Source organism: Pleurodeles waltl, chromosome 2_2 (genome assembly GCF_031143425.1).
Source record: "Pleurodeles waltl isolate 20211129_DDA chromosome 2_2, aPleWal1.hap1.20221129, whole genome shotgun sequence".
Lineage (NCBI taxonomy): Eukaryota > Metazoa > Chordata > Amphibia > Caudata > Salamandridae > Pleurodeles > Pleurodeles waltl.
The window spans coordinates 549436760-549508848 of NC_090439.1; positions in this window are offsets into that span (position 1 = coordinate 549436760).

The window sequence follows — 72089 nt, forward strand, 5'->3', positions numbered from 1 at the left end:
AATCACTATTTGTGCTTGTGAGTCCCTTAAATATTGTAAAACCCTATCTCTTCTTCCCCTACTTCTCAGGCCATTAATTTTCCATGAAAGAATTTGAATAGCTTTACCGTTGGACCCCTGGCCACTTCCAATTTAAACTATTACTATGGTGCAGTGTAAAACCTAGCTGAGGTTAACAAGGCTTTTTTTCTATCTTCTCCATATGCTCCCCACCCAGTGACCCCTCTCCTCCCTCCCCCTCCTCCTTTCCAATAGAACCCCCCCCCCCTCAATTTAAGGACTGGTGTCAGCCCAATTTTAGAGCGCCCAGGTTTCCTGGGCAAAAACCAACTATGCACTTACTAAATCTTTACTAGTGTTCTACATTTCCACTCTTGATTACTGCCAACAACTCGTCCACCCCAGTAACGTTCCTTATATTATACAGCTAATTGTTGTGCATAACTCATAGAAAGCAGGGAATTTTAACTGTGCTGATGCACCTAGCCTCTTGAATTCTTCCAAACGTCTCCCCAACTCTCACTGCTTATTTATGATAGACTTAGATAAGTCTGACCTGATCTCAAATGAAAAATCATCTCCTCTTAATGTTTTTAGTTATAGTGCTGTGGACAGATTCTTTTCTTTTAGTCCATATGTTTGAAAATGTATCAAGATTCTTTGGGTTTTAATGCTGCTGGGCTTCCTCCTAAAAGAATCTTTATGGATCCTCTGAATATCTCTCTCAATCTCTTCCGCATTTTCCTCCAACATAACTGCAGATTTGATAAGAGAAACCACAAATGACTTCAGGTTTTCACCTTCCACTCCTTCCGATACATTCAACATTCTCAGGTTATTTTGTCTTGAGCTCTTTTCCAACTGTTCTAATTTATTTTGTAGCTCCTGCTCATTCCCTTTCAAAACTTGAATCTCTTCCTTGGGTAGCATCTATTCTTCTTTCATTACAGTTAGGAGGTCAAACGTTTTTGAATACGTCACAGGCCTCCCTTATCTCTCCCTGGTTTATCTCAGAGATTACAAAACCCTTTTTTATGTCTTTGGAGATAGCGAGAATCATTGCCTCCACTGGAGAGCCTAAAGTAGAACTGGAGCTGGGAGGGGTCATGGGCCCCACTGTAGTCTGGGCATGGGATCCTGGAAACTGTGGGTCGTATTCTTGCAGAGGAGCAGCCTCCTCGCTATTCCATTGCGAGAGAGGTGCATCCCCATCACCCATATTCGAACCCTCAATGCAGCTTATTTTAACTAAAGGTGGCTGGAATTCATCTCTCGCTACAGCCACACTGTCTCTATTGTTACGCCTAGCCTCCACCTCATCTACCATGACTTGCAGACTAAGGTCTCCCATTGACTGTTTGTCCTGATTAATATCTGCCCGGCTGGGGGAGGGGGCTGTAATCCCAGGTTTAAACCTTAAAATAGGACCTCAGGGAAGGTGTGACTTCATTTTTAACTTTAAGTTTATTTATTGCACTTCTTTTCTGTCTTTCCCCTTACACAGTACGGGCTCACCATTGGCTTCTCCAAATTTAGAGCCTGTTTTCAGCCTCCAGCTGGTCTCCTCTCACCCATGGCAAAGCCTTTTCTGAGTTCTGGGGGGGGGGGGGTGAGCCATTACCTCCCTCCACTTTGTGTTATTGTTTTGCCAGCCACCTCCTCCACCACTTCCACTGCCTTCCTCACCTCCTCTCTGGCTGTCCCCCTTGGCGTGCTGGTAGACATGCATGTGCTGCCGCTGCCACTGTTCCCCCAGAGAGGTACACATGCTGCCACTCTGTGCATCTGTTGAAGCTCTAGAGCAGCGCAACACCAATGAGCCACTCCAAACATCACTCCAGCCACTCCAGTTACCTGAGCCAAACAGCCCAGAGCAACCTCCCATGACCTCATGACACTCACCGACCGCCCGCACATTGGGCATTTAACTTTCACCTCACAACGTCACCGCCGCTACCCAGGTAAGCGTTCTAGTGTGATGCTTCCTCACTGCAGCTCGCCATTTTCTCCCACCACAACAACACCCTCATTCCCTATCAGTCGCTTTTGATACTGTCTTCCATCGTGCACTGATCCACAGACTCCACTAGGGCGATATCCAGGGACACGCCCTCAAGTGGATTGCTTCATTCCTTTCCAGAAGAATCCAGAGGATCCGTCTCCCACCATTCAGATTAGAGACCAACAAAATCATCTGTGACATGCCCTGAGGTTTGTCACTCAGCCCCACCCTCTTCAACACCTACATGACTCCTCTGGTACACACCGTCAGATCACACAACCTCAACATCATTTAATATGCCAACGACACAGAGCTCATCATCTCACTGACTGGTGACACTTCCAGCATCAGAGCTAACTTCTACACCTGCATGCTGGACGTCCTTAAATGGATGACAGACAACTGTTTGAAACTCAACACAGATCAAATCAAATCAAATCATTAACATTTATAAAGCGCGCTACTCACCCGTGCGGGTCTCAAGGCGCTAGGGGAAGGGGGTTACTGCTGCTCGAAGAGCCAGGTCTTGAGGAGTCTCCGGAATGCGGAGTGGTCCTGGGTGGTCCTGAGGCTGGTGGGGAGGGTGTTCCAAGTCTTGGCCGCCAGGTGGGAGAAGGACCTCCCACCCGCCGTGGAGCGGTGGATGCGAGGGACGGCAGCGAGAGCGAGGCCGGTGGAACGGAGGAGACGGGTGGGGGCGTAGAAGCTGAGGCGTCGGTTGAGGTATTCTGACAGACAAGATGGAAGTCCTCATCTTTGGGAAGAACACCTCATTCTGGAATGACGAATGGTGGCCTGCAAGCCACGGCCCACCACTGGCCCCAACAGACCACACCAGCAACTTCAGCATCATCCTGGACAGAAATCTCTCGATGGGAAGACTGGTCAATGCAGTCTCATCATCTTGTTTGCACAACCTCACATGCTCCGCAAGATTTTCAGGGGGCTCCCAGTCAACAACAGAAGGACCATCACCCAGCCACTCATCTCCAGCAGGCTGGACTACAGGAGTCCACTTTCCGTAACAATCACATCACGTCTCCTGAAGAGACTTCAGATAATACAGAATGCAGTGGCAAGACTCATCCTTGACTTGCCCAGAAGGACCCACATCACACCCTCACCTCAAGAAACTACACTGGATCCTGATGAAGACGAGATGCCAGTTCAAGATGCTGACCCACGCCTACAAAGCCCAACACAACTAAGGGCTGGCGTTCTTCAACAAATGACTGAACTTCCACCAACCAACTAGATGCCTCCGATCTGCCACCCACTTCTTCGCAGACACCTCCTGGAACTGCCAAAGAACAGCAGAGGACACCCCCTCTCATACCTGGCAGCCAAGGCATGGGGCATTCTTCCCCTGCACCTAAGGACTGCCCCATCGCTCCAACAATTCAGGTGAGATCTCAAGACCTTGATGTTTGCATGAGTTCCTACTATACAGCAGCTACAAATGCCCCAGGTACCTCAAGACCCTCACAGCTGAGTTGGTGGCTCTATAAATGTTGATTGATTGATTGTGTCTAGGTGTCTGAAGGCTGTATGTATAGTTTATGAAGGATGTGGTGGATTGATTAGGTGAAAATCTGTTGAAGAGATACAGAGTGTTTGAGGTGTGTATGAGATAGGGTTGCCTGATTGTGTGTGGGGTCTGCATAAGTGTGTTAATGTGTGTGTGTGGCTGTCTAGCAACATTCTTGCACATATTTTACATGATGATGGAAATTACATGAATGGAATGATGTGTCCCTGTGTCTGTGCCTTGTGCTGATCATTTAGCTACATTTTTGTCAGTGAATGTGTTCAAGTGTGTGTCAGTATGCATGCATTTATCAACCAGTGATTTTACCTTCGACAAAGCTCACCTCCACTATGCATACCACAGTTTTACAATGGCCAGAGTCAACACTTACTGTTTTTGTGACACCCATACCCAGGACCAACCAATCAAAGTTCCTGACTGCCATCTTTTGTGATTATCTCTTGCCAAGCTAGCCATTAACGGTATTATGCTGTGTTTCTGTCACTGGTGGTTCTATGTGAGTGTTGTGCATTTGTTTTTTAACACTGTTGGTGTTCTCACAGTTATTAGGTTCCTGATGTGTATAGTCTACATTAGGGTTGCAGGATCTTTGTGGTTGATAGAATATTTCCATTGGGTCAAGTTATCAATATCAATTGCCTGGGACAAACAAGGTCTGCACTTCCTCCATGAAATGTGTGTGATCGTTTGTATTTCTTGTCTTTGCTGGGAGGGAGTTCCATAGTGGTGCAGCTTGTGGGGAGAATGAGGTGCCACAAATTTGTATCTTGCTATAAGGGGGCGGTCAGATTTGTTGTTAGTTTGGAAATCAGGGTCTTGTTCTCAGAATATATTTGGCACTTACCTTGTATAAACCATGGACTTTGCCTTGCATGACCTTCTGGACAGTGCAGAGTCAATATCACTGCTCTACCTAGCATCAGAAATAGCAGTCTAACTTAATAGAAAATTATCCAGAGAAGCATACCGTGTTGACTGAACAGTAGGCGGATAGAAATCAGTGGTAATTGAGTCACAGTTGATGTGGAAGTAAGAGAGAACCAGGTTGATCTATTTCGTTTTGGCAGTGATTTGTTTGCTCTTAGTTTAGCACTATATGTTTTCACTAATACCAACTGTAGTTTTGTGTGAGTTAGTAATGACAGAACCCTCTTGGATCCTGATGGAGTCTGTTGACCGGTGATGAAGGTATTAGAGCTCAGTGAATTGAAGGCATGTTTAGAATGTTAAACTTGCAGTTACATGCTGATGAATAAAGACATGTAATACTAAGCTCAGTGTGTAGTCATTTCAGTGGGCCCAGGCTGCACAGGAAGCTATACCAAGCATGTCATGCATGAGAGTTTCTGATGGGATGCTTTGCTTCTGAAGGTGCTCATTAATATCCAATTCTGCGTGGCAAGAGAGTGAGTGTGAAAGAAATGGATGGGTCTGATTTGGGAATGTGTGACTACTAGTATTTAATCATTAAATTATTGTATTTCTTTACTTGGTGGAAACCGTACATGTGAGAACACTTTGATGATGATTGCAGTGGCTAATGCTGTTGCAGTCTGTCATTTCCATTTATATGTAATCTTGTGGTACAAGTAAAAATGACATACAAGAACTCTCTGTGCTGTCAGGCAGTCCTAAGTCCAGTGGCATCCCTCATCATCACATCTCTGTCCAAAAGTTATTCAACATGATACATTCCCAGAGCATTGATGGAGTATGTATAGTATTTGTGCTAATTGGAACACCAGCCAGTAAATTAGTATGAAGCAGCTGGAGGCCAATGCTTTTGGTTGCCTCATATAATATATACATTTTAAAGTGTGGTTTGCACCCTTCACATATGAAAGTTTTGAGAAATTTTAGACAGTGTCATTTGTTGCAGAGGGATAAGCAGTGGCAGCAGATAATCTAAGTAACTGAAATGAGGCATCAAGTTCATCCAACTAGCTTTGCCTTATCCATCATTGAAAAACTGATTTGGGACCATCGTGCTATATCAGTAAGTAACAGACTTATTTTGAGTTCTAAAATGTCTTCTAGTCCTGGTGTCACTTTAATCCTCACATAACGTAAATTGTATGTGAACCATCAGAAGGGGTGATCCCCTAATGGTACTGCTGTGGTTTGTTTCATGAGTGGGATGCTTCACCTTTATCCTAGTTAACCCTGTATCCTGCAAATGTTAAGAAGTGTGAAAATACATCTATGAAGCCTCTATTAGAAGATGCAAGTTTTGTTATGGTCTCTGGCATGCAGTCTACATAGAATAGTACCTTGGATGCCACCCACCATCAGGGTCATCTGTATATCTTTAACATCTTGGGTAGTTATCGCCAAGGATTATAGCTTGAGTATAAATAGTAAAGGAGAAAGAGGGCACCCTTGTCTGACTCCCAACCTGATGCTGAATGCAGAGGATGTGTGGTCTTTGCAGATAAACTCAATAGATGGTGTTTATATAACCATTTAACTCTCACCATGATTTGCATTCTTATTCTTACTTTTTCCATTATCCGGAAGAGCCATTCCCACTCAACACGGAAAATTGTTTTCTCCTTGTCAAGTGAGATCGCCAGATTCTTCTCATATTTTATTTCTTTGAGCAGGGTGTGATTTCTACGTGACTCTTTTAAGGGATTACAGAGTAAAGGAGCTAGCAGTTTTCTGTTTATTTTGTAACATTCTGTAGGGTATCCATTGATCTCCCTGACCTTACTGTGGGGGAAGCCCTCTGTCACTTTCCCCATTTCATCTTCCATGATTTTGTCATCCAGACTTTGCATCTTATCATGTATCAGCTATGAGCTTGAAACATTAAGCTGTCTTCTTCAAATTGTATATTCTGGCATTCGCAGGAGTAAAATGTGCTTTATAAAAGCCATAAAACATGTATACGCTTTCAATAGAGTGTGCAGGCAGACGTTCTGAGTATTTTAATTTGCAGTAATTTAATGGCAGGCCACCTGCTGACTCGATAACATGGCAAATAGTCTTCCCACCTTTTCACCCCTTTTATAATGCAGTGAGCCCCCGTGCAGGGTAGTCAGGGAGACCAGTAATGCCCTGTTAAGGGGATAGGTCTCATTGATTAGTGACCTTCCAAGGTCAATGTTTGATGAATCCTAATCATCAAGGTGCAGCACCCCCTCCCTCATATTATGATGATATCAACTGCGATCATGACTTGGCTCCGGATGGGATAGGGTTTGCTGGTGCTTTGATTTGTTCCCAGTGGACCATTGCCTTGTTACTTCTTCAAGCTAGTTCAGTTCATCTGCTGACTGATCAGAGTGTAATCTGGCATGTTGGTCTGCAGGCTGGTCAAGGTTTTCTTGTACATTGGAAGTGTCCATGTCTGAGTCAAACAGTGAGGCCAAGAAATTTTCCAGCTGCCCCGGTCGTCATATTTTAATGTCTTGTTCACATGACTGATCAACATTGATTTAGGGTCTTAAATTCCATATTGGATGTCCATATTCTAGAGACAGGGCCATAGCATCAAGCATCATTTGTGTCTATGCAATGTTTCCTGTGAAAATTTATGGAAGATGAATATTATGTATTCTTCGTAGGGCCCCCGTTTTTTTTACTTCTGTGATAAACATACGTATATGTTGGTGTCAGGGAAACCAAGATACTATCTTAGCTTGGTCCTGCCATACTTGTCATATGTCTAGATCAGATCCTGTGAGCCTATTGGAACTCTAGAGAAGGCTCAAATATAAAGTTTGTGACACTTTGTATGAAATGGAAAAGGAAGGTCAACATGTCATTAACTTCCTGGCTCGAGGGAACTTCAGGAAATCATAGGTGGTCTCTGCGATATCTGTCTTCGAGCTCCAAAATCCTTTTTAGCATATGCCAGTAGTTGTCTTGCTCCCAGATGATGGAGAAAACAACCTGTTTTACAACCCGATCCAGTCTTTCTTCGTTGCCCTAAAAAGGTGAGTTGAAGGAAGCAATATCTGTTTTAAAAGATAGAATAGCTGCTGAGGATTTAGTTATAGTCATTGTTGTTCAGAGTGCTGTTTCTTCAATGTGGTATCCAGGGATTTGTCCTTGCCTAGGTGGGGCCCTTCTGTCAACCATTGCTTTAGAAGTTTTACCAGGGACCTCTTCTTTGAAGAGGATTTGCCTGGCTGATTTTCACATCTTGGTTTGATTGTTTAGTAACAACACTCAAATCCTCACCTTCAGTGGTCATTTTGGTCCTTTAGTAGTTGGCACTCAAAGTGAGGAACATAGCTTGAGGCAATTGCCTTTGGTTCTCTGTTGTAATCTGAGGGGTACTATGTGGTATTCTTCTGTTTTGATTTCATCTCCACTAGTTGCCTCCACAAAGTGAAGAATTTATGCTGGCAGGTCCCGTGCACCATGGGGTTTTGTATGACCCACATATATTTAACGTGATCTGTCCTACTATGGCTCAGGAAATGGGCCATGTAAATCCCTTCCCATTTGACTCTCAAGGCAGTGAGGGTGAGCAGTCAAAAGCATCCCAGTGAAGATATTTAGGGAGCAGAGACTCAAAACTCACATTCAAACAACAGGCAGAGTAACTCACTCTGCAGCCCAGAGCTTGTCTTTGAAAAAAGTAAATAATTTAGTGTCACAAGAAAACCACCTTCTGTACACATTATTTGTAATTTCAGCAGCTGTGTTCTACAATCTCACCAGCTGCTTCTAGTCATCTACTGTGATAAATCCCATTTTTTGGGATGTCCCCATTTCTTCAGTGGATTAGCAGAGACAACCGTTCATAGGCTATGTGTAGACATATGTGAAAGTTCACCAAGCAATCATCTTGTGAGACAACCAGCAAGTTAGATTATTCATTTCTTCTGCTAAAGGGTTCATGCTGGCAAATGTTTATTTCCTAATAGCAGGCTTATTTTGTGAGTTCAAAGCATCATTTCTCATACTTTTATCTCAGGTCTCTGTTACCTTTTGATCAGTGATTTGATTTGGTGAGTCATTGGATGGAGTTCTCATCAACATCACTCCTTTGGTTACTTCATCAATGGGAGCAAAATCTTAGACGGTTACCTCATTTAACAATCTACTTCATTGGTCTCCAACGAGTAGCTCAGGAGCTAATGATAGCTTGCCAACACCCTTAAAGAAGCTCTCCAAAGAGAGGCTGAACCTAGTACACTAGTGTGAGGGTATACAGTATGCACAATTAAAGACAAAGGCACTGCTCATCCAAAGAACCTTACAGTGACAGCCAGCAATAACAATGAAAGCACCCCATGCCGAGACATAAATGTACACTGTGTTAGCCTACAAAGCCTGCAACATAACCTTATTTTGAATGTTTTCCAGATTCAATCTCGTAAAGTCACATGAAGAGTGGCCCCATTGTAGGCTCCACTCTATCAATCATACTGGGTGGCTTAGAAGTGGTCCAGAAAACGGAAGGCCAGCAGTAGCCAGAGTGGAGTCACATATGTTTGGGCAGGCAAGAAGAGACAGACAGAAATTGTGTGAGTTGGGTGCATGATCCACTGGAGCCTGGGGAAAGCAGAGGCTGGATCAAGAGTTGAAATCCTCTTCTGATAATCACTGTGCATGCATCTTTGTGTATGCATGCTTCTGCACATGTATGTGTGTGTTTGGCATTTTGTTTCTCCCTGACAATCAATGTTACTTCCTGGAAGCTGGCATAAAGGAGCTCCAAAAGTATATAAATGTGGATAATTGAGTTTGTTTGCCATAAAAGGAAGAAGTATTTGATGGAAAACGAATCTGAAAAATATATACTGATTAGGACACAATGCATTCATTTCCTAAAAAATATTTAAAGCTGATAGTTGAATGATAATATAATCTGAGTCATTGCTGTGGTTATGAACTTTTTGCCAGAGGTAGCACATTGCTTTGGCTGCTATGTCATTAGTAGTTTGGAGACATTTGTATTGCTAACAGTTTTCTGACATTTTTGCTGCTATCTCCACCTAAAATGTTTGGGGGCTCACTAGTTCTATTGTTAATGGATATGGTCACTAATGTTATTTTTTTTTGCAGTTTGCAATGATTTTCTTGAGCAGAAGAAGCCCTCATTATCTAAAACAGAGACCGATTCTCTAGTTATTGGCATCAAGCAGCATGGCAGAGTTGACCAGTATTTGTGACCTTTTGGCCATTTTACTAGAAAGTGGCACAGTTGACACTTGAGCAGGGTTTTGACATCTTGATATGATGGTTTAGGAACAGCATTCACAGCCTCATTTGAGCCGTCTTTGTCACCCATTAGTACATTATTACAACTGAGTATGCATTAGAGTGAGGAGACAGACTCTGTTTATTAAACTTAGGAGGCCACTTTGTCAAAAAGTAGATTGAACTGAATATTCCTCTATTTGCAGCAGTCAGCACTTGATTCATTGAAAAATTAACACTGTTGTTGTTGAAGAAGACAGATGGCATTGTTTTGTTGTCCAGGACACAAAGGCCTTACTCCAGTACACACATGCTGCAGCATGGGCTTCTCAGGCTCCCTATAGTGCTGCAGCCTCCCTTTTTCCATTTTGCCAGGCAGATGTACAGTTGACAGGGGAGAAAAGTGAAACTCCAGTGTTGTGCACCTGTGCACTTAAAGTGTAGGACCCATGTACACATTTTCTCCTGAGTGAAAACCTGTTTTTTCTAGCCATATTGCGAAGAAGATTCATCATTGTCCCTTACCCTGTGCAACTGGAAGTACATTGCTCATCAATAACCAAGTCCTATCTTCTTTTGTGTTCATCTGATTAGTATTGGAAGGGGACCTGAGGGTGCAGGCCTTTTGCCAACACTGTGGTGCAAAGCTGCCAGCGTGGAAGGTGGGATTGCTTTTGTGCAGGAAGTATCTAACCGCAATGGATTAATGACCTTGAAAGATAGAAAAGTGTGATTGGATGTCAACATGCATCATCTCCCTTCCACCAAATAAAGAAAAAATAAGCAAGTGTTTATCAAGACAATTACAAACACGTAACACTAGTAATAAGTGATCCAAGGGTAATGCAATATTGACCTTGAAACACTTTAACAAGTTTAATTAGAGGTCAAAGTTCAAAAAGCATAACCGTTCCAGCACAGAAACCAAGTAGAATATAAGTACTCATCATGACATTCCCAAAATGCCTCACCTGTAATGAATAATCTAACAGTAATGGATTAATTACCATTAAAAACTTAGAATAGTGAAAATGGAGGTCAAGGGTCAAACCTCATGATCCCCCACCACTTTAACCAAGGAAAAATGTAAGCATGTATCTAACTATTGAAATGATGCATCACTTGTAAAAATTGATCTGACCATTAAGGAATTATCGCCTTGAAACACTTACAATATGTGTAATTAGAGGTCAAATGTTATGACCTCTCCAACAATTTGAACAAGGAATAAGAAAGGGCTTTTTATGTCTAAGTCCAAGAATACCACGCTTGCAGAAATTGATCCAGGGGTAATAGAATAGAAACTAAAATGTTTTGAAAATATGCATATAGGGAGTTAAAGGTCAAGTTTATTTGACCTCTCACAGAATTTGACTAGTCGACTTGTGATTTCAGGCAATGCCCTTTTCAGTGATACCTCATTTTGCCAAAAAAGTTTACTGTCACGAAGATACATCTTTTGCAAATTTCTAAGAGCTACAATTTAGGGTCAAAGGTAAAGAACTGTGACCTTCAAGAGACTATGCATGAAATCATATGTCACCTTTTCACAAAATATGCATTACTGCTCTACATAAAAGTCAGAAAATACATTTTGTTAACAGTACTCTCTAAAACATCCATTTTACTACTGTGAACCAATTCTGCTAGGCTTATAACTTTAGATTTTGCACAACAATAGAAAGTCATGAAAGATGTGAATGCCTTACATCTATGTAATAGTATGGCAATTAGCCATAAAAAAAACACACAAATAATAAAGAAAAGAAAAATCGGCCTATTTACCCACTGAGCAATCAGAACAATAAATATTTCTGTGCATCTGTTTTTGGAAAACACTATTTTTTTTATGACCCTACCAACGTGGTCATTCACTCTTATCATTTTCACAGTTACCTGTTGGCCATCTTGAATTGTGTCATGTGACTTCCAGGTGTTTTATAAATGTATGTTTTATATATAAATTGATAGAACAAGAAGTACTGAAACCCCAAATATATAGTTTCCCAACATTATAATCCCAATTTTACAAACTACATCATGTTAAAACAAAGCACTCGAAAATACGTTAAATTGCTTGGCACTAAAGGATTTTCAATGGGAACTAATATGATTAAAAGACCTTCTGGAAGAAGATCCAGAAGTTTGGAGAAGATTGGAGAACGTTTTGGAAAAAGGTCCGTAGAGTGACCGACCCACCGCAATGATTTTACCGGCTTGCCTCAACCGCAACCCGGACTGACTTGAAGGTTTGTCCTGCTGAAGAAAATCTCAAAAAAGTTACTAAGTCTGAACGTAGAAAGTTGAACGGGACCTCCCGCTCAGTGTATCCGAAGAGGGCTTCAGCGACGTTGGATCAAGATTCAGGTTTGGTCCAGTCGAAGGATTTTCATCCTGAAAAATCATCTAAGTCTGAATGTAGAAATCTTCACCGAGGTCTCCTGCGACGCTTGTCTGAGAAAGGGCTCCAGGGTGGTCGGATTGGACTGGCAACTTCATACTGCTGAAGACAGTCATCGAGAAAACGACTACATCCGAAGGTGAACTTTTGACTGAGGCCTCCCACTTGCTGTAGCCGAACAGGGCACCAACGTGGTCAACCTCAAACATTGACTTTGCCCCAGTAGAGGTGCGACCAGATGACTAGATTGGCACTAATCATTTATAAGCGCTAAAAAACATTCATTCTTTAACAATTCATATCTCCGGTTTCCCTTATCCGATTTTATTAGTTTTGGTGTCAAATTAAAGATACCAATATTTCCTATTCATTCAATGTGCCACTAGATTCAAGCTAGCCTGGCTGATTAAGAGCGATATCCTGAAACTGGTCCTAGGATGCTTGTTTCTGGTCCAGGTAGGACCTGGCTTGGGAGTTCGGGATGGACTGCCCCCAGGAGGAACAGGGTCAAGGCTGATTTGTATATGGCTGGGTCCAAACTGGATTGGCGTGGTGAGCAAAAAGACAATGTATTAAACCCAGATCTTTGTGACAGGGGATGAATGTTTGCATTGTTCAGCATTCTGTCCATCATCTGTTCTTTTTTAATTTGTTGCCCTAAGTAGGAAGGGTATACCCAGATGTGGGTCCCGTGCTCACTGCGCCACTGGATTCAGGCTAATCTGACTGATGAAGGGTGATACCCTGAAACTGGTTCTAGAATGCTTGTTTTTCGTACAAGGAGGACCTGCCTTGGCAGTTCCAGCTGGACTTTTCCTAGGGGGAACAGGGTCCAGATTGATTTCCATATGGCTGAGCCCAAACTGGGATGGTGTGGTGAGCAAACAAACAATGGATTAACCCCTTCACTGCCAGGCCTTTTCCCCTTCAGGTGCCAGGGTGTTTGGGGCAGTTTGTGCTTAGGCCCTCATAACGTTTTGTCCACATATGCTATTCACACCAAATGTGTGTCCCTTTTTCCAACATCCTGGGAATTCTAGAGGTACCCAGAGTTTTTGGTTCCCCTGGAGGAGACCAAGAATTTAGCCAAAATACAGAAAAAATGTCATTTTTTAAAAAAGAATGGGAAAAAAGGGCTGCAGAAGAAAGCTTGTGGTTTTCCCCATGAAAATGGCATCAACAAAGGATTTGCTGTGCTAAAGTCACCATCTTCCCAGCTTTCAGGAATAGGCAGACTTGAATCAGAAAACCATATTTTTCAATACGATTTTGGCATTTTACTGGGACATACCGCATTGTTACCCTTTTTTGTGCATTCAGCCTCCTTCCAGTTAGTGACAGAAATATGTGTGAAACCAATGTTGGATACCGGGCAGCTAAGCATTTCTAAAAATGGGTGGCTTAGGTGCCGGCAACAGGAAAAGGACAAAAACATGTAGAGATTGAGGGAGTAGCACAGCGAGTTGATAAACACAAATTATTCTTTTATACATTTTTAGTCTGACTCTGGGTTGGGGACCCAGACAAGTGAGGTATCATTTTACTTGTGACACTGAGGGGAATGCTGGGTAGTAGGATATTTGTGCCGGCGTGGTGATCCTACAAAGGAAAGTGAGAAAAATATGCTTTTTTAAGCAACTTTTGAGGTTTGTAGAGGAGTGTGGGTAAGAAGATGTTGGGGGATCCACGCAAGCCAGACCTCCCTGGACTCCTCCGGGTGTCTACTTTTCAAAATTATGGGAACAGGTAGGTTTCCCTAGATGAAGGCTGCACCTGAGACCAAAAACACAGATGCCCACCCCTTGGAAAACAGGTAGTTTTCAAATAGATCATTTTGATATGTCCATGTCCTTCTGTGATGTTCCGAACACTAAAATTGTGTAACGAAATGCACTTTTGTTATGTTATGTTAAAAAGACCCCTTAATCACCAACCAAGTTGGTGGCATGCTTCATCATCGGGGTCCCACCGAGACACCTAGCAGGTCACAGGTGTGGTGCGACGCCTGATTACAGCAGAGCAGGTTTTGTCATTATTACCACACATACTGGTTGGATTTGGCACAAAGGTGAGTGATGGTGCAGTAGATCAATTTTTATTAACAAGAGATTTCAAAAAATGAAATGCACTGTTAATAACCGAAAGACCAAAAAACTAAACCAATGACTCACAGCTCGTGAGATGTAAAGCTGCGTCAAGGCACCAACCGCTTTACAGTCCTTTCACACACATTTCTTACATGCCATGCACAAGACCATACATGCCGCCAGACACGGGCCCAGCACATTACAACAATCGCATCAACAGACAGCACCATTCAAGGGCCCATGACTTTCATATGTCCACATGCCTGATACAGCAGTCACACCAGCTGATGGGAGTGTGTGGACTGGCGTTTAGCTGGCAGTGTGTTGCAGTGGCCAACAGTAAGTCACTATTTCCACTGCTAGACAAGCTCCACTCCACTCACACTGACAGCCAAGCGCCACTCGATGCACACCGCCAGCAAAGCGCCACCCCACACACACCGCCAGCCAAGCGTCACTCCAAAAAACACAGCCAGCCAAGTGCCATTCCATGCACACCGCCATCACATTATTTTAACGAACAAAGAAATCACTAATTAATTAGAAATAAGTACAAAACTATGAACACAAAAGCTCTAACTGAATACAAGACAGTAATGCCAACCATGAAAATGAACATATGAAACTATAAATCAGGCAGTTTACTCTCAAAGTAGTTCCTAGTAATTCTTCTGTGAGTGGTAACTCCTGAAACAGTTATCCACGCACAGCCCAGGCTTTGAAGAACAGTCCGGGCAGTACATCCGGCTCTCCCTCCGGATACCTCTTCAGGCACAGACTCTATATTTCTTAGTGGCCAATACTTTTTTGGGAGTGGGAGGAATTGATCAGGAAAGTGGCGATCTTTCAATCTAGCCACATCCTCCACCACTGCTACTCTAGGAACTCTTGCTTGTTCCACCACAATAAGGCCCTCTGTCACTGACTCCTGAAATTTAACTAATTTCATCCTTGACTCAGGGGAACAATCCTTGAACACAATAAAAGCATTTAAAGTTACCAAATGAAACAAATGATTGGCCAACTTTTTACACCACACGTAAGACTTACAAAGAGCAGTGTAAGGGTCCAACCTCTGATCTACACCACCCATGTGCTTTTTGTAGTCCTAAATGCATGCAGGTTTGTGCACTTCCACAACCTGATCCCAAAAAGTCACAGGAGAAGTACTCTTGTCATGGATGGGAGATATCATGCAGATTTTAGAGCTACCAGCTCATTATTACGCAAGGCACCGCACTGTCCCCTCTCAAATTGTTATAGACAAGCTCCCTTGGATAGCCTTTCCCTTTAGAACGGATTGTGCCGCAAGCAACAGTGTCAATTATAAACAATTCCTTCAACAACTGCACTCCAGTGTAAAAGTTATCTATGTACAAATGGTGACCTTTATTAAAGAGTTGTCTACCAAGTTCACACACAATTTTCTCACTAACTCCAAAAGTAGGCCGACAACCAGGGGGGGTCAATACTGGAATCCCTACCAGTGTAGACCCAGAAATTATACACATATTCTCTACTACTTTCAGACAGCATATACATCTTTATTCCATACCGTGCTCGCTTGGTAGGAATGTACTGCTTAGAAACCAAACGTCTCCTGAACAGGATCAAAGACTCGTCCACACTAATTTCTTTGCCTTGGAATACACACCTCTGAAAAACAATCTACAAAATAATCAAGGACAGGCCTAATCTTAAAAAGACAATCACAATCAGTGTTATCTTGTGGCAAGGCTAAAACATTGTCAACAAAATGCAGCACCTGAGAAGAAGCAAATACCGATTACGAGCAATGGTTTCAGGAAATATAGCCGTTGCCATCAAGGGACTAATAGACCAATGAAAAGACAGTGATGGCTTCCTGATGAACCCCATCATAAAAGTCAAACCCAGGATCTTTTTCAACTCTTCCAGATTTGTGGGAATCCACTGGCCCTCTAGACTGAAGCCTAAGTCTGGCAGCGTTGTCCCTCAAATACTGCTCCCCATACAAATTAATCTGCTCAACAATCTCTTCCAAAAATACATCATCCATAAACAACTCAAAGAAATTGACAGGCAAAAGGTTTTCCGCATACACTTCACACCCTGGGAGACCAGTAAAGGCAAGCAATTGTGGCTGTTCCATGTTTGGAGCAAACCCAGGTGCCAGGTCTTCTAATAGGAAACCTTTCAGCCCCAGGCTGCTGCACTATTGGTACATTAGTGTTCTCCTCTATAACAGGCCCTTCATCTGCACCGAGAGTGGTTTCCTCATCAGAAGATTCCTCTTGGACAAAAAACTCACTGCCAGAATATCCCACTTCCTCCTCTGCCTCAGATCCAGAGTCAGTCTCATAATCATGGTCAGAAGATGACTCAAAAAGCATGCCAACAACCTGCTGAGTGCTCACTCTGCGGCTAGCCATGATCCTTTCTAAGACGTGTAACTTGACAAATGTGCCAACAACAACCAGCACTGTCTAAAATAAGTAATAATCAAAGTGTGGCTTTCTCATAAAGAGGTATGTACTCGAAAACTATACCACTCACTTCTCTGAAAAAGCTAGACTCACCAGCAACTACTCTGCACATACACATAAATCCCCAATGATATCCCACTAAAAAGAAAAAAGAAAAGCAAATTAGACATAAGACAACACAAATATCATTGTTCACAAATCTAAGGAAAATTTCACACACAATCCTGCATTCAGTACAGCACCTACAAACATGTCATTCATGCATGGCAACAATACTTCTGTGGAGAAAACTGTTTTTACGTATCTAAAACATGCAATTATGCAAACCGCAGGTCAACCTCTGACAAAACTGCAAGGAGTCACAGCAAAGGCGGCAAAAGCTTAGAACTAGAACAATAAGGGGAAATAGACTGTTATAATCACAAATACGTCGTCAATTAACAAACACCCCGCCACCAAGCATTTAGAAATATTCCCTGGTGCCTAACTGGTTTCTGCCTCCCTTGGGGGCAGATGGGCCTAAAATAATAGGCCGATCTGCCACCAAGGGGGAGAAAAATCACCAACAGTTCTGTGCCCCGTTTGGGGGTGACCCTTGCCAAAGATGGCGCCCCCACGCACACAAACACAAAGGGAAAAAATCCCTGGCATCTTGGGGGCAGATGGGCCTCAAGAAAATAGCCTGATCTGCCCCCAAGGTGGGCAGACATGCCCATTAGTAATGTGCTCCCTTTGGGGGGGGGTGACCCTTGCCAAAGGGACCACACCTCCACAGAAAACACACACAAGATCCCTGGTGGCTAACTGGATTCTGCCACCGTTGGGGGCAGATGGGCCTAAAAAAATAGGCCTATCTACCCCAAAGGGGGCAGAAATTGCCAACAGTAATGTGTCCCCTTTGGGAGGGCAACCCTTGCCAAAGGGGGCACCCCACAACACAAAAAAATGGAAGGAAAAAAATCCCCAGCGTCTTTGTGACTTCTGCCACCCTTGGGGGCAGATGTGCCAAATAAATAGGCCGATCCACCCCCAAAACCCCTTTGTGGGTGCGAACCTTGACAAAGAGGCCTCCTCCCGACAAAAAATACACACACACACAAGATCCCTGGTGCCTAAGGGGATTCTGCCCCCCTTAGAAGCAGGTGGGCCTAAAAAATAGGCCGATCTGCCCCCAAAGGAGGCAGAAATGGGCAACAATTCTGTGCCCACTTTGGGGGGTGACCCTTGCCCAGAGGGTGCCCCCAAAAAACAAACAACACACACAACAACAATCTCTGTGGCCTACTGGGTTTCAACCCTCCCCTGGGGGCCAGATTGGCCAAAAACATGGCTGATCCAGCCCCGGGGGAACTGAAACATTCAAAAGAATCTTGTCCCCATGGCAGCGACCCTTGCCTAAGGGGTCGCTGCACTAAAACATTCTTGTAAACATAATCTTTGGTTCCTAGTGTGTTTGAACCCCACTTGGGGGGTAGATCGGCCGAAAGAATTGCGATCTAGCCCCCCAGGGGGGCTGAAACACGAATATTATGATGTATCTCTGGTGCCTCGTGGTGGATTCCTGCTCCACAATCGCGGGCCTCGCTCGTGATCGAGGAGGAGGAATCCATTGAAAAGAGGCACAGGGAGAAAGGAAAAACTCTTTAATTTCCCCCGTGTCTGTTTCCCCCCTAAACCCCACCAAGAAGGATTCACCTGTTTTGGTTCCTCTCTCCAAACTCGCTGGAAGCAAATGGCTTCTAGCTCATCTATGGCAGCATTTGATGACGTTGATGTGCTGTGAGTGCACTGACATCATCAGATTGCCAAGGAGGGGGGTCAGGGTGGAAGGGGAAGGGATTTCCCTTCTATCTCATATGGGGTGTGTGGGTGGGATCCCCCTTGGGGGGAGCGCTGGGCCGGGTGCAGGAAGAGCTGGTCTCATCCTCATCACACTGCAACTGTGGCTGAGGGCGAGACCAGCTCGTCCAGGGCACCAAATGGGTTAAAATCATATCTTTGTGATTGGGGTTGAATGTTTGCATTGTTCAGCCTTCTATCCATCATCTGTTCTTCTGGTCTATATTTCAACTACATGTTTCACTAAGCATACTACATTTGTTTTCTATCATTGATAAGCAAAATCTTTGAGAATTAATAAGAAATGGCTCTTTATTTTAGACCTCTGGAGCAGTGTTTCTCAACTTTATGACTTGTGTGGACCCCCACTGAGTCATGACTGTAAGATGAGGACACCCAGCCTCAGCAATTTGTGTCATTTGAACCTCACAACAAAAAACACAAGAACAGTATACACCAAACAAATGGGAAAATATGGGCATATTTTGTTTAATCCAAAATCAAATAGAGACAAATGTGTACAATTTTCAGTGTGTCTGCCTTATTGCATATACTTTATTTATTTGAATGTATTAATTTTAATATTAGGTAATTTTGCGAAACAGTCCTCGACCCCCTGAGTAGACCTCAATGGTCCTCCGACCACAGGTTAAGAACCACTGATCTAGAGCACTAAGTATAACTCAGGAAATAGTCAAACTCCTCATTTTCTTTGTTTACTGCAGGCTCCTCCAATGGAAATGCTTTCAGTTATCTGCTCTGAGTTCAGCAACATGGCATTCAGGTGTGCCTCACATTGTAACAAATACAGAATGTAGGGCACTCAAGTTGTTCAGTAGAACTCTGTCATAAATTGCCATAGAACACTAGGGGGCCAGCTGCCAGTCTGGCGCTGCTATTGAAAGTATATGTTATACTCAGCATATCAAACCTTTTTCTCACATAGATGAAGAAGATATTTGTGAATGTGAAGAAATCCCTACCCCATTTCAGCTTCCGGGGCACTTTAAGAAATTTTTAGGAGAAAATTATGAGAGAAAAATGTTAGCTCTCAAACATGGTTCATCAAATCCCAGTACAGGATCAGCATTTTTTCACAGGAGAAACTCACCTTAGAACTCATGACAATTCATAAAATTAGTATGATACTACCAGCAAATAATTTATATCATGAAGAAAAGCTGTTATAATCCTTCATGTTTGTTCCTTTTTGTGACCCTCAAAGACAGGCATTCACTTCAATGCATTTCAAAGGGACGAAAATTGTAGGACCTTATCACCTAAAAACATCAACCAGGCATGCTGCCTCTCACATTCTGCCTAAAAACTCCCATGAAAGAGATACAATGTAATAAGTGATCTTGTCAATTGTACCCCAAACTTTAAGGATCTGATTTACAATAGTGATAATATACAAGTGGGAGAATGTCATGCACCTGTACATTTTAGGGATAGGCTCGGCTTTACAGACACAGCAGAGTGATGTGAGAGCTCCCTGAGTACAGAGATAGCTGTATGCATTATGCAAATTATGCAGATTATGCATTCTGCAAATACTGCGTCTCAACTTGGTATGATTCATTTGGTGATGTTACAGCGCAGCACGTCATTAGCCATCACCTTATCTATCTACTTCAGTCTCAATATTGGCCAAACGTTTACTGAGAAATGTTCACAAAATGTCACTCCAACATTTTCTCTCACGTTGGAATGCCAAAAATGTGTAACATGTTAAAATCTCTCTTCACATCAGTACAAGGGCACTCATCCTAATGAGGCGGATCGTGGTTTATCCATTTGACGGAATGCATTCAATGGCTTGCGTTAAAATGTCTTTCTTGCCCACTCTCTGTTTTCATTTTATTTAAGTAACTTGACAAACGTACTTAAAACGTGCATATTTTCTCTCTTACAGTTGGCAAAGTAGAGATTAGATATATCACCGTGTGCTTATGACCTAATTACATTTGACCACTAAAGGTCTAAAGGTTTTCGGAAACAGTTGACTGAATAATTGATTTTTTTCTGCTAATCTTAAAAATAACTGCACGAATCCATGATATCAATGTTTTCTGTGTAAAGAATGTCAGTTTTACCTGGTATTTCGGGGATACGAAGTTGGGTTTGGTTGTAAATATATCTGTTTGTGAATGGTTATCACCAAGAATACATACAGAATTTTTCAGAAAACTAGCCATGCAATTCCAAACGTAGCCGATTTTTCTAGTTTGTATGAACCGAAAGAAGACACTTAGGCCCATATTTATACTGTTTTTGCACCGCGTTCGCGTCATTTTTTGATGCAAAAGCAGTGCAAACTTAGAAAATATAATTGTATTTTGTAAGATTGCGCTGCTTTTTCATCAAAGAAAATATGTGCCTTATGATCTGAATTTGACAGGCGGTATACTCTGTCAAAACGAGTTGGGTATCGTATCGGCCATATTACAAGTTCAGTATATCCTATGGCCCTTGTAGCATGGCAGAGGACATATCTGCCACATTTGTGAAGGAGTATCCCATCTGCCAATCTCTAAATAAGGCCCTTTATTATAATTCTAAAAAGTGAAGGTGCCTGCTTGTGCCGGATTTGCGTCATTTTATTTTTACGCAAATCCGGCACAACTCGACTCCATATTTATACTTTGGCGCTAGACCCGTCTAGCGCCAAAATCCATGGAGTTTGAGTCATTTTTTAGCGTGCACACCTACCTTGCGCTAATGATATGCAAGGTAGGTGTTTCTGTCCAAACAATGACTTTAAGGCATGTGCGCCCGATTTATCCTCCTGCGTCATTTTGACGCACGGGAGGAGGTGGGCCTTAAAAAATGGCGCCCATCCGGATTTGCTCCGTTTTTTAATGCCTGGGTCAGGGCAGGCGTTCATGGACCTGTGGGCTAATTTCCATGGTCTCTGACCATGGAAGCAGTCCACAGGTGCCCTTCCCTGCCCCCAAGGACACCCCCTGCCACCCTAGCCCAACCCTGGAGGACACCCATGGATCGGGGGACCCATCTACGGTAAGTAGAGGTAAGTAGAGGTAAGTAATGTTTTAGTTTTTTTTAGGTGGCAAAGGGGGGGCCTAACTCGGGCCCCCCTACATGGCACTGTGCCCAATGGCCATGCCCAGGGGACAGGAGTCCCCTGGGCATGGTCATTGGGCAGGTGGGCATGACTCCTGTCTTTGCTAAGGCAGGAGTCATTTCCATGGGGGGTGTGCATTAAAAAAATGACGCTAGTCAGGTTAGAGTCATTTTTTTTTACTCTAACCTGACTTGCACCATTCTTTGACGCACAAACTCCAGTCTTCCCTACGCCTCAGCTGCCCGGTTAGAGTAATTTATTTTGACGCTAACCAGGCTGCAGCGCCGGCTACCGTCATTCCTTAAATATGACACCCGGCTGGCGCCTTGGAATGGCAGTAGCGGCATTTAACTTTTTGACGCAAACCTACGCAGGTTTGCGTCATAAAGTATAAATATGGGCCTGAGCCTATAGACTAGCTTATCACTCCTGACCAGTAGCCAAGAAATAGGATTAACCATAGTATGCATGTGCACTTGGAGTCTGCATGAAGGTGTGGTATCAAGTAATACAGGAATGCTCCCTAAAAACTACAGAAACTAGATAAATGTATACCTATATTCCTGTTTTTTAACTGTGCCTTATTTGTGTTACCTGTCACTAAAGTGCACACTTTGAATTTCTCTGATAAATCGACAATGAAAACAGTAGCAAAAATGCATTCTAAATATGGCTACCTGAAGGACATGTATTGTTGAAAAAATGAGTAGATTGTCCAGTTTGCTGTAAGGCGAATATCTGGAAAATCCAAACACACTTTAAATATGTGTTAGCTGGAATGTTCAAAGATTGTACTTTAACCTATGAACAAGTGGCTTACTTTTACAGGTACACTTAGGGGGTTGGAGCAACAACCCTTATCCTGAAAATGTCTCTGCGTTCTGTGCTCTTGAGAAGCAGAGAATTGCACATATGGTAATCATTTAGATGTTTTTTAAACAAACTCCTCTGTGCGCAATATTTTAGGAAACATTTTAGCGGTGTAAAGGCAGTAATGGTTCTTTTATTGCAACCCCCTTCAGCTAAAAATGCACATTTCATCATTTTAACCTGTATATGGTTTATATTTATATATTTAATTATTGACTTATAGTGATGGTCTGCATAAATCCTAAATACTTTGTGAATTCAACAATGATGCAGTTTGAAACATCTGAATTGATGTGGTCCTAAATCTAAGCAAAGGATTGATTTAGTATCTTACCTTTTTGCATTTGGAAATATTTATTCCTAATATGAAATTACTTCTGTTACTCTTTTTGCCACTGAGATGGTTAGATTGTTTGCAAGGGGATTTACCCTATTGAGGTTTAGTGCATTCATTTTTAGCCACCATTTTGTGAATATAATGTAATATGTATCTGATTTGTGTTAATGCAGCAAATTTCGAGGAAAAAGAATATCTTTCTATCTATCTGTCTATCTATCTATCTAAAGTAACTATAACTCACACACCCGCCATGCACAGTTTTTTCATCAATAATTTTAGAGCATCTTTTGCAGTGATATTATCAAAGATGTCATAGAAGTTGTCATAAGGGATGTAATATCTGGGGTAATTAGCAGTGCATGACAAGGGTAGGAGTTGCATTAAAAAAAATCTTTATTTGAAAGCAATCACAAACATGGAGGTCTGATGAAGTATTCCAAATCGCAGTGTAGAGTGTCATTGACTGGAGTGTTGTACAGTGGAGTGCAGTACAGTACAGTGAAGAACAGTTTCATAGAGTCTAGTGTTGTGAGTGGAGTATTATAGAATGGAATAGATTGGTCTTGAGTAGAGTGGGGTGAAGCACCATACAGTGGAGTAAAGTATTTTACAGAGGAGTGGTGTAGTGTGTTGTATCATTGAGTGGAATATTGTAGAGTGGAGCGGTGTGTTGTTCAGTGTTGTGGCATGTCAAACATCAGAGCTGAGTGTTGTACAGTGGAGTGTCATTGACTGGAGTGATATGAAATGGAGTGAGGTGGAGTGGAGTGTCATCGAATAGTGTTCTAAATTGGCATAGAGTAAAGCATAGTGTTGTAGCATGTAGTGGCATAGAGTGTGGTTCAGTGGAGTAGAATGTCATATAGTTCAGTGTTGTTGAGTGTAGTACAGTGCAGTAGAGTGGAAGAGAGCCTTGTACTGTGTAATAATTTGAAGCTGACGAATAAGGTGGATGAACTGTATATGAAAGTAAGTTATAAATATAACTTTAGAAGTTTTAGATATAACGTTTGAATTGATAGATAGATAGATAGATAGATAGATAGATAGATAGATAGATAGATAGATAGATAGATAGATAGATAGAATTGGGATGCCACATTAGAGACCTGTTTCTGTGGACCATGCAATCCACCCCGTTTGCTTCAATGATGAAAAAGGAACCAGTGTGAATAATTGTCTATAAACACTCCTCGGTACAATACAAAGGTGACTTTGTATCTGACAATAGTAAATTTGTCTTATTCCTTTGCTTGATCTCTCTTCATCCATTGACACTGGTGTCTATCACACTTGGTATTCTAGGGTCAGATGTACAAAAATGCAACTTTGCATTTCTTAAATAGCCACTTCATAGAAATCGCTATTTAAGAAATGCAAAATGCTATGTACATAGATACTGATTTCCTAATAATGATTCCTACAAACTAGGAACCGCTATTAAGAAATCATTATTAAGAAATCCCATTGCATTTTAGTCAATGGGCTGGTTTTGCATTTCCTAAGTGGTCATTTCTTACTGAGAAATCACTACTTAGGAAATGCAAAATCAGGGACGGCAAAGGACAAAAATCCCCCCTTGGTGTACCACAAAAATAGGGATGCAACTGCAGAGTACACATAAGGGGCGTGTGTGTGCTCTATTGCAATTGGGGTGTTTTTTTTTTTAATTGCACCTGGTTACCACCCACTTCAAGTCGATGGTTACTGCATCTCCTAAATGCCCAAGTCGCATTTAGAAAATCATCTGTACACCAGAATGGGAATTGCAAATAAGAAATCCCTAATTGCGATTTCTTATTTTCTAAAGGGTAGAAATCCCAATTTGCAATTCCTTAAAGGACTTTGTACATTATATATATATATATATATATATACAAAACTTTATTCGACTTTCAACAAGTCATAAAAGTTATAAAAGTCATATAAAATCTCCAATTATAATACATTTCGATATATAATAAAAAAAATCAGGTAAATAACATAGTAACATAGTAAAAAGCACACAACAATAAACTGTCTACAGTAAATTTCAATTACATCACCGCCCCCATAGATTTCCTTATCTTTAGTACAGTACATAAAAAATTCGCCAAAGTTCCACACATCTCTAAAGAAGATAGTGACTGAAGGCAGGCATACGCTGTGCGACACTGGGGGAGATTGATTGACCTTAAAAGTGGGACTAGTAGACGCTTCCTCTGGTAGGCATAGAAATTGCAGAATAAAACCACATGGATTGTGGATTGAGGTGTCTTTGCGTCACAGGGGCATGGTTTTAATGAGGTGGACCAATTGTTCATAATTGGAAATGAAACTAGACGATGAAACGTATCTAGCCTGAGTCTAGTAAGAACGTAACGATGGCGAAGGTGTACCACATTTGCCAGGTACGGCTGTATGCCCTCAACCGTCAAAATTATTTGGTTATGAATGACGGTGTTTTTTTTTTATTCAGCCCCCCAACGTATGTCTTCTAGGTACTTTAATGCCAAGATACTCAAGTCCTTCCTAGATATCTTCCCCAGCGAAACTGGGTTTGTATAGTAGTCTTTATTGCCCATTTTTTCGAAAAAGGTCATAATGTATTTTAACCAAGGTACCCTTGATGTATATAATGACTTCATACAATCGGTCAGGATGACCTTATTAAAACCGGTATGTACTTTGTACAGTAGAAAAGCCTAGTTTGCATTTCTTGTATGAAAGCTCAGATCTCACCCTGGTTTACAACACAACTACATGTTTAAGCAGTGGATCTAGAGCAAGGGAAATTAGAAAATAGAAATAGTCAAAAGTTGAATAGGTCTGACATTAGGACTTTAACTGTGTAAAGGAATGCGTATATAAAAAGGACTAGCTGCCTATAAAAAATAATTTATATCCATATGCAATAATTTTAATTCCAACAGAATTCTTATAGGTTGACAACAAAAAATATTTTTTTCCAAAGTGGTGAGGAATTCAAGGATCATCCCTTGCTTGTCTCATTTTTTGGGATTTTGTGAGAAACCACCTTAATTCTTTGCAAATAATATTGACTAATCCACAAATAACATCTCAAAAAATCGTCTTGTCCCACATCTCAGATCCACAGGTGCTGTTGCGCATTTAGATAGTCAGAATGATAAATTCCTTCGTCCTCTAGATCCTATTCCTGCTTATTTTTGTTATAAGCTCTGTACCCTCTTTATGTTTTATGCTCAGTACCTCTCTTTCCTCTAAAATAGTCCATATTTAACATAAATAAGGTGTTGATATAACTCTAGTTATGAAGTATGGACTAGATCCTGTGTCTCCTCTGAGCAATAGACCCATAACACGTATTTCTGCGGCAGTCAAGCTGCTTGATTACCACAATTTGAGTCAACTCTGCTCCTACTGGAAATTCAGTCATGCTATAGATGATACATAGACTGGTTTTGCCTTGTCCACAGCACTGAGATGGTCATAGTTGCATCCACTGATTTTCTTCAACGAGCAGCTGATATCAGTACTGTCAGGACAATAATACTATTTAAACTCCCAGCAGTACTTGATACTATTGACCACTTTACACAACCAATAATTCAACGTATGTAAGGAAGGTTTTAACTTTGTTTACCTCTTTTCCTAAAGACAGTACTCTAAAAGCTAGTCTTGGGCATTTCATTGCCAGCACTTATGCAACGTCCTGAAGAGTTCCACAGGAATCCTCTCTATCACATTTTTTCAATCAGTATTTATTCCTCTAAGTGTTATCATGCAGTTCTATGGCTACCAGTTTTTTTTTGCTGTGTCAAAGATGCTCATCAGTTGTTTTAACTTAATAGCTCATCCTCTAATGGTTCTCTTTTGTGGCAGTGCTTATTGGATGTCTATGACTAGATGAGTATTAGCTAAACAATCAATTTTGATAGAATGAAAATTGTTAGAAATGGGGTATGTAGTTGGCATTGGTTTGCACCATGTCCAAGTAGGGACCCTCACTCTAGTGAGGGAAAGGAAGTCACACAGCTAAGATAGCCCCTGCTCACCCCCTTGGTAGCTTGGCTTGAGCAGTCCGGATTATCTCAGAGACAATGTGTAAAGTATTTGTACACACACACACACATACACACACCCAGTAACAAAGTGAAAAGGACTCCACACCAGTTTAGAAAAATAGCCATTATTTATCTGAGTAAACAAGACAAAAACATCAAAATCCAACATGTACAAGTAAAGATATGAATTTTCAAAGGTTAATTGTAGTATAGTACTCAGAACTACAATAGCTCCAACTGGCACAATAAAAACAGGTTGACGGAGTCCGGTGCCAACCATTAGGGAGCTCAGGCTGACTACCTAGTTGTATAGACTCTGGTTAAAATACCTTGGAAAACGATGAGGAAACAAAGACATCACACAGTGTCTGGGAGGTGAGACGTAGATAGAGCCAGTGCAGTGTTGGTTCGTTACTGCCCTTGGGGAGGTGAGGCATCTGTTCCTTACTGCTAGAAATGGGAAGTGGGGAGTTGGTGCCTTACAGTTGCAGGGAACATGATGTGGCACTGGCAAGGATGCTTCGGTCCCTTACAACAAGGTGGGTTCCATGAATCCAGCAGGTCAAGACAAGAGGAGTCGACTTTGCGGTGTTGTGATTACACCTCGGGGACACAGGTACTGTGGCAGAGTCAGGTGTCACAGATGTCTGGGACATGGCTCTCTTGGCTTACACTGTGGTGGGGCTTTGGAGGCATGGCACCAGTATCAAGGCTTGCGTTGTAGGTCATAGTCATTGCACTCAGCCAGGACCACAGCTCAGGTGCAGGTAGCAGTGCTGGGTCAAGGAGAGGTGCTGTTTCGAAGTTGCTCTGGAAGTCGATCTACCAGTTTATTTCTAGTTGCAACAGAACTCAGTCCCTAGGGCCCAGGAACTGGATTTGGCACCACTTGGCAAGTATATGGGCATTCATTAACCCAAACGGCATAACACAGAACTGATAATGCCACTCTAGACCTGATAATGTAGACCTCTCTTTTGCACCCTCGGTCAAGGCAATCTGCCAGTAGCCAGACGTTAAGGAATATGGCAGCTCACAACCGGTCAATGAGCTTGGTGACAGCATTGAGCCCATGGTAGTCAACACAGAACCTCAGTTCAGGGGTGACACTGGGTGGAGCAGCTTGGGGACCAAAACCAATGGCTTCGATAAAGGACTGTTGAAGTGCTCAATCATCCCTAACTCCAGCATAGTAGAGCCTTTCTTCTTTGATGCTCTTCCTCACTCTATCAGTCAGCCTGTAACACTTGTGCTTAACAGGCCGGCTGTCCCCAGTGTCAATATCGTGGGTACACCATTGGGTGACTCCAGGGACGAGCGAGAACATGGCGGCAAACTCCCCCTGTAACTGGCAACAGTTCTTGGGTCAAAGTAGCAGAGAGGTTCACACCCTCTACTGACCCATCCTGCTCTTTGGAAGACAGGATGTTGGGGAGAGGTTCGCTCTCCTCTTCCACCCCATCATCTGTGACCAAAATCACGGTCAACTCAGACTTCTCAATGTGCGACTTGAGGTGGCTCATGTGCAGGAGCCTAAAAGGATTCCTATGAGTCTTCATGTTCACCATGTAGGTGACATTACTCTGGCACTCTTTCACCTCAAATGGCCCAAACAGCTGCCTTGAAGAGTGCAGGGCTATGCCCGGAATATCAACCACACTTTCTGGCCAGGCTGAAACTCAACCAGAGTGGTATTCTGGTCAGATCAGCATTCCATGTCCTCCTGGCTAGCTGCCAGATTCTTCTGGGCAAGTTTTCAGACGCTGCAGCCTGGTTCCTGAAGGTCAGCATGTAACTGAATACATTCTGGGGTGGGTACTTAGGAGCTTGCTCTCAGGCCTCCTTCACCAAACTGAGAGGCCCTCCCGCAGGGTACCAATACAGAAGCTCAAAAAGGCTGAAGCCAACCCTCTTCTGCCGTATCTCTCTGTAGGTAAACAACAGGAATGGTAACAGGGCGCCCCACTTATGCCTCATGGGTTCTGAGAGACCCATAGCCATGCCCTTGAGGGTACGATTGAACCTTTCACCAACCCATTGTTTGGGGGTGGTAAGGCGTGGTGAACTTGTCGGCAACACCACATGCCTCTTACACATGGCTTTTATGTACAATGACAAGAAACTAGTACCCCAGTCAGATACCACCTCCTTGGGGAAATCCAAACAGATAAAGGTCCCATAAGTGCCCTGGCTACTGTGGGTGAAGTCACTGTCCTCAGAGGGATAGCTTCCAGGTACTGGCTGGCATCCACTAAGATCATGATAAGCCTGTAGCCCATGGCTGTCTTGGGATCCAGAGGCCCCACAATGTCCATGGCCACCTGCTCAAAAGAAAGGGGTGATCACAATAGGAAACAGTTGCACCTTTTCCCCAAATTTCTACTCACCTGGCAGGTTAGCCTTCCTCACTTGGGGCCAATAAAAGTGAGTAACACGCCTGTCAAAGGTCATGCCCTGCCTCAAATGACCTGCCAGTGGCACATCATGAGCCAGACCAAGTAGGAAGGCTCTGAAACACTGGGGCATCACCACCAGACAAGCTGCCTCAGGCTCAGCAGTCTTATGTTCACTATACAGGAGATGATTCTCCCAGTAAACCAGGTCAGATCCAGAGGCATCACAAGCTGTCTGGGCATCGGCCTGTTTCCAAAGAGCCTCAAGAGGGGGGTACTCTTTCTGCTCTTCATAGAATTCTCTCTGGTATAGCCTCCTTCCCACTGCCAATGGGTCAGCTCAGATACGTCCCCCAGTTCAGCTAGTTCTTTCTCTGTAGATTCCAGGGCATCCCCCTCAGGTACAGCCTCCTCCTGGAACGTGAAAATCTCAAGAGTGGATTTCCTGTGCCCCGTACCCCTTCCTCCTGGCAGGCACCTGAGCCACTGTTACAGGCTCCAGATGCTTCTGATCACCCTCTCTGGCCGCCATGGACCATGTGGTCATGCATGCCTATTCTGGCAATCCTAATGTTCCCAAGTGCGACCTCAGCTCCACCTCCTTCTAGGCAGTATGCTCCAGGTCATTCCCTAGCAGACAGTCAACAGACATGGATAGACTCACAGCTACCCTCAAGGAACCTGAGACTACCCATTTCAAAGGGACTCTAAGCTACCAAACATTGGCACTCACTGTTGTCTTCTGCTACAACATGGTGGGCCACATTAGGGATTATCTGCTCCTCAGATACCAGATCACAGCGGACAGTTGTCATGCTGGCTCCTATGTCTCTCAGAGCCTCTACCCGCCTCCTATTAATGGTCACCCACAGCCCTTGCTTCTCAGTGTTGTCAGGCATGAGTGTTCTCTGGACTACCTTGCCCTCACCCAGGGAGGCTAGTGTTAACTCAGCTGACTACCCACAACTAACTGGGCCAACTCCTCCCGAAGTGCTATGCTGCAAAATAGTTTGGGGCCCTTTAGAGAACTCCTTACTTTTATCTTTGTCTCTCCCTTCTTTCTCTGTTGAGGACCCTGCCCACCATTGGCTAAGTCTCCTACCTACAGCTTCTTTTGAACCCTGGTGCTGAGTTAGTGGTCCGCCTCCTTGGCAAGCTCCTTGAGGTCAGTAAGCTTGCTGGTGCAGTTCTAGAAAACAACGACTAGACAAGTGCTCCCATGCAATCAAATTGCACAGCCCCTGATGGTCTGTTACATTGTGGCCCTTCTCCCAATCACCCAGTGCTCTGCGGAAGGAATCAACATACTCCACCCAAGCTTGAGAACCATGTTTATTACGCTCTCTAAACTTTACCCAGTAACTTTCTGGGGTGAGATGTACTTCCCGGTTAGGGCTTCTTTCTTGGTACGGTATCTCAGCTGATCTTATCGTTGCAATGCCAACAAGGTGCCCCTCACCCCTGCTGAGAAATACTCCCACAGGCCTGCCCCCCGATCTCTCTCAGGGACCCTGTTCATTTTCAATTTCACCTCATAACCACTGAACCACTGCTTTGTGGCCTCCCCACAACAAAATCCTTATCCACATCCTTGGATATGTGTGCCTTTCATTCAGACTGCACTATAGAACTGCTGCCACCATTTGTGCTGCTCCTGCTTTATAGGTCTAGCTCCTTCAAATTCAGGCCCATATTTATGGAAGGTTTGCTTCACCTTAGCACCATTTATTTTGGTGCTAAAGCAGTGCAAACCTAACTCCATATTGATACTTTGAGGCTAGACCTATCTAGCGTCAAAGTTTTGGAGTTAGTGCCATTTCTAGGAAGTGCCAACCCACCTTGAGTCAATGAAATGCAAGGTAGGCAATCCCTTCCTAAAAATGACGCTAGCCCCCCAGCACCATATTTAACTCTCGGTGCAGAAATGATGCACAGTGGGAGGCAGACCTAAATAATGGATTACCTACACTACAGATTAACATCAGTTACGTTGCCTTCTGTAAAAATGGAACCATATCTTTTCAGGCACTAATCCATTTTTTTAACGTTCCTTACAGGCACTATTAGACCTACAAATACAGGAGTGCTTGCAAATGCTTTTAACATAACGTAGGAAGAAAAACCTGTCTAGGGGTGTAACTCTTCTCTAGCGCTTGGCCACCACATTATGCAGAAATGCAGAGGTTATTCTAGGATCTAGAACCTATCTAGGAGTTGATTGATGTAGTATTCAGAACTAGCTAGCGATAGTGTGCTCAAGAATGCAGAACCAGGATATGGGCTGATTGTCCTTTGGTGCAGAATCAGTAGAAGAGTGGTGGCTGCAATATGTTCCTGTGCAGTCTGCTAGCTACAGTAGGTTTCCCTAGAAACTCCTTGCCATATTTTACTAATGAATATATTTACTTGCAGTCAAAAGCATTCATTCCTTCCCCCTCTCTCTAATTGATACAATAGATTTTAGAGTTCAACGTTAGAGGAACAGGTGACAGAAGGAGAACTAGAGGACTGCTATAAAGCCACCTATACTCCAATGAAGATGCACTTTGTCTTTTTTGAGTCTTGATTCCACTTTCACCCTCACACAGTTCAGAATAGCACCATGCGATGCCTCACACTGTTTCTTAATTATCTATTTTTTCTTTTTCTACAGGACAACATTTATTTATATTATTATTGATAACCTCCTGGGTGTCTTCACAACAGATATGTGACTTATTGCTGGTTCAGTGACATTGTCCCTGACCATTTTTGCCTCTTTCCTCAATGTACTGCAATGTTTGAGTCATAACCCAATATGGCACAGCCACTAACTTGTTTGGCAGCATCAATATACTTCATAGGAGCAGTGTGAGTACCCAGTACCCTCTGCTCACCTAATACACTCCCACAGCTTGAGAACAAATGTATCCAAGATGCGAGGGATTAGGGGTGAGAATTTAAAGGAAAAGATGGTCTTTGAAAGAGGACATATTAAGTCGTTCCAGTATCTAATCTGGAAGACACAGTAGTCCATTCTGCAAATAACAAAATCTTATTGCTATGATCACCAACCAGTTGGACACAGTTTTTCCCTAAATCCAGGTCCCACCTTTGGATCGCTTTTGACTCTCTCTTTTTCTCACTCTCTCTCTTTTATTACTCAACATGTACCTTAGACCATTGGATGTACAGTGAGTTGATGACTGTTAATCAAAGTATTTCTACTTTATCTGAGTAAGTAAAATACATGCAGTATCACTTGTGAAACCCTTTAATAAAATGTTTTCAAAACTATGCAGAACAACATGAAGGTATGGCAGTATTTCACTGGTCCACTGCTGCTGGTATAATGCACATCATTCTTAATTGCAAGTTTAAGATCAGTTTTTATAATTTTTTAACTTATATTAAATAGTTTTAATGCTTCATGTTGCTTACGAAAATGCACACAACACTACAATGGTTTCTTAAAATATGTGTTGATGTTAACAAATAAGTGTTGGGGCAGAGTGCTGGAAAACACTGGATCAAATTAAACACTAGATTTGACCTTAATTTGTTGGGATCCAAGCAGTGTTGAAATCTACTCCATTTCATTTAGGAACATTTCAGAAACTGAATTGTCCTCTCAAGTTTTTAATATACCTATAAAAGCAAAGTTAAATTTAATTAACAAATGAAAGGTTTCTACAATCACTCTGTGTCTCCAGTGTTTGCATTTCTTGTCTCACTCAACTTCTCCAAAATGTGCTGATTTGCATATAAGGGCTTGCATCTATGTATCATTGTCTTTGAAAACAACCAAAAATACAGAAGTTCTGATGTTGCATTCTGAAGGAGAGACCTTATACCATGGGTTAGAAAGTGGGTCTCTAGTTGGCAAAGGTATACACCCCTGTCCAAGTAGGGACCACAATCTGAGTCAGGGTAAGTCATAAGCCAACCAAAATTATCCTGTGCTCACCCTCTGGTAGGTTAGCTCAGAGCAGGTAGGCACACCCCTTCTACCAGCCACCACAGGCTGCCCTCCCTGTGTTAATAATATGGCGGTTCAGACCGCCAAGGTGATGGCAGTCTTTTCCGCTGCTGCCAGCATGTCAGTTTGAACCGCCAAGTTCATAATGAGGGCCTAAATCCCACTAAAGTGCTTAGAAACTCAATAGCTCCTCCGGGGACTATCATGGTGTCATTGAATGAGTTGTTCTCAATAATTCAATGCCACAGGCGCTGGACACGGAGACACATGGACCCAAGGCACAGTACCTTTGGAAATGAAGAAACAAAGATGCTGCACAGTGTCATGGAGATGAAGCGTGGCTGGTGAGGCGTCAGTCCCTTACGGGTCCGAGGAGGTGAGGCATTGGTTCCATACTGTGAGGCAGGGAGGGTGAAGTGTCAGTTCTATGCAGATGGGGAGGTAGCGGGTGCAGCATCAGTGGTGAAGTGTCGGGTCCTTGTGACCCAGGGGGGTAGATTAATTCAGTCTGTTAAGACGTGATTAGTCAACTTTGCAGTGTTGCGATCACACTGCGTGGTCAGAGGTGTCACAGCAAGATCAGACTTGCATTGAAGGCTGTGCTTATTGCATGCAGCAAGGTCCATGGGGTGGGAGCAGCTGCGGCGTCAGTACTGGCATGGCTGAAGTTCTTCTTGGTGTTGCTAAAGTCAGAAAACTAGCTAAAAGCTAGCTGGTGAAGTCTTTGTTAGCCCCAAGACCTCTAAAAAGGAGACAAACTCAATCCAAGCTCTTGGAGAGCACTTTTGGGGAAGGAATAGTCCTTCCAGCAAGGTCAGAGGCCTGCAGGGCAATAAGCAGGCCAGCATTCCTTCTCAGCAAAGCATTCCCGATGAGTCCTTTGGGCAGCCAGGCAGTTCCTCTGGCACAGTGCAGGTGTAGATCCAGATATGTCTGATTTGGCGGGGCCAAAGACCTAATTTATATACCCAAAAATGTATTTGAAGTGGGGGAAACTTCAAAGAGTGGTTTTGAAGTGTACAAATTCCCCTTTCAGCCCTGTCCCGCCTGCCAAGATCCCTGTGGGGGATTATCAGTCCTTCGTGTAAGGGCATACCACTGGCCTTAGAAATGTAAGAGAGAGCCCCTCCACCCTTCCTGTCCAAGGAGACCCATTCAGTATGCAGATTAATGCAGATGTAACTGAATGTCCTTTGTTTATGGCTGTCTGGGTGGAATGCACAAGGGAAGCTGTCAATGAGCACCTACTAGACGTTGATTGGAGACAGGGCTAGAAGGCACAGATGGCAGTAAGTACTGCTTTCTAAAAGTGGCATTTCTAAAATAGTAAAATTAAATCCAAGTTCACCAATAAGCAGGGTTTTCTACTACCATTCTGGCAATACTAAACAAGGCAGGGCTACTACATCCAGATCAGAATCTTTCACTTAACCCCATTGGTGCGGGTCACGTCATGTGGCTGACACCAGGGACGGGTTTTAAAAATCCTCTGGTGCAGGATATTTTTTTCCACCCTGGGAGACATGGAAGAACTTCTGCGTCTCCCCGGTCTCTCCACCCGCCCCTCTGCGCTGACGTTACATTTTTCCCCAAAAGGCCATAACAGTCTCCCCAGATGCCAGGGCGGCATCGATGGAAAGGGGAGAGTTTCCCCAGCACGGCTACAATCCATGGCCCTGAAACGCCCCTAGGCACCAGGAATCTTGTTTGAATTGTGTAAGCGGGATCCCCCCCGTGGGGGCATCATTATATAAAAAAAGAGATGTTGGGGTTCTTCTGGGGGGCGATTACTATAAAATAATAATATTTATTTGAAAAAATAAAAAACGAAATGAGGGGTCGGCCCTTCCTACATGGGCTGACTCCGGGGTGGGGGCATATATTATAAAAACATTTAAATGATTTTCCCTGGGGGGCAATTGCACCCCCAGGGAATATTACAAAAAAAATGAAAATGTTGGGGTCAGCACTTGGGCCGGTTACATGGATAATTGCCCTTTTCTGATACGTTTCACTGTGAGCCAACTTCTGTTTCCTTTTCTGTGTTTGCTTTGCACTCATAGCGGCCGTCGGCTTGCTTATGTTTTACTTTTCAGTTTATGTGGCAAGAAAAGTCCGGTTAGGAGTTTGCAACGCAAATAACTTTAACTGGAGCAAATGCGAGACCCATTACATTGCAAATGCTTGTTTTATACATGTGTGCTTTGCCACGATCGGCCCCAGGGGAAGCACACATGTATAAAAAAAGAAGTAATGTAGAGAGTCAGTCTCTCTCTCTCTCTAAATATATATATATATATATATATATACGTGTGTGTGTGTGTGTGTGTATATATATATATATATATATATAGCAATATATATGTAACAAGAGAAATCTCCCTATAGATATTATGGGCCTGATTACAACTTTGGAGGAGGTGTTAATCCGTCCCAAATGTGACGGATATACCACCAGCCGTATTACGAGTTCCATAGGATATAATGGACTCGTAATACGGCTGGTGGTATATCCGTCACTTTACCGTCACTTTTGGGACGGATTAACACCTCCTCCAAAGTTGTAATCAGGCCCTATGTGTGTGTGTGTTTATTATATATATATATATATATCACTTTTTTACATGTGTTGTTTTCCGGGAGCCAAGATCGGCCCCCACCCAGGGAAACCACACATATATAAAAGTGATTTTATATATATATATATATATATATATATATATATATATATATATATATATATATATATACATTTGTATAATAAATATAGAGAGAGAGTAGAGAGAGATAGATTCTCTCTATATCGAAATAGATCTGTCTTTTGTCTAGTGGCAGTTTTAATGCCATAAAGTAGCTCAGATGGTTTACATGCCTGCTGCAAGGGATATACATGTACTGTATTTAGCTGAGTGGATTAGTAAAGCCATGCATTACCTGCACTTTAAAACAAATGAAATGTATGTGGAGGGGGCTATGGAGGTATGAGGGGCACTTTTGCTGGGTGGTACTGAGGGAATTAGAAGAGAAGGTCATGGGAGGCAGAGCACCAAAAATGACTGTCTTACTGGGTGCCACAAGCGCTAAAGGCTGTGATGATGGGTATATGGTAAGGTGATGTAATAGTTTGTCTTTTTTTGTTTTTTTCTGTGTCTTCAGAGAATCTGCTGAATCATCGAAGAAGCGAAGGTAAGGTGACGACATTTACTACTGGACACATCACACACACCCACGAGCAATTTTGTGACTCTATCTGCCTTCTACGTAGAGTAGTACTTTAGAGGGCCAGTAGCAGACATGGCATCTCGTTGGATGACTGCTGCTCAAGCCCTAACTCATGTTATGTAGGATGGCTCTGAGGCAGGATCAGAGACTGAAACAGCATCTAAGGGAGAGGACAATGGGGCAGAATTTGGGAGTGATTTTTCAGTCGTGGGAGTCCCATCCGACGACACCTCTTCCAGTGATTCTGAGGGAGACAATGATGACAGTCATGCTGTCCCTACGCAGGCACAGTCTGAGCAGCGGGACAACAGAGGTTTAGCCGAACCATGATAGCAGGTGCGTGCGGCTGCAAGCACAGAGAGTACTCTCTTGGCAGCCCCCTGATTTAGTTCAGCCCCAAATTCCTCCTTTTACTGGTGACGCTGGATGTAAATTCGATACAACCAACTTTTTGCCAGTCGACTACATTCAACTATTATTTGGATGTTGACTTCCTTCAGAAAATTGTGCAGCAAACAAATTTGCGTGCAGACCAATTTCTGCGGGAGCATGGAAGCACTCTAGGGCCCCGTTCCAGGCCACGCTATTGGACTTCTACTTCGCTGGCGGAGTTGAAGATATTTTTGGGCCTTACGCTCAAAATGGGGTTATTGCAGAAACCCACATTGCAGTCCTACTAGACAACTCACACGGTTTGGGTAACCCCCATCTTCACACCATACATGAGCCGAGATTGTTTTTTGCTACTGCAGCGCATGCTTCATTTCAATGACAATTCAGCTGCATTGTCCCAGGACCATCCATACCATGTCAGGTTGTTCAAAATTCAGTCTGTCATGAAACATTTGTCTCCCAGGTTTCCGGAGATCTGTACTCCTGGAAAGAATATAGCACTCAATGAGTCCTTGATCCTGTACAAAGGATGGCTGCTGTTCAGAAAGTACATTGCGAGAAAAGAGCTCACAATGGCATAAAGCTGAACATGCTATGTGAGAGCTCTTCTGGCTATGTGTACAGCTTGAGAGTGTATACAGGGAAGGACTCCACCCTAATTCCTATAGGTTGCCTTCCCGCATTAGGGGGTCACAGGTAGGACTGTATGAGAACTTTATAGCCACTCCTTCACAAAGGTTATAACATTTATGTGGACGATTTCTATACAGGAGTAGATCTGTTCAGTGAGCTCTTCAAAGCTGGCACTGTGGCCTGAGGTACAGTTCATTGTAACCGCATACGATTCCTGCATGTGCTTGTTTGCAAGACGCTCCAGAAATCCCAGAGTACTGAGTTGCGTTCCAACAAACTACTTGTAGTCAAGTTCTAGTATAGACGTGGTGTATACATGCTCACTACAATTCATGATGAGAGCACTTCCTCCATCACGGTTTGGGGTCAGATGGCTGAAGTCCACAAGCCCATCTGTATATTTAATTACAATAAGTACATGGGCGGAGTGGACAAGAATGACCAGGTTCTTCCACCATACAATGTGTGTCGTAAAACTCGCACTTGGTACAAGAAACTGTTTACCCACCTGATCCTAATGGCAAAATACAATGTGTATGTTGTTTATTGTCAGACAACCAAAGGAAGACTCATGACTTTCCTTCACTTCCAGTTGTCTGCAATTTAAAGCCTCACTGCTGTTACAAAAGCAGCAGCAGCTTCCACCTCATATGTTCTGGAGGATGTGGCAAGACTGTAGGAACGACACTTTGCTGATCACATTCCTAAAACACCCAAAAATGATCGTCCATGTTGTCCATGTTGTTGCTGTAAAGTCTCCTCGAAGCATGGAAAGCGGCAGAAGAGTCAGTTTTACTGTCCCCTCTGTGTCCCTACTTGCTTTACGTTGTATCATACTAAAGCAAAGTTCTGGGAAATCGACTAAGGTGGAGCTGCAGTTGGGAAATCCTTTTAGTGGCTGTGCATGGATACCGAACTTCCATGGGCTACTGCTTTGTTAGGCAAGCAGTCACAGAATTTTACTTCAACTATTTCAGGAAATCATGGATTTCTTTATGGTCTGCTTGACACCTTTATCCACCCTCAGAACGTGGTAGGTGTTCTGTTCAATTAACATGCATTATAGTCCCCATAATGCACATACTAGTTGACAGAACATATGCCAAATTGTCACGGTGTACCCTGTGTGGCAAAATGTTAAAGGCATCACTGAATTTTGATGTACGTGTTAGGGAACTTATGTATGCTCCCAAGGACCACCATGATTGCCAACAAGAACCAGAGTAAGTATAATAAGTCAAACAAATGTCCTATTGGACATATTCACTAACATTTCTACTTGTTTGAAAGTGTGCAAACTCAATTTGTAGCTTCTCTTTCAAAGCAAAAGTAGAAGTGTTGGTGAATGAGCCCCACAGGAAATTTGTTTGACTTTTTACTTTAGAGACCTTAGGATTTCTTCACCAGCATGTAAGCCTTAATTTCAATGGTAGATATGCTCTCTCAGTTCAAGGAATAGGCCTCCCAAGGCGTACTCTGATACCCCCAACTTGCATCCACAAACTAGTATAGGTTCACTAGCCAACTATACAGGATTAGTCAGGACTCTGATGAGGACAGAGACATGAATGGGTAAGGCAAGCTTATGGTAGGTGTGCCTTCACAGGGATATCGCACAGGTAGAAGGCAGATAGTAAAGGTAGTACAGATGTACATCATTGACCCCTATGCATTAAAACCCATTGGTGTCATCCCCACACTGAAGGACAATGACACATATGGGTCAGTGTTTGACCTGCTTTTCATGTTCATCCTCCATCAGAACTTAATAGATGTTCAATTTGCTGTATGATAAGAGAATTACAGTCACAGCACTGCACATAATGTTGGCAGGGACACATTCTATGTTCTCAGGGACTCCCCTGTGTGCCAAACACAACCCTTTTCATAGTCTATGACCTTCTCTTTAAGGAACATTGTGAGAATTCCCCAGCCTGTTTGACTGAGTTTCAAAAGTAGATATGCTCACTCACTTTGAGAAATTGCTATGTACAGCATACTCGGACACCCCCCAAATTGCATCCACAAACTGGAAGGAGTTGGATCTACCACAGTAATTTGAAAAACATGTGTTCCTGAGCCTCAGTGGCTGTCATGGGACTCATTAGTAAAGGTTTGTTACGCGTGCCTTCGGTAATGTTCAGGAAGGAGGTGGTTACTTGACAGGTGTTAAAATGTAGTCAAACTTATTCCGTCCTGCGTATGAATGTGATGATCCCTTGTCTGGCAGCGGTAAGTTAATTTAAGTGCAGTGATTGGTTGGATTGGCCCCATGGCCGGTGGTATGAAAGGATTGTTTGTTGTGTGTGAATGGCGTGTGAATGGACCATTATGAGGTTGGTGCCTGGATGCTGCTTTATGACCCACCTTCAGATGGCTATGTATCAACATTCAGATACGATGATATTCATGCTTTGAAACCATAATTCCTGGAGGAGCTAAAAACAACCAGTGTGAGTGGTGCATTAAATTTAACATGCTAGTGTTGCGTAGGCATTTTAGCTATAGCGCAATACATGTTAATGTAGCAAACTAGGCCTGCCCTTGTGCACTTTAACCTAGACATGTTTTATTCTAGCTTTGTTATATTATTTTAACAATAGCCACATTTGCAGTCTTGTTTTATTTTCTCTATCTAGCTGTTTTTAGCCTAGGTCAGCACTGCGTTTTTAATCAAGACATTTCTTTCACTCTATGCTTTTCTCAAGGCTGCAGTAAAGATAGGTTGCCGGCAAAAGTGGTATGCTTTGACTCCAATGTTCAAAGAAACATACACACTCTTATGTGGGGATCCTTTCTTGGAACATCAGCAGTTTTATCACAAAAACACTACTTTGAGCCATGTACCTTAGAGGGAGATTCCAGCCAGATGACCACGACTGTATGCTGATTGCTTCACTTCAGCTGCTTATGTAGTCTACAGGCCTCTTGCTCAGGAATGAGGCATTATGTCTTCCCAGGGGGAACCTGAAGGGCAGAATTAGAGCTTAACATGCTATGCTACAACGTAGCGTAGGTAGGAACTATCCTTAACATTCTTAGTGACCCTATGGTAGCATTATTTTTTGTGTTTTACTCTCCTTGTCACAATCTTAATCCTATTGTGCTTCATCGTCCTAGTTATTTCAATACATGTTTTATTATCTAAGATACAGTTATTTCAATAAAACCTTATTGAGCTATACTCTGCCTCTGATTGTCCTTGCATATGTGAGACTAATGTAACTGAAAGAAACTGGATGAGATCTGAGTGACCATGATTCCCTTGAGGAGGCATTTATTGTGGGTGGAGATGATGCACTTCTTGTTAGCCGGAACAAACCTGGATTAGGCCGACAAGTGTCACATGGTGTGGGTTGAGGCTCAGTCCTCCGCAGTACAGGTGATTCTTCCACCCGAATCCAGTAGTCTCATTAGGATAATGAGAACCTACGTGAAATGGTGCCCTCAACATTTGGTCAGGCACTAATTTTCGGGTCATCCTGAGTATCTCTGTCTCACTACATGCTACAACACCTCAGTACTATTTACGGTGATGTCCGTGGTATTGAGGATTTTCCTCCTCAGCTAAGTAGGGAGTACATAACTAATGCTGTCGGTTGTGCTTGAACACTAAAAGGATAATCCCCATTTGGTGTGCTTATGGCTGAACAAAATTTACCATTCACCATGGCGAACCCGCAACGGGTAGCAATTGCAGTCATCATGATCATCTGCTTTATTTCGGTAGAATATACCATAAAAGCACAATACAAAACAGTTAAAAAGATAAAAATGAGGCATAAAATCATAAAAATTTGAGGTAATACTCTAGAATCCTAAAACTTAGAAACAAAGTAAAGTGCCTGGGAGTTTACATAAATATACAAATATCATGAAATCATATAATATTGATTGTTCATTGTCTAGGATATATTGCTAGTCATACATTACATTACACAACTATAAAACTACGTTGCCTACTACTAATAACTATGTCTAGATTTTATCTTTTAAAGTTCCAAGTCTAAAATGCCAAATAGTTTCAAAAATGTTTGCCAAGGAACACGCCAGTAGCACAGATGGATCCGATTTTAGTATCCTCAAAGCCGGTAAACAATTCCTAAAGCCCATACGTTTACATAAAGGAATGATCCAACAAGCCCTCTGTTTGGAATATGCAGGACATTGGGAGAGGACGTGGATCATAGATTCTTCATTCTCGCAACCCATTGGACATATCTTGGACTTGTTCATTGTGTTAGACTATTTATGAGTTAGGGTGCGCAAAGGAAGGAACCCTATTCTAAATCTGATTTACAGAGCTCCTGCGAGTGGAGAAATTAGTGTATCTGTAAAGTGCTCAAACTCGTAGTGGCATTTAATTTGTAGAAAACTGCCAGTCATAGTAGAAGGAAGAACTTCTACCAATTGCGAGGTTTGGGCATTAAGCCAAAATGCATCCTTCAATATCTGGATAGCATTTTTTGGGATAGAGAGAGGGTCATTCCAATAGTTCCCCAAACCAAGAGAAGAGAAGATCCGCTCTACATAAGTGCACCACTTGATTTTTGTAGTAAAGTTGGTGCTTACCAGATTGATCAGCCCAAGTCTATATGGAATGAGAGATTCTAATGACCAAAGTCGAATCCAAAACAACAATGGCTTTAGGGCGTCAATCTGGTTGATTGAGATTTAAATCCCTTCGGATTGGCAGAGATGGGGTGCTAGATGGAACTCTTAGCAGCATCTTTAAAAAAGAGTTTTCCACCTTTACCAAGTCTTCCAGATTGCAATGGCCCCACAGCTCAGGCCCCCGCCCACCTTGCTTGAGATTTATATATTTCAAGAGCGGGAGTCACGGCAAATCTGGGGGAACTTGCTGCAAATCTCACAATGCCTCCCGCCCTTTGTTTCAAACACATTGCTGATTTCTGGAGATGAGCATGTCCTTTGTGTCAATCTTCCAATTTTAATCCTAGATAATCAAAGGTACCCACTCTTTCCAATGTGGCACCCTCCAGACAGATGGGTCTCCTCATCTTTTGCTTTGTGTCCCCACACACCATGTATTTGGTTTTTGTTGAATTTATTTCTAAGCCAAGATCTTTACAAAAGGCCACAAACCTCATAAGCAAATTAGAGAGGCCAGTAGCCATTTGTGATATTAACAAGGTGTCGTCTGCGAATAGCAGACATGGGATCTTTTGCCCTCCCAATCTGGGGGCATCACTAGAGCATTCCAGGAGAAAAGGGATGCATGTGTTATTAAATAAAAGAAATAGTGTAGCAGCAAGTACACAGCCCTGTCTCACGCCATGATTTGTAGTGAACTCCGGTGTTAGCTCGCCTTTCGGGCCCCATCGGATTCTAGCACAATTGCCAGTATAAAGATCTCTAATTATATTTAACATAGGACAGGGAACCCCTGCACTACTCATAACTTCCCATAACTTTTGGCGTGGAACAAGGTCAAAGGCAGATTTCAGATCTACAAATTCCACAAAAAGGTGGCTTAAGTCCACATCTACTGTTTGCCGTTTAATGGAAAGAAAACAAAAAACCTGGTCGATTGTACTAACTTTATCTCTGAACCCCGCCTGGAGATGCCTGAGTACTTGATTATTAGCTATCCATTTTTTCAACCTAGTTAGTAGCTGGTAACAAACATTTTTTTGTAAATTATCTAAGGGGCTGATAGGTCTATAATTCACAGGAATGCCCCTCTCCCCTTTCTTATGTATAGGCACAATAATTGCTTCTTTCCATGACCCAGGGTAAGATCTATTAGTCAAAACAGCAGTAGAGACCATATTTACATACGGACTCCAATTATTCAAATCTGCTTTGTACATATCCGATGGGATGCCTTCTGGCCCTGGAGCCTTCCCTGGTTTTTGGGGAATGATGGCAAGCTCCGTTTCTTTTCATGAAAAAGGTAGCAAAGTAGTCACTTCCATATATGAGGATGTCATCTCCCCAGAGTTTACAAGATCACAGTCAGATGGGGAGCCATACAATTCCCTAAAGTGAGTAAGCCAGACTTCAGGGGAAATATAGCACTCTGGCTTGGATACTTGGTTATGATCACTTTGAGCGATCAGAGACCAGAAGCGTTTGGGGTCAGGGGCCCCAGCGGCCTGGGCCAGTTCTCTCCATAGCACCTCTTCATATTCATAAGGTGAACGGGCAGATTTAGAAAACAAGTTTTTAAGAGTAACAAAAAGATCCAGATGAAGAGACATAACCTCAAGTGAGGTGAGTGTGAGATGGTCGTCAAAAAGCTGATGGCTGGAAACTATATCACATAATTTGCCCCATAGTTTGTTGTAATTTTGAAAAGAGTCCCATCTCACCGCACACTTGTTGCTAGACATCTTCAATGCACCAGTAAATACAGAATCAGAGGGAGGCACAGCTCCTAATAAAAATTGTCTATGATATACGATGAGAAGAGGAGCATGGTCACTAGTGTACTGGTTGCCCACTTTCACATCTTTTATATGATGACAGATCCTTAAATCAAAGAGAACAAATCCAGGGTGTTGCCATATAGCCCCCTGAAAAAGGCTGGTCTGGCAGGGCTATCAGCAGGGAAGCGACCATTGCCGGGACGAAGACCATGAAGTATCATGAGGTCTGTTATCTGCAGGACCCTAGTGCCAACTTTTGGTAAATTTATCTGGGCTGAGTAGGGAGGGATGTTCCATATATCATCTTCAGTCTACGTGGCCTCAATGAATGCAGGATTGGGCTCAATTGGTGCGTTAAAGTCCCCGGCTTTAATAATATGATACTTAGAGCAAAGGTCCGATATTAAAGTATTCAGAAGCTCTATAGTGGCAGAATGCTGGTTTGGAGGGCCCGGTCTATTGTAGATATTTATACACAAAACAGGGGGACCCGGATTTGGCTGTATACCTGTAGCCAAGATGTCAAGGGAATCTACATATAGCTAATTACTGCACCCACCTCTGCCATTTTTACCCAAGTACTAAGGCCCCCTGCTGCTCTACCAGCAGGAGAAGGCATAGCTTTTTTTTTAAAAGAACAAAACCCCTGCCTATGCATACTATGAATAGACCATGTTTCCTGGAACATGCATATGTTGAAATTGTCAATGTACAACCCCCAATCAATATCAGCTAGTTTACTATTAATGCCCACCGCATTCCAAGACAAAAACTTTGCAGTTGAAGAGGCAATGGAACAATTTGGTTTATGAAAAGTATCAGCTAGATAAAGGCCATTAGTGTACTCAGTAGGGGATATGATTGTAGGAATGTCGATAGAATCAGATTGTGATTTCCATAAGGGAGCAGCTCCTGGAATTGGCAGATTATTAGAAGATGGTGAAACGGTTGGGCCAGGACTAGTGTTGGTATAATGAGGTGCAGATGGACATAGTCAATCAATATCGGAAGCAGCCCCCAGGAGGTCAAGTTTGCATGCATTATTTCCTTTTGGGACAGGTCCCGTAACTTTTATGGGGAGCGGGCCAGGTACTGGCCCATTGGAAACATAGGGGGTCATTCTGACCCTGGCGGTCCAAGACCGCCAGGGCCACGAATGACGGAAGTACCGCCAACAGGCTGGCGGTGCTTCCAAGCCCATTCCGACCGCTGCGGTAAAGCCGCGGTCAGAAAACCGGGGCCGGCGGTTTCCCGCCGTTTTTGCCCCGGCTGGGCGAATCCGCCAGGGCAGCGCTGCAAGCAGCGCTGCCCTGGGGATTCTGACCCCCTTACCGCCAGCCTGTTTCTGGCGGTTTTCACTGCCAGGAAGAGGCTGGCGGTAAGGTGTCCTGGGGCCCCTGGGGGCCCCTGCACTGCCCATGCCACTGGCATGGGCAGTGCAGGGGCCCCTTAACAGGGCCCCATGAAGCTTTTCACTGTCTGCCTAGCAGACAGTGAAAAGCGCGACGGGTGCAACTGCACCCGTCGCACCGCCGCAACACCGCCGGCTCCATTCGGAGCCGGCTCCTGTGTTGTGGCCCCCATTCCCGCTGGGCCGGCCGGCGATAACTTGGTTAGAGCCCGCCGGCCCAGCGGGAATGTCGGAATGAGGGAAGCGGTATTTTGGCCGCATGGCGGCCAAATGCCGGTTCCCGCCTGGCGGGCGGCTACCGCCGCCCGCCAGGGTTGGAATCAGGCCCATAATGTCCTAAGACATTGTTCAATGCCATAGGGGCCGTGGTTGATAAAAAATTCGGCCTCGCAATGCCTGAAACGGGCCAACTGTCACTAAGAAAAATAGCAGTTCCCTTTCTTGTGTGATTACGTGCTTCCATATGCAACAAACCCTTTACCAAATGGGGGCTGATAAGATTAAGTTTTATAACGTCCCAGTCGCTAAGTGGACCGCTTGAGCGGTCAGCTGATAGTATATCCGCATGGATGCTTGAGCCACAACCTCTAACATGGCGGAGCCAGTGCGAGGCCTTACTGATAAGTGAAGATTTATCTTCCTGTGATTTTGAAGGTAGAGGAGGGACGTTGCACATATAGATATAGTTGCCACTATCGGTGTATGGGCTCTGACCATGTGCTGAGGTTGTGCCCCGTTTCGACACAAGGGTAAGATTTCTCTTTGGAGTATATAGGACTTTCAGAGGTAGTCTCAGAAACCCTGCAGTGGTGCGTTGATTTTTTAAAGCCTGAAGTATCCTCCGAGGTTGGCAGAAGACCGAGAGTAGAAGAATGATCAGTATCCAAGGAAGTTGTCTTGGTTCCGTGAGGGCAAAAAGAGTATCTCCTCAAGGCAGTAAGTTTAAGGGAATAAAGAATTTCTGTCATTAAAATTTTCAACTCTCCTACTTCATTCTTTAAACTAATCACCAAAGCTATTAAATCCTCATGAGCAGAATCGCTCTTAAATTTAGATGAGGATAGACTTGCACAAGGCGATGGTGGAGTAGGCGTTATTTGAGAATGGTCCTGGTCTTGTGTTTCCAATAAGGAAAAGCGATTAGAGCAAGGGATTTCATGGATAATCACATCTGTTTTTGAGACTTCGGGTATAGAACAGGATGCATAATGTATAAAAGGGCTGGCATTCATAGACGTGCTTTGAGAAGCCTGCACCTGGTGAGAGACACTGGTAGGTTGTGAGTCAATATTAGTATAGGATCCAGCAGTTAAAAACGGGATAAGGGTGCCCGTTCTCAACCCTTTCCGTGGATTTCTCTCCTTTTTATTTAAGATCAGTTCCACTTCCTCAATCAAATTATCAATCTCTTTAGTTACACAATTTGAAAAAGGTTGAGTGGCTTTGGTGAGTTTTGCAATCTTCGGCTTGACAGGGCCCAGAGCGGGACTACCTCTCGCTTTGCGCTTCTCCATTAGAAATAAAAATGCTCAGCACAAGTGTAAAGTATTAATTTAACAAACACAGGTGCAAGGAGGACCCAATGCCATACCATAGGTCCCAGAGGGCCCAGAGGGGCAGCCCAGCCCAGCCTCAAATGGGCTCTGACGGGCGCGGACAGGCCCGCCCTTGGCTTGGGCTTTGCCCGGGTGCGCCCCGCGCAGCGGCGGTGCGCGGTGTGCTATAAGTGCCCGCGAAGCTGTGGCGGTCCCCCGTTGGCGTCAGCAAGGCCAAGGATCCTGGAACTTGGAGTCCCTATGAAGGCAGCAGCAGGAGGGGGCAACAATTGCCGGTGGTGCGCGGCACGCTCTATGCCCCCCCAAAGCTGTGGCAGTCCCCCGTTGGCATCAGCAAGGCCAAGGATCCTGGGACTTGGAGTCCCTATGAAGGCGGCAGCAGGAGGGGGCAACAATTGCAACAATTGCCTGCGGTGCGACCACCCCTTATTGCCCATTTTCTGGCACATTGCCTAACGCCCCAGGGGGGTTCCAGTTGCATTTGTTGTTGAGGCTCATCCGGTCTATAGAACATAAACTTTCTATTGTTGGATCACATTTCCAGCAGCTGATGGGAACATAAATACATTTCACTATTATACATCTGCAAACATACCTGCACAATATAGAGCATATGCATATTTGAAAATACCTCTATCTTATCAAGACCATAATAATTGGCTTGATGGCGACCTACCACATACAATTCTACACATTAGGTTAGGTCCTCTAAGTAATGATGGTCTTATCTGTCCTTTATTGGCCACATATACACCGCATCTTGATGCAGCAACTTTGACGGTAGCTGAAGTCCGCCGCTTATATACTGAGCTTACGGAAATATATAGGCGGCTAGTACAGTTTGTAATGCAAACATTAAACACAAGCCCAGCACGTGCTGCACTGGTGCAACTACATTCAGCAATGCCAGGCATTAATCCTGCGACTTTACATTCAATCATGTGAAAGGTACTTGCCAAATGGGAAGAGATTCTGTTTTGGTTAGCTCAAAAAATAAATGCACTGGAAGCAGTATTTCCCCATACTGGACCTTAGGATAAGCATATATTATTAACTATGTGCTTGCCATTTGGGATGGTTCCCACAGTAGATAACTGCAATACTTGGGGCACGGTATTTGCCACGCTCTATACTACCGCACACAGTACACCGACACTTGCCAATCTACTGGAAGTGTTAAAACAAATTCAAGATGAATATGGGGCTGCCCCGTCCATGGACTTGGGGATGCAACTCATGGGCAATTTTGTCACTGTATCTTCAATCATATTAAGTAGCCTTAAAGGGGAAGCAGTTGCACTAGTAGCGTGCATACGGCCTTGGGACGTTCTTCCACAGGATCAAGAATGTGAGCTGCCAAAGATTATCGTGGGACCTACTTAGTATTGGTCAAGATACTCTGGGGCCCAGAGCCACAAAACCACAGTTTCATGGTAAATCTAATAAAGATTCTACCAAGCAAACTCCTAAAAAAAAATGGGAGAATCTCCACATACGGAGACCCCACAGAATAGATATAATGTCAGGAATAGTGATGATATAAAAACACCTGACAGATATCAATATATTGATGCACACCAATCTTGTTCCTTTCAGGACTTACTTGAAAAATGCAGTGAGAGTGGCGGCGGTCAGAGCAAAGAACTGAGTACGTGAAACCGAGACAGGAATCACAACGCTCAACAGAAGTTTCTGTTAAAAAAGAAGTGAAACTTCCCCAATACAAAATCCAACTTAAAAACAAAAAGGTTGCAGCATTTGCGATTCATTATGCCAGTCAAGAAGAGGTCTCTATTGAAGAACAAGACATGTGCATTAGCTCTGCTAGACAGTGCAGCAGAGGTCACAATAGTTTGACGGAATCTTCAAGAGCATCTGGAGGTGAAAGCAACTGATGACTTCTAACAGGTTGAAACTGCAGACATGCGTGTCTCTATGCATAACATGCTGTACACAGTAACAATAAAGTTAGAAGGAGACATTGAACGCACAAGTGACGCAATCAGTTTGGACCGCGTTGTTAACATTTGTGATATTTTACTGTCCGAAAAGGATTGGCCAGCTGAATTTGTCCGTACTTGCCCATATGGGGAAGAGGTTAACAAACCTTCTTACTCACCTCTTGTTCCCGGTGATATTGCAGAATCCTACACCAATGACTGGGCATTGTCGCAGGCACCCACGTTATATCGCAACCATGTAGGGTGGGATAAAGATGATCCCTATCACGTAATTCCAATTAAGAATCAACCCCATCCTCAACCCCGGTATCCAATAAAACATGATGATAAAGCACCCGTGAGGGAAAGCCTCACACAACTAGAGTACCAGGGAGTAATCATACCCTGTGTGAATAATCCTTTATTCCCTGTAGCTAACATGGACCATTCACAGAGAATAGTCTTAGACTACAGACACTTAAACATTCATACACGCATATATTCTACACAAAACTCTCATAGCACAGCACTTATGAACAACACAGTGCACAAGAAATACAAAACAACAGTGGATATTTCCAATGGCTTCTTCTGCCAAAATATAGCGACCTAACAAGTTTCAGTGCACTAGGCTCCCAGAAAAAAATCTGTTGTTTACCACAGGGATACAAGAACAGTCCAGGACTGTTCGCGGCTCGTGTGACTTCAATATTGCACAACATTGACCCTGAAGTATGTCTTATGTAGATGATATCTACCTTACGGACAATGAATTACTGCAACATCTAAGATTGGTAACCCGCATTGTTGTAGAATTTGCCGAATTCGGCTACAAATTCCATTAAAAAAAACAAAAATAGCCTTCCTTAGTGTCCTGTTTCTGGCATATGAAGTATTGAGTGAAGGAAAGAGCCCAGCACCACACTTCTTAGAGAAATGCACAGTTACAACCTCCAAATACCATTAAAAAACTCCAATCCCTATTGGGTTTTCGAAATTTTAGCAGAACATACATTCCATATTACGCATCACTTATAAAACCCTTATATGACTTGATACGTCCTGACTTTTCCAGTAGATTCTGGACAGTCGAACACACACGCATTCTCAGAGCATTACAACAAGACATGGTTGGAGCACAACACCTACATACTAGGGACGATAAAAAATATCTGGTCATCACAGTAATTGCTGGTGCCATTGGTTTCACCTATGTAACATTCAATGAGGGTGAGAAAGTCCCGATTGTATGCAAATCACATCTTTATTAAACAGCAGAACAACGTTTTGCTCCCGCTGAGAACATTTTCACTGCTATTGACCATCATTAAAGAAAGGCCACTAGCCTAGGGGAAACACATTATTGTCTTATCTCCAATTCCAGCCCTCGAGGCTGTTACCAAAGCCAGCGTTCCTAACGCTAAAGCATTACATCCACGTTAGATCCAATGGACAACCCAGTTCCGGCAAATGCATTGCCTATTGATCAATATTAAAGAGTCATGAACACCGCTGGCTTGGCACAACCTGCTATAGGCACAAAGCATCAATACTCTACTGCTTGCACAGTCGTAAGCGGCTACATGGAGGGTAGTAAATTCTATCCACAAAACACTTTCATGCAAACCCTAGGGGATTACACCTAGCAGACCAAAAGGCTCTGGTGATGGCACTGGAACATATGGATCCTGACCAGCTAACGCTGATTACCTGTGTTTCGTACTATTGTGTCCAGTCCTTCAAAGAATAACTGCATTATTGGCACCAGAATGGATTCAGAGATTCTAAAGGTAACACCATCAAACACAGACTTCTGTGGGGGAAAGTAGAATATCTGAAAGAAACGCTGCCAAATGTCCATGTTGTACATACACTTGGACACCAGCGCGTTGGAATACACATTGCTGGGCATAAACTGGCTTATGAAGCAGCCAAATCAGCGTAGCTACGGCTTCTGTTGCTGCAGTAACTTGTTCTAGAACAAAACCTGATGATGAAATACTGGCTGCTGTGCAAGCCTCGGCTGACGGCACACCTTTACCTAAAGGATATCCCATTTAATATTCCTACTGGATGGGAGGTTTCCTTGACGCAGAAGTAAAAATACCATGCAAGGAAGTTTGAGTAATTCCCAATAAAGGCCTAGGACCAGAGTTGATCAAAGCAGCGCATGAGGGGGTTGCCTCTGCCCATGCCGGTGTGGCGGCTACAGTATCATTAGTTTAAGCTTGTGATTCGTGGCCAGGTCCATACAAACAGACCAAGCAGTGTGTCCTTTGTTGTGATATCTGTCAACAAATTAAGGGGTTCACCGTCAAACGCCCATTGCAGACACCCCTCCAAATTTCTAACAAACCATTACAATGTGTGTACTTGGACCATTATGGTCCCCTGACACCGGACAGTGCGTAAAATACATCTTAGTCACTGTTGACTCCTGCTCCAGATCTCTATGGGTGTGGCCACATTGCTCAGCTGACGCTCGGTCTGTTTTTAAAGATTTGCAAGTCTTTATCGGCACATATAGAGTTGCGGCTTTCTACTCGGACCAGGGCCTTGCTTTCACCTCAAGGGCATTCATTAGGGGTCAGCTCCATTACTCGTCTCCATTTTATCCCGAGGGAAATAGTGTTGTGGAGCAACGAAACCGAGATTTAAAGCAATCTTTAACAGCCAGACTACTAGGTACGGGTCGTAGTTGGCTTAGGGTCAGATGTAGCAAGCCGTTTGCATGTCGCAAACTGCGAAAACCGCAGTTTGCGCTATGCAAATGGCCTCACGCGATGCTCATTCCCAAATTGTGAGTCGGTACCGACTCGCAATTTGGGAATGCGAGTCCCAAATAGGAAGGGGTGTTCCCTTCCTATTTGCGACTCGCATCGCAATTCAGAGTTGCTTTGTGACCGCGAATGCGGTTGCAAAGCAACTCGCAGTTACCACCAGTGTCACACTGGTGGTAACTCATTCGCAAAAAGGAAGGGGTCCCTATGGGACCCCTTCCTCTTTGTGAATGTCGACAAAAATATTTTTTCAGAGCAGGCAGTGGTTCTATGGACCACTGCCTGCTCTGAAAAAAACTAAACCAAATGGTTTCGGTATTTCTTTCATTTTGCAACTCGTTTTCCTTTAAGGAAAACGGGCTGCAAAATGAAAAACAAAAACAGCTTTATTTAAAAAGCAGTCACAGACATGGAGGTATGCTGACTACAGCAGGCCACCATCTCTGTGAGTGCAGGGACTCGCTATGGGGTCTAAAAATGCGACCCACCTCATGAATATTGATGAGGTGGGTCTTTGCGACCCCCATAGCGAGTTGCAGAAGGTGCCTGAGACACCATTCTGCATCCAATTTTGCGACTTGCGAATTGTGAGTCGCTCAGACTCGCAATTTGCAAGTCGCAAAAACTGATTTTGCTACATCTGGCCCTTAGTCACCTCTATGGAGTCCAGAGAGCACCTAATAATCTGCCTAGAAATGGGGGGGGGCATACTTCATAGGAGTGCCTGTTTGGAACTCAAATATATGTTCTAGAGCTCGATGGTCCTGGCATGAAGGTGGCAGAAACACCATTTGACATAAATGAACGTCTCACTGTCGTGCAGGAATTACAGCAGTTCTGTGATGACAACACTTTTGCCAGTGCTGCCTCCGTAGGAATTAAAGATCTACCAATAACATCTGGCTGTCTAATTCCAAAGGTTGGTGATCTAGTATGTGAAAAAGTTGCTGTGAAAAATGAGTTTGGTCCTTCCTTTCGTACACCAGTTCCAGTCCTGGGAGTACACGGTACCAGAACTGTTATACTACCACCGCTGCCTGGTTCTAAAGAAAACTGCTTTGTCTCCATTGACAATGTCAAATTACACCATGTGGCTGAACCTGCACAGCAGACCAAGAGAAACAGCCAGTAGTACCCAAATCCCTCCTTCAACTGGTCAAGACGTCCCTCTACAAGTTATGAGCAGCAACGCTGACACCTCTCCGAGCTTGAGGTGGGTGGAAAATTATCTTACCTTAGTAGCACTAACATCTACTGCAACAAGCCACACGGAAATTGCTGATCAATTTGACTCTACCTCTACACAAATGGAAGGCATCATTTACAGTGAACCAGCTTGGAGACTCCTACCAGTTCTCCTCCTTTAAATATGGCTCCAGTTTTTGCACAAACTGCTTCTGGATACTTTGTAGACATCACTGACACCTTTTTGGACTAATTTGCCTCTTCTGCATCTAAACTACCAAAACCACCTAAGCTGATAAATTGGCTTAAAACTAATTACTTTATTTTTCCATGGAACTATCTGTGGCTTTCCTTGACTGTATTAGCTTTCCTCCTTTAGATTGGCTTTGTTATTACTTTCTTTCTATTAGTACATGGTCATTACCTTCCTGAACGATCAACAGTTGAACTGGTGGATGAGGTCCTAAAACCCCATTTTTCTTCTCACAAGGTCCACAGAGACTTGTCTTATGTGAACATTTCCGCTACACCAATTCCTGATGGGATTGTTTGGTATAAAGTAATATTTTATATATACGGCCCGACGGAAGTCATTCAAATACCATATGTGTTTAACCTTTCTATGAATGATGTAATAATACCCGGAGTTGTTTCTGATTGCTGGGATGTGAAAACAGTTGATTCTATGATGACTGAATTGCAGTATTTTACTGTATTTGAAAGTGACGATGCTTATCAGTCCATAGAAAATTATGGTGACATGTTTTGCTATAATTATTATGGACACCATTTCATTCACATAGCAAGTACCCTGGAAACTATTTTTAATTAGACACAATTTGAACATTGTCCAACTCTACCACAGGGGAGTTCTAAAACATATTCTGAAAATTGTGCATATTTCCCTTGGCACAATGTTAAAAATGCTGAGTCATACTTTTTCAAATTGCTATTTAAGGAAAATGTACATATAATGTAGACACATACAAAATTTATTTATTCAGATTCCTTTGTTTTCTGGTTGGCTCTAGAAGGCTATGAAGATTGCTTGAAGTCGATTGACTTGAAAAGTGTGTGGGAAACAAAAATTGGCAAATAAGGGGAGAGGAGGCTTTACTTAGAGCATGCCTGGTACCTGTTCAAATGGTATTTTGAAATGAAACTGTACAACAGACAAGTTGTTTTGTCTAAGAAAAAATTAAGGATTTGAATGTGGCCAGTATTCCTGCCCCTGTAAAATTTTACAAATGGCTAAAGTACATAAATGTAACTGAAGATCAGCAAAATGAATTGGTCCAAAATGGCACATTTAATGCTTCACTTTCACATCCTGGTGGGTGGCTATTGTTGCCAATAGATACCAAAGGGTGTCATAAACGTTTTGTAAACTCCACAGGGTTTTAGAACAAGTAGGCCTGACCCTCGCTATGTGTCATCTGAACATGCAGGTAGAGTAAAAAAAAAACAGTGTAGGGAAACTGTGCCATCAATGGTTGGAGAATTCCTCACTAGATGCTGTTAGAGAACACCTCAGTCTCCTGTCTAATAACACTGACTTACAGGATTTCCTGTTAGGTCCCAGAAACAACACAGAAAGCACTTCTTAAATGCAGTCTATAAAGACATTTGGAAGCTTTCCCAACTAGAAGCTGCTGCCTAGTTAGGACAAAAAGATCAGGAAAATTTACAGAAGGCATTAGCTTTTGTAGATATTGGGATTAATACCCTGTCCGACCAAATATACATGTAAAACAACATTGTTTATTTTGCAGTAGACATAGTTCAGAGTGGCATGTCATGGACAGTGTCAACTGAGATCTATTATGCAGTTAGGTTGGACACTACAAACACTTGGCAACAAATTAGCGCAAGGGAAATATTTTCCACATTTAATTTAACTCAACAACAGCAACTAATGGCAAAAAAGAAGCAACTTTATGTCATGTTAAATATTCATCAATCTGCCTATTCCAACACTTCAGTTCAAAGCCTGCTTAAAACACATTCCAGTGGGCAGATATGAAAAGCTAGGAGATATTTACATACAGGAGGTGTGGAAGCTACCCTTCTAGTACAAATGTCTCAGTGGCATGAAAGAGGTCTTTCTTAGCGGTAGTGAATGCAAGACTTCTGTCAGCCATTCAATGGTTTGTAAGCAGCTGTCCTTGCACAGGGCGTGCAACGCTTCAGCAGGAAACCTGCCTTGTTATCTGAAGGGAGTCCCAGTATCCTTGATTAGACCTGGGTTTCAGGTGTTCTTGAATGGCAGCTAAGTCCTCCTCAATAGTGAAAACTGTTCTGGGATGCAAGCCGGAATAGTTTATGTTGTTTCAGTGTCCAAAATTCTTACATGCTGCGGGCATGTACTTTTTTCTCCTGCTGACAGAGGGAAGTAGCTGAGATTTGGCCCCATATCACTACTTCAATTGTGAATTTTGACCAGTTGAGCAGACTTTTTAAAAAAATCTCTTTATTATTTCGACAGTAACACGCAATGTGAGACACTCATGCAGCGACTGTTTAGGTGCACGGGAATTAATACATTCCATATATCATATAAACAGAGATACATTTTAAACAATAGCAGTAAACTGTGCCACTGATCGAGAATTACGCTGCCACCCTACAGCATGGAGGAGGTGCTGGGCCGAGAGCTTTAAGGAAGAGGAGGGACGCAGGGTGCCCAAGCGCGCCATAAGGGCATGGTATATTTGTGGAGTGGCGTTGAGCAATAGTACTGTGAACTGAAAAGTGGGATGAGCCAAGACTCAATGGAAAGGGCAATGAGTGTGTCAAGGGCTCCCACATTCTACCCCCCTTTTAGTGCCACACCAAGCATGCAGGCAGCAACTACCCCATCAGCCAACCAGAAAGAGCATACAATCCTAGAGGAGCACAATTTTATCACATGTGGCGATGTCTGCGATAAGTCTGAGGCGGACGTGTGTCGTCCTTGGCATCCATGCTAACGATGAAGGTGTCCCAAATGTCCGACCCACCCTGAACTTGACCTCTTTGCTGTAAATTGCGCAGTGTCTCGGCCTCCGCATAGGACTGCTGTAACAAGACTCGCAACCAAATATCGTGAATGGGGGGGTGTGGTGCCTTCCAGTGGGTGGCTATTTGCCATTTGAATTCAATGAATGCTAAATCAATGAACCTATGGAGTTGCTTGTCCTTACTAGCACAATGTCGCAGACCTAGCAGACAGGACTCAGGTCGCCAGCAGGGCGTGGGCAGTGATGTCAGATACTGCATTAGTAATGCGCTGCCAACCCACGAATAACGGAGGGCAACACCACACCATATGATAGAAATGTGCTAGAGGGTCTGCGCAGCGGGGGCACACCGGGTCCGATGCAGGTAACATATGTTTTATATGAGAAGGAGACAGGTAAGAGTGGTGTAGGTAATTAAATTGGGTGTAGCTGAGTCTAGCATTCTGTGAGACATTCCTAACATAGGAGACCACAGTCAACCACGCCGCCGAGGACAGAGGCACGGGTAATGCCTCCTCCCAATGGGATTTAACATGGTCCAAGCCCTGCAGCGCACCCGGCGACAGTACGGAATACAACCCTGATATCGCTCTTCTTGCTCCACCCAACGAGAGGACCAGTGTAAGGATCTGTGACGTCGAAGGCTCAACATCACCCATGCCCCATGTGGAATGAAGTAGGTGTCGTATAGTGCAATATGCTAAAAAGTTACCAGAAGTTTGAATAAAAGTCCCCAACAGTAACAAGGCCCGCTTCCCTCCATGGAGACATATTATGATGTGTTAGCAGTGTCCGAGCTGCAGGTAGAAGTGTCAGAGGATATAGTGGGGAATATGGTGTGTGGGGACTCCTACAATGAACATACCGTAGCCAGCATGACTTCCTGGCAGCTAGTATAACATTGCTGCTTGGAGAGGGGAGAGATTTATCTGACAGGCAAGTCAGCAGTGCCAGCGGAGCCAACGCGTCAGCCAGGATTGCTTTCTCTGCTGTGCGACGTTCACCCAGCCAAGCGGCTGGCCATTGTAGTTGGGCGGTTGCATAATACATTTCAAAAATGGGAACACCCAAGCCACCCTCAATCAACGGATATTGTGTTGTGAACGAGGCCACTCGGCATCTATCTTTACCCCACACGAAATCTGTCACCATGCCCTGTAGTGTCTTAAAGAATATGCATGGTAAGACAATCGTGAGCGCAGCAAAGTAATAAAGTAGGCGAGGCAGGATGAGCATCTTAGCGACGGAAACTCTTCCCATGGGAGACAAGGGGAGTGCCCCCCAGAAGGGCAGAGAGCCCCTTATGGAGCGAAGAACTCTGCCCAAATTGCCCTTTCTAAGGTCCTCCAAAGAGTTGTATATTGTGTGCCCAGGTTTTTAGAGGTAGTATGGCACCATGGCAGGCGAAACTCCAGTACTGCCGACTGGAGCTCCGGGGGCACAGGAGACAGGGGGAAAATGCACAACTTAGGCCTATTTATACACTGGCCAGAGATGTCAGCATAAGAGTCCAAGGACTCCAACACTCGACTCACGGATATCATGTGGTTGCGCAAATAAATCAGAGCATCATCTGCGTAGAAGGAGATTACACAGGGGAGACAACAGGCATCCCTGTCTAGTGCCCCTGGAGATGGGGAATGGGTTAGAGACAATCTGCCCTGTCTTGATGCAGGCCGGAGTATAGTGTTCTAATCCATGTTATAAATCCGTCGCCAAAGTCCATCGCTGAAAGCGTTTGAAAAAGGAAGTCCCAACTCTACATGTCAAACACCTTTCCTATGTCTAACGACAAGGCGACTCAGTTATGGTTTGGTTCAGGTGCAGTATTGTGCAGTATACGGATCAATCCCCTAATGTTCAAGAAAGTATTCCTACCAGGTATGAAGCCTGGTATATCAAATGAGGAATATACAGGAGGAGCCTATTAGCTAATATTTTCCCAAGCACTTTACAATCTGTGTTTAACAGAGAAAGAGGGCCGTATGAGCGTACATCTACGGAGTTGAGGCCAGGCTTCGGGAGTACCACTATAAAGGCCTTGTGCATCGAGGTCGGCAACTGCCTACAGGTCTGTGCTTCATTAAACACCTGGAGCATGGGTTGTAGGAGATGGGGCACCAGAGACACAAAGTACTCAACTGGAAGACCATCTGAACCAGTGGCCTTATTCCGGGACATTTGGGTTAGCGCGAGGCGTATCTCTTCCAGGACAACAGTGCCTTCCAATGTGTCCGGCTGTTCTGGGAACAGGCGACTTAGCTGTAGAGAGCTCAAGAAGCCAGCCACTTGTCCCGCCGAGGGAGGAGGGGAGGCACGTTTAATTCATGGTAATAGGCAAAAAAAGCTACATTAATCGCCTCTTGGGTGTTCACTCTCTCTCCAGTGTCCAATCGGATTGCCCCAGTGGGCAATGATTGGGGATTATCGCGTATTAACTAAGCCAATAAACAACCAGCTCTGTACCCCTCTGCGTATAGTCGTGTAATATAATGCCGATAATCATCTATCGTCAGCTTCCCTGGAGCTTGTGCGCAGGGGACAAGCATGCCCGCTGACTCCTCGCCTCTAGCCACCGCAACCTGTACCATGCACAGTTTAGATTCTAGCTCCGATAGTTCCCTGACCAGCACGTGACGGACCCTGATGGAAGCAGCCATGCAGTGGCCCCATATCACTACTTTGTGAGCATCTAACTCTGTTGCTCTATGTAGTGTTGAATTCTGATTTTGTGTGAAGTAAGTGGTTAGGCATTGAGATATTTCCGCACGGAAAGGGGGATCTGCTAGAGCCTCTGGCTGTAAGCGCCACATAGGTATCCGAGCTCTCGGATGGCCCAAGTCCAGAACCAACTGCAGGGGACAGTGATCTGACTCAGTACCGACCAGATAATCGGAGGTGCGAATCCTATGTATCATGGAGGGCGGGGTGAAAATCAGATCTATCCTGGTGTGTAAGTCATGCACCAGGTAGTAGAATGAATATTCACGGTCCGCCGGGTGCCGCAAGTGCCAAACATCGCACAAGCCATTCTTGACTTTCCATGCGTCAAACTCAAGCGAGATCTGCCTGCTCAAGGCAGAAAGCAAGGGGGAAAGGAACAATCTAAGTGGACATCCAAAACACAATTGAAATCTCCTCCCCAGATACTCTCCACAGAGGGTTCTCTAAATAATCCAGCTAACTTTGCATGAAGAAAGCTTTTTTGGGTGGAATTGGGTGTGTAAAGTGCTACAAGAGCCAAGGGTGCACCGTCTATGGATCCCTCTATCACCACATGGCGACCATCAAGGTCTATCCATGTGTGGGAAATCATATACAGCACTCCCGGCGCAATCCAAACTGCTACGCACCGAGCAAAGGATTAGGAGGTAGTACCCACCAATTGGCCCCTCCAGCTGGTGCACATTTTCTCTAATGTGGTTGAGGATAAGTGCGTTCCCTGCAGCATTGCAATGTGGACCATGTGACGCCTCAAGAAAGCATAAATACGTTGCCGCCTTCGCGGAGTGGACATGCCCCTAACATTCCATGTGATCACGATGTAATGAGGGATATGTGCTTGAGATTGGACAACCATAACTATACAGTGATGTAAGGCAGTGGGGGAGCCCCCGAGTTCCACTTCGGGCAAGCACAGCAAATCTTCACCCCTGGTCAAATGTCTCAGGACTTAGACACCAGCATCCCCTCCACCCTCCACCCTGGCTGCAAATCGTGGCTATAACAAAAGGAACCGATGAGGATATAAAAAGAAAAGAGGTCCTCAATGAGATAGGTACAGAGACAACAACACAAATAATAAATAAACAACACAAAAAACTAAAACAAGGCCTGTGAGCAGGCATGAAAGAGAACTGGTCCATATAGAGAGGGGGGAAGTGTTAGGTATCAGACTGCAAGAGTCTCTCCCCTGGCCACCCGTACAGCAGCGCAGGCCATTCTGCTTCAAAGCCCAGTCGGAGCACTCCGGTGATGTGACCCGAACCCGGGCACACACACTCCATGGTTTATCAAGATGCTTACTGAGCAGGTGCGAGCAGGAAGAGGGCAGAGGGTCGCTCCTAATGAAAGAGTGGTAGTATAGAGTATGTAAGTCAAATGTCATCTGCAGAACGCGGGGTGAGTAACGGGCCCCGATGAGAGTCCCCAGCATCAGACAAGTCTGCATGGTCGGCCTCGGCATCAGCTAGTTCACTCAACGCTGAATAAGACTTGGATACAAACTGCGTGGCATCACGCAGTAGCCGGGTGTGCTCTGCCGCGACTGCATCCTGATAGGTTTAATCTCAGAGCGAGCCCGACATCCACGTCTCCCTTTAGGGGGCGACCATGACTCCTCTGCTTCCCTCTTTTGCGCGGGCTGGGCAAATCCCTTAGTGTGCAGCCAGGTCCAAGCATCATCCGTAGAAGAGAAAACATGCACTGCCGAGCCATCCTGTACTCGCAGTTTAGCAGGGAAGAGAAGGGCATATGTGATATTATGCTCGCAGAGGTGTTGTTTCGCTGTGTGGAAGGATCCACGCCTTTTCTGGACTTCGGCAGTGAAGTCCGGGTAGGCAGATATTGATGCATTCTCAAACTTTTGCGGGCCCTCCTTACGAAACAGCTGCAACACCTAGTCTCTGTCATGGTAGTTGAGGAAACAAGCTATCAATGGACGAGGATGAGCTCCTAGGGGCGGAGGACTGCCCGGCACTCTATAAACACATTCTACTGAAAATAATTTTGGAACTTTGTTCCACAGAATGGTGTCTGTCAGCCAACCCTCTAAGAGCAATTCCGTGCTGGGGCCCTGGGCCTTCTCCGGGAATTCCACCAGGTGTACATTGTTTTGCCTCGATCTTCCCTCTGCATCTTCAGCCCTGCGTCTGAGCTCGTCTACCTCCGTGATTAGTTGGGTCATCTTCTCCTGAAGGGCCTTCACACTGGGGGACAGCATCGCCATAATGCTCTCCATTTCCGTCACTCTCTCTACCAGTGCCCGGTGGTCGGTCTGCAGGAGGTTGACGTCCAGCGTAAAGGCATCAATCTTCGTCTCTAGAGTGGTTTTGGTATCTAGTATGGCCTGTAACACCCGCTCAAATTGTGATGTGTGATTATGCAGGGTGACTTCCATCTGGTGCAACGCCTGTGAGGTCAAGTCCGGGTTCACCTCCGGCATCCCCGTCATCTCCATGGTCGTCGCCGGGTTCTTGGCAGGTCTCGGTTTACCCATCCAGTCTTCCTGGCCACGCTATATCCAGCAGCTAGGAGGCCTCCAGTAAGTGAACCCCCATGCACGGCGCCAGTGCGCTGATATGTATAATATAATGTCTCCATGGAATAGCACAATGTGAATTTGCGGGCAGCTTAGGAGTGACCCGCCTTGGTGCAGAATGAAGGCAACTCAAGGCAATGCTGGAAGGAGAAATTAGGTCTCAGAGTCAGTGCCGCACTAATATTGTCAAATAGCTTGTATATCGACTACCACAATCTGGGGGGCGCAGTCTCAGTGTCCCCCCAAGACTGGCAACTGCTAGTGGTTCCAGGAAGGTGGTCTCTGATGACTATCTCAATGTGGCTGACAGATCAGGGCCCCAAGGTGACGGGATTAGGACAGAAATCGTCAGCCAAGTCTCATATCTGCTATAAGAGGATGCTAGAGCAGCGGGATAGTGAATGGCGTCTTCACGAATGTGGGCTGGAGCTCATGTGTAGCAAAAGATTAAGTAGAAGCCTCACACACCTTGCACGGACTGAGCCGCGGCTCGAAGAGTGCCGCTGAGTTGCTGCCTCACAGTATCGGAGCCCTTGTGCTCCCTGCCGTTAGCTCTTGTCGCACCCCTGGCTTCTCCCACAACGGGGGTTGCGACACTCATGCCTCATCACCGTAAGGTGTAGGGGGGTGCCCGGATCCCCGCGAAGTGCTCTCCTCTGACGTCCGGGGGGGGCGTAGGCCCTCGTACAGGCTGCGCTGGCCGGGACGCCACTCTCCTCGCGGCGAGGGTGCCGCCCAAGTAGTGCGGCTTCGCTGCTCTCGTCCAGTGCCGAGTCGTTCCTTGGGGCTTTGTTGGCGTGGTAGGGCACATGGCAATCCCCCAGTTGGTCGGGGGATGCCTGGATGACGGATGATTAGGTGGGCGGGAGCAGAGCCGCATGTTATGCTGCCGCTCCGGTTGCCATCTTGGACACGCCCCCAGACAAGTTGAGCAGACTTAAGGTTTATTTTTTCAAAAACATGTGGTTCTTACATCTGCATGCGAGACCTATGCACTTCAGGTTGTGAGGTCATGGGCAGATATACAGTCCCTTTTAAGTACTAACTTTCGGACACTTTGATGAGCTAGTGGGATGGATATTTAATGCATCCAGTACTACTGGAATCACAAATTTCTTTAAGGCTGTTGGTTCTGATTTCATTCACACCTTCTTCTCTATATATTCGGCTTCATACCTTCAGCCATCCACTCAATATTCTCCAGTATTTTCGAGGGATTTATGATAACTTTGGCTGTAATAGGTGGCATTTTGCTGTTGCTACTTTTTCTGCACAATGGCTGTTCTGTTACAACAAGGAGGACTAAAAGCGTTTCCACCAGCGCAGCTGTGTCATAAACGCATGATGCAGTACTCCGGAGCATCACTCCTGGAGCAATTGAATTGTGACTGGTCTCTGTTTTTCAGACCGGTTTTGCAGTGTGTGCAGCCTGTGTTTTGGTGCCTCTGTTGCCCTTTTGAATGTGCACTGAAAGTTTGTCTTTCTACGCAGAGCTTGCTTTCATTGGACGCTGATCTGTTGATGTTCTCGCTTAGGGCTGATTGCCAGACATGCACGTTGATGGAGCGTTCGCTACGGGAAGCTGTCGATAAATTGCCCTTTGTGGATCAAGCAGCTCTAGACTCATTTTTGGGTACACCATGGAATGATGCTGCCTTGGCTGGAGGTCAGACTTTGGAACACGAATGCTCCTTGGTTATCCTTGATGATTACCTTCCTACTTTACCACCTGCAAAAGTGGCAGATTTCCTGTCTTCAATATTCCCAGATTCAATTGGCGATTTCACAAATGACTCTGACTTTTGAAATTCGGCTTTTTCTTGATGCCACAATTAACATTTCAAATTGTCCTTGTAATACATGCTCAAGTGTCTTTTACCTTGTCACTATTGACATTCCCATATATATGCCTTAGGATAAATGTTAGTAGCTTATATATATATATATATATATATATATATATATATATATATGTATATATATATATATATATATATATATATAATTAGGCTTTTGACTACCTTTGGACCGGCAAGGGGAGGGTGTTGTACAGCTATTTTAGCTATAGCTTTATACACCTTTTTTTTTAGCAAACTAAGCTTGCTGTTCTGCACTTTAACCTAAACATGTTTTATTCTAGCTTCGTTATATTAGTTTAACAATAGCCACATTTGCGGTCTTGTTTTATTTTCTCTATCTAGCTGTTCTTAGCCTATGTCAGCACTGCGTTCTTAAACAAGACAATTCTTTCACTCTGTGCTTTTCTCAAGGCTGCAGTAAAGATAGGTTGCTGGCAAAAGTGGTACGCTTTTCTCCAATGTTCGCAGAAACATACACATTCTTACGTGGGGATCCTTTCTTACAAAATCAGCTGTTTATTATAAAACACTACTTTGAGCCATGTACGTTAGAGGGAGATTCCGGCCAGATGACCACGACTGTATACTGATTGCTTTGCTGCAGCTGTTTACGTAGACTACAGGCCTCTTGCTCAGGTATGAGGGATGATGTCTTCCCAGGAGGAACCTGAAGGGCAGAATAAGAGCTTAACATGTTGTGTTCTAACATAGCCCAGGTAGGAACTATCCTTAACAATATTAGTGACACTATGGTAGTGTTATTTTTGTGTTTTACTCTCCTTGTCATAATCTTAATCCTATTGCACTTCATCTTCCTAGTTATTTCAATACATGCTTTATTATCTAAGATGCAGTTACTTTAGTAAAACCTTATTGAACTATACTCTGCCTCTGATATGTCCCTGCATATGTGAGACTAATGTAACTGAGAGAAACAGATGAGATCTGAGTCACCACAATTCCTCTGAGGTTGCCCAATCAACCCTGCTCCTGAGTGGAGATGAGGCACTGCTAGTTAGCCGGAACAAACCCGGATGAGGCTGACATGTGTCACATGGTGCGGGCTCAGACTCAGTCCCCTGCAGTACAGATGATTCTTCCGCCCGAATCCAGTAGTCTCATTAGTATAATGAGAACGTACGCAACACTAGTACTAGGGGAGTCCAAGGGTGCAGGACTTGCATGGTTCTCACCAGTTTTCCTTCCCCCAGAATCCCCTTGAAATCACAAACTTTGCTTAAGAAACACTTTTGCCTTGCATTTCACTGAGGGGAAGTCCTGGAATCTGCAGGCAGCCACAAAATTTCTACCACCCAGCGTTCCATTAAGTCTCCAGATAAAAACATTGCCTCCCTTCAGTGGGTGGCCAAGTGACCGCGACAGGGAAGTACCCACAACAGATTCTGGAAACATCAAAATTACCTACTACAAAACAGCCTGGTTTTGGAAGACAGTCACCTGAGTGTTTGATCCTGGGCTTGGCGGGCATATATGAAAACCTACCAAACACAGACATTTTTGAAAACTAGACAACCGGGCAGTCCACGGAAGTTATGGCATGTTTGGATTTCACAACATTTTCTTACACAGAATACCCTGCAAAAGTGAAAGGTTGATTAAAAACACTATTTTTCCTTTCTTTTTCATCACAGAAACTACAGGAATGTGCAGGGATCAACCAAAGTTCCTACCACCCAGTGTTCCCCCACTTGTCCTGATAAGAACACAATGCCACTTGTGTGCCTGTGCCTAGTGCCTTTGTTAGGAATGGATCACTCCAGGGTTGACAATAGCCTTCATGCAAGGACTACCATTGTGTGATACATTCCTGTCGCAGGAGCTAACCTTCCCACACAAGTGAGGAACCATTTTTATCTGGAGACTTGGGGGAATGCTGGGTGGAAGGAAGTTCATGGCTCCTCTCAGATTCTAGAACTTTCCATCACCGAAATGAGAGGGAAAAGGTTTTTTTTTTGCCAAATGTTGAGGTTTGCAAATGATTCTGGGTACCAGAACCTGGTGAGAGCCCCACAAGTCACCCAATCTTGGGTTCCCCAGGCATCTAGTTTTGAAAAATGTGTGGGTTCTGGAGGTCTCCCTAAGTGCCTGCTGAGTTACAGCCCAAAGTCCACAGCTAGGCACTTTCCAAGAATGTGTCCATGTTGCATTTAGGGGCATTTCCTGTTGTGGGCACTAGGCCTACTCATACAAGTGAGGTACCATTTTTATCGGGAGACTTGGAGGATTCTGGGTGCCCGAACCTGGTGAGAGCCCCACAAGTCACCCCATTCTGAATTTCCCTAGGTGTCTAGTTTAAAAAAATGTATAGGTGTGCTATGTTTCCCAAGGTGCCGGCTGAGCTAGAGGCCAAATCCGCAGCTAGGCACTTTGCAAAAAAAACTGTCTGCTTTCATTGGACAAATGTGATGTGTCCACGTTGTGTTTTGGCATTTCCTGTCATGGGCACTAGGCCTACCCACACAAGTGAGGAGCCATTTTTTTTGGGAGACTTGGGGGAATGCTGGATGGAAGGAAGTTTGTGCCTCCCCTCAGATTCCTGAACTTTCCGTCACCGAAATGTGAGGAAAAAGTGTTTTTTTTGCCAAATGTAGAGGTTTGAAAAGGATTCTGGGTAACAGAACCTGGTGAGAGCCTCGCAGGTCACCCCATTCTGAATTTCCCTAGGTGTCTAGTTTAAAAAAATGTATAGGTTTGCTAGGTTTCCCTAGGTGCCGACTGAGCTAGAGGCCAAAATCCACAGCTAGGCACATTGCAAAAAACAGGTCAGTTTTCTTTGGGAAAATGTGATGTGTCCATGTTGTGTTTTGGGGCATTAGGCCTAACGTTACATGTGAGATACAATTTTCATCAGGAGACTTGGGGGAATGTTGGATGGCAGGAAATTTGTGGCTCCTCTCCAATTCCTGAACTTTATATCACTAAAATATGAGGGAGAAGAGTTTTTTTGCCAAATTTTGAGTTTTACAAAGGATTTTGTGTAACAAAACCTGGTGAGAGCCCCACAAATCATCCCACCGTGAATTCCTCTAGGTGTCTAGTTAAAAAAATGTATGGGTTTACTAGGTTTCCAAAGGTGCCCACTGAGCTAGAGGCCAAAATCAACAGCTAGGCACTTTGTAAAAAAACAGGTCAGTTTTCTGTAGGAAAATGTGATGTGTCCACATTGTAATTTGGGGCATTTCCTGTCACGGAACTGAGCCCACCCACACAAGGGAGGCACCATTTTATAGGGAGACATGGGGGAACACAGAATAGAAGAACTAATGTTTTACTACCATTGTCTTTCTCTACATTTTCTCCTTCCAAATATGACAGTATGTAATAAAAACACGTATTTGAGAAATGCCCTGTAATTCACATGCTAGTATGGGGACCCCCAAATTCAGAGATGTGCAAATAACTACTACTTCTCGACACCTTATATTGTGCACAATTTGGAAATTCAAAAGTTTCCTTGATACCTACTTTTGACTCTTTATATTTTACCAAATAAATTGCTGTATACCCAGTATACAATGAATGCCCATTGCAAGGTGAAGCTAATTTATTGGCTCTGGGTACCTAGGGTTCTTGATGAACCTACAAGACCTATATATCCCCGCAACCAGAAGAGTCCAGAAGATGTAACGGTATATCGCTTTCAAAAATCTACCATAGCTAGAAAAAGTTATAGAAGAAAACGGGGTCGAAAATGGCTCTTTTTTCACCTCAATTTCAGTATTTTTTCATTTTAGCTGTTACTATCTGTAGGAAAACCTTGAAGGATCTACATAAATTACCCCTTGGCGAATTCAAAACTGTGTCTACTTTTTTAGAAATGTTTAGCTGTCTGGGATGCAGCATTGGTTGTACAACCATTTCTGTCACTAACTGGAAGGAGGCTAAAAGCACAAATAATAGTAACATTGGGGTATGTCCCTGTGAAATGCCAAAAGTGTGTTGAAAAATGTGTTTTTCTGATTCAAGCCTTCCTGTTCCTGAAAGCTGGGAAGATTTTAGCACTGCAAACCCTTTGTTGATGCCATTTTCATGGAAGAAAACACATGCTTTCTTCTGCATCCATTTTTTCCCATTTTTCTGAAAAAAACAAAATGTTTACTGTATTTTGACTATTTTCTTGGTCTCCTCCAGGAGAACCCACAAACTCTGGGTACCTTTAGAATCCCTAGGATGTTGGAAAAACATATGCAAATTTGGCATGGATAGCTTATGTGGACAAAACGTTATGAAGGCCTAAGTGCGACCTACCCCAAATAGCCAAAAAAGGGCTTAACACGGGAGAAGGCCCAGCAGCTAAGGGGTTAAAAGTATATGAGGGTAGTTCTAAGTCTAGCCTATGAGAGGAGCAGGCCTCACAGTAGTAGAAAACAAATGTATGGGCTTTTCACTACCACAACATGTAAAACACATAAGTACATGTCCTGCCTTACATCTACATACCACCCTGCCCTATGTGTTACCTAGAGCTGACCTTAGGGGTGACTTAGCTGTAGAAAAAGGGGAGTTTAAGGCTTGGCAAGTAGTTCTAAATGCCAAGTCAAAATGTCCGCGAAACCACACACACAGGCCTAGCAATGGCAGGCCTGAGACATGGTTAAGGATCTACTTATGTGGGTGGTACAAGCAGTGCTCCAGGCCCACTAGTAGCATTTAATTTAAAGCCTGGGCACATATAGTAGGTAAATTAAATATGCTGATTGGGTGAGAACCAATGTTACCATGTTTACGGAAGAGACCATATGCACTTTATCACTGAACAGCAGTGGTAAAGTGTGCTGAGTCCTAAAACCAGCAAAAACAGGGTCAGAAAATGGAGGGAGACAAGGCAAATAGTTGGGAGATGATCACTCTGGGCTGTCAGGTCTAACACTGGGCCATCTTTGTTTTTGGGTAATGCATTCCTTGAGGGTAAGGCTGGTGTTTTGTGTGAATCATAAGTGACTTGCCATTCAGTGAAAGGTGGGCTTTGAAACAATATAGGATCACATCGTTGACCCAGGAAATTCTTTCTTGGCTGTGTTGAGCTTCAGGTAGGCATTGAGCAGCCAGATCTGGACAAAGTGCATGCGTGTGGGATGCACTGGATGTCTGAAGAAAAAAAAACTGACAAGTAGAGTTGTGCATTATCTGAATATTGGGGAAACTTTAAGTTGACATCCAAGTCGCTTCATGTATAGGTTGAAGATGACACAAGACAGTATGTAAACCTAGGGGACTCCACAGGTAATTAGGATCTGAGGTGCACATGTGAACAAACTAGTGTCAGTTGGAAAAATAGGAAGGGAACCAGTGAACGTTACTGGACATTGAACATTACTAGTGAATCCCATATAAGACCCCTGACTATGTATGAGAGTGGGATGGTTGACTGCCCTGAAAACAGGAGAAAGATCCAGAAGTATCAGGCAGCAGGCCAGACTGGTAAGCGTTCAGCTGATAGTTAGCATTAATGTGATCTTAGAATTGAACATAGACTGCTTTTTAAATGATTTTGCTGATGAATGATATGTAAGTGTAGGAGCGGTAGTTGGTAAAGTCATAGGGATCTAGTGTAGGTTTCTTTAGGATTGGAAGGATCTGGGTAGGCTATCATCTTCAACTGAAGTCACTATGAGGGAACTGAGAATGTCATCAAGATCTGTAAAAAACCATTGCAGGACTCTGGGCATGGTAAGGGAATCATAAGTGATAAAGCAGGCTTTGTGCTGTTGATGTGCTGGTGGATCTGCTGTATATATTTTACCTGGAGAAGAGGCTGATGGCATTTTCTGTGAAGTGAGGTGTGTGCTTTGACTGATGTGATGAGCTGTTTGCATGTCATATGTGGGCACTTTAGTATCAAAGATCATTGGGAGTTCTATATGTCTTCTCTGCCTGCTCCTGGATCATTTATTGTCACAAAACCCATTAGAGTACCATGGTGCTGAAGGTTTTAGTTTGAATATGTGAATATTAGGTTTGAGTGGATGTTCTCATAGCTTTCCAAAAAAGTGTTGAAGTAGTTTCAAGGATGTTGGTGTTCGGCTTGGCGGTATTAAGATGAAAGATGAGTACAAGCATTTGGTTGACTATGACAATGCCTTTGAAAGACACAAAGGTTTAGTAATCTCTTTTGGGTTGACCTTGGTTTGTTAGTAGGACAATAAGCAAGGTGATAGGTTTGGTGAAATGCTCGATCCAGTCTATGGGTATTGGTGGTTTGAACTGGACTGTTGGAGTTGTTAGGAAGACAAGACTGAGGATGTGACCTTTGGAGTGTGTTTTTTGTGCAGCATTCTGTACCTCTTGTCTGGCTTTTTTTTTTAAAGTTATTGGCGGAAACCAGTGATGTAACATCATTTGCAGAAGAATTATGAGGAATGGAATCTGAGAAATCCTCAACAAAATATAAGACTCACATGAAGAAGATTTATGCGTGCAGACTCATGGATCATCTTACATGCATGAATGTTGTGAAAATGTATTTCAAAAATTTATGTTTTTCATTGAGGACAATTTTCTTCTTCCTGAGTGAATCCCTTTCCAGGCACCTGTAATGCATAAAGGGTGCCTGTTCCTGTTCATACCCTCAGAAACAAGTATTCCCCAGTTGACAGAATTTGCTTGTGTGTGCTTTCAAGGAGAATAAATGCCAAATGTCTCATGAATTAGTGTTACTCGCCTGTCACAGGTGGTTTAACTTGGATACACGGGCAAAACTACCTTCAATATTAATTTAGCAATTACTCAAGTGTTAGCAAACTGACACATTTTCCAAAATGCCAAATGTAATTTGAAAATCTAAAATTCTGCCAATGCTTTTGTTGTGAATCAGAAATGGTAATTAATTTGTTAGTGCCCAGACTTAGATATGCTTTGCTTCACAAACCTGACACAAAGGGGCATATTTATACCACATTTGCACCGAATTTGCATCATTTTTTTTTAGGCAAATTTGGCGCAAAACTAACTCCACATTTATATTTTGACATTAGACACATCTAACGTCAAAATCTTAGACCTTGCACCATTTTTTAGATGTGTGAGCCTACCTTGAGTCAATGAGATGCAAGGTAGGTATTCCCATCTAAAAAATTGTGCTAACCCCATATCCCCATATTTAACCCCCCCATGCTAAAATGATGCATGGGTGGGAGGAGCGGCTAAATAGCTTTGCACCATCATTTAACGCCTGGGTCAGACCAGACGTTAAGGGACCTGTGGACCCATTTCCATGGGTAAACAACATGGAATGTGTCCACAGGTGCCCTCCTCAAGCCCCAGGAACACACCCACCCACAACTGAGTGACACCGGAGGATGGGGGACCCATCCCAGGTAAGTATGGTAAGTATTTTTTTTTTATTAAAGTGCCATTAAGGGCCCAAATTGGGGTCCCCAGCATGGCACAGGGTGCAATGGCCATGCCCAGGGGACACTGGTCCCCTGTGCTGGCATTTGCAGTCGTGGGCATGGCTCCTGTCTTTTCTAAGACAGGAGTCATGTGCTATGGATGGTTTTGCATCAGAAAATGACCCTAGGGTGGATAGAGTCATCTTTTTTAATTCTAATCAGCCTAATGTAATTTTTTGGTGCAAAACCCCCTTCTCCCATACCACCAGCTCCACCCGGCTAACGTCATTATTTTACTCTAGCCCACCCTTTGGACCGGGTTGCGCCATTCCATAAATATGGCGCCTGGCTGGTGCTCAGGAATGACGCAAGCCGGTGCTAAACATTTTGGTCCAAAACTGCAGAAGTGTAGTTTTGCACCAAAAAGTATAAATATGCCCCATTGTGTTCAGATGGGATTCACAAGACAATGCAAATCGCTATTTGTGTTAGATTGTAACCCAAAGTAGTGCAAAGTTACACAATGTGCTCCTTTGCATTACTTTGCATGAAAGGGGTTTTCCATTGGTGGTGCATGGGTTTTCATTGAAAACACTCATAGGTTGTGACACAACTCCCTATCTACAAGGAACTGTAGACAGGGATTTGCATCAAAATTCTGCACCTGCTCAAGGCAGGCATAACAAGGAGAAATGTTTTTATTTCTCTATATTTCCCTACTTTGCATGTGCGCTGCATTGTATAGCACACATACTAAGTAGGAAAATCCAAAGCATAGTGTTTTTACTGGAAGGGACACTTTACAGTACAGAAATTCTGTTTCAGACAACGCAGACACCCTTGCATTATACTGCAATGGTGAAGGTGTTGGTGCATTACTACCGACAGTGTGCCTGTGGAGGGACAGAACAGACCTGTGCTACATCCAGCAGACATGCTGTGCTCTTTTCTATTCCATTTATGCAACACATCCTATCAGCTTTACTTGCTGCTGTGCATTGGCATACTTTTATATAAATATGAGCGAAAAACCTTTTTTGCACAACTAAGTTAAAATTAGGTGACTACAGAAAGGCGCGATTTCTCTCCTGTCTCTGCATATTTGAAGCTCATTTCAGGTTGTACCAAACCTTTGTATTAGTGTAGTCAGAAATTGAAAAGTATAGATCTTGTAAATATCTATGAACCGTTTATACACTATTGCCTATCCGACAACGTCACTAAAATTCTTTAAGCCATAAATGTTATTACATGTAAGTGACGTGTTCCTAAAGTTATTGCGAAATGTCGAAATGCGTCTATGCAAGGACTGCCAGCCGACATAACCGCCTTTCGTTATGAACATATCAGGGACAAGCGACTTTTACTTACCAAAATATATTTGTATCATTAAATTTTACAGTTGCCAATACTGAAAGGTAATCACTTCTACAGCATGAACCATGGCCTACTTTTAACCTCTGATGCACGAAGGCTCTGAAAGGCTAAATTTACCAAAGATGCAGATTAAATTCTGTGACATGACAAGGGAATATTTTGTAACAGAGATGGCACATGCATGTCGTCTTTCGCTCAGTAAAGAAAAAAATGCTGTTTTGTTTCCACAATGTTTTTTATTGTTAAATGAAAGGTTTTCCTACTGTCTGCAATCCTTATCCTACGTCACTATGAAGTTCTTTTTCATATTTTTAGATTATTTGTTTAATAATTTGTTCACTGGTTAAAAACCCCTTCGGAAACTACAATCAACCCTTTGGCAATTGCAATAACAAATGAAACGTTGTTTTTTATACTTGGCAGTTACGAGTTGTTTTCTTTGGCTAGAACTCCAACATAAACAAGCAACTGAATAAAAATGTAAACTATGGGGCAGATTTAAGAAAAGTGGCACTGCTCCCAGTGCAGCGCCACTTTCCTTGCGCCCCTTAGCGTCC